The 72,089-nt window shown below is 34.8% G+C and overlaps 6 protein-coding genes across 8 annotated transcripts in view; 2 read left to right on the top strand and 4 right to left on the bottom strand.

Annotated features, from left to right (window-relative positions):
* LOC105672764 (uncharacterized) overlaps positions 1–5,257 on the bottom strand; it is a 12,895-nt gene extending 7,638 nt beyond the window's left edge. Inside the window, exons 1-5 of the mRNA XM_067348030.1 lie at positions 5,005–5,257; positions 4,180–4,901; positions 2,597–4,123; positions 2,273–2,368; positions 1,316–2,216 (exon numbers count right to left, since the gene is read on the bottom strand). Of these exons, the coding sequence (XP_067204131.1) occupies positions 1,316–2,216; positions 2,273–2,368; positions 2,597–4,123; positions 4,180–4,901; positions 5,005–5,257 (3,499 nt within the window). The remainder of the gene's footprint in view (positions 1–1,315; positions 2,217–2,272; positions 2,369–2,596; positions 4,124–4,179; positions 4,902–5,004) is intronic.
* A 16,183-nt stretch (positions 5,258–21,440) lies between these two features.
* LOC136997236 (A disintegrin and metalloproteinase with thrombospondin motifs 3-like) lies at positions 21,441–24,623 on the top strand. 2 transcript variants are annotated; one of them, XM_067347741.1, is made up of 4 exons: positions 21,441–21,788; positions 21,884–22,096; positions 22,221–23,529; positions 23,588–24,623. In XM_067347741.1, exons 3-4 carry the CDS (start codon positions 23,163–23,165, stop codon positions 24,196–24,198), a joined length of 978 nt encoding a protein of 325 aa, XP_067203842.1. In that variant the 5' UTR covers positions 21,441–21,788; positions 21,884–22,096; positions 22,221–23,162; the 3' UTR covers positions 24,199–24,623. The 2 variants fall into 2 exon arrangements, with proteins under 2 accessions (XP_067203842.1, XP_067203843.1); XM_067347742.1 differs by lacking the exon at positions 21,441–21,788 and having other exon boundaries at positions 21,799–22,096.
* Positions 24,624–25,829: 1,206 nt separating this feature from the next.
* Positions 25,830–26,789, bottom strand: LOC136997343 (uncharacterized). Its single transcript, XM_067348015.1, has one exon. The coding sequence runs from the start codon at positions 26,787–26,789 to the stop codon at positions 25,830–25,832; it is 960 nt and encodes a 319-aa protein (XP_067204116.1).
* Positions 26,790–33,228: 6,439 nt separating this feature from the next.
* Positions 33,229–37,542, bottom strand: LOC136997441 (uncharacterized). Its single transcript, XM_067348187.1, has one exon. The coding sequence runs from the start codon at positions 36,098–36,100 to the stop codon at positions 34,064–34,066; it is 2,037 nt and encodes a 678-aa protein (XP_067204288.1). The 5' UTR covers positions 36,101–37,542; the 3' UTR covers positions 33,229–34,063.
* Positions 37,543–40,185: 2,643 nt separating this feature from the next.
* On the top strand, positions 40,186–46,513 carry LOC105679565 (A disintegrin and metalloproteinase with thrombospondin motifs 13-like). Of its 2 annotated transcripts, none has more exons than XR_010888186.1 (7): positions 40,186–42,346; positions 42,434–42,646; positions 42,770–43,503; positions 43,742–44,424; positions 44,667–45,340; positions 45,507–45,922; positions 45,982–46,513. XR_010888186.1 is itself a non-coding variant. In XM_067348190.1 (7 exons), the coding sequence occupies exons 5-7, from the start codon at positions 45,069–45,071 to the stop codon at positions 46,407–46,409; spliced, it is 1,074 nt and encodes a 357-aa protein (XP_067204291.1). In that variant the 5' UTR covers positions 40,186–42,346; positions 42,434–42,646; positions 42,770–43,503; positions 43,742–44,424; positions 44,667–45,068; the 3' UTR covers positions 46,410–46,513. The 2 variants fall into 2 exon arrangements, 1 of the variants encoding a protein (XP_067204291.1); XM_067348190.1 differs by having other exon boundaries at positions 45,549–45,922.
* A 23,051-nt stretch (positions 46,514–69,564) lies between these two features.
* Positions 69,565–72,089, bottom strand: part of LOC136996864 (uncharacterized) — a 7,884-nt gene continuing 5,359 nt past the window's right edge. The window contains exons 5-8 of the mRNA XM_067348189.1: positions 71,738–71,776; positions 71,405–71,640; positions 71,150–71,309; positions 69,565–70,700 (exon numbers count right to left, since the gene is read on the bottom strand). Coding sequence (XP_067204290.1) covers positions 70,489–70,700; positions 71,150–71,309; positions 71,405–71,640; positions 71,738–71,776 — 647 coding nt within the window. The 3' untranslated portion in view covers positions 69,565–70,488. The remainder of the gene's footprint in view (positions 70,701–71,149; positions 71,310–71,404; positions 71,641–71,737; positions 71,777–72,089) is intronic.

Raw genomic sequence — 72,089 nt, 5'->3', positions numbered from 1 at the left:
AACTATAAACCGACAAAGTTTAATAAGATTGAATTCTTCGCGGAATCGTTTGGGAGTTTATCGCAGAATCATTTAGGAATTTTTCGCAAGATGCTTAGCGCAGAGCTCAGCTCAGTTACCGCTATTTGCATCTAAAATTCGAGAGGGAGTTTTTCGCAGGACGCTAGCGCAGAGCTCAGCTCAGTTTCCGCTAGTTGCGTTCGAAATTTATGTTGATAGTCGACCATTGATCAATGATCGATCGTATCAACGTTGTTTCGAGATCTGTGCTCGACCATCATCGATGGGACCACGAATTTCGAAAGTCCATGCTCAACTATGGGATCAACAACACTAGAACTACCGACGATTAACATATACCAATTTCTATTTCTTTTTTCTTTTTTTAATAAAAAGTGATAAAGAGAAAAAGTAAATTAATCAATTTGATCATTTAACACAATGCAACAAGTCACAGAAAAAATCTCAGGAAATACAGCATTATAAATTTAAGTAATTGTTCTAAAAAAATAAACCGGTTATTTTAACCGCTTTGATAGTTCTAGTTCTGTTAAGCCATAGGACCACGGATGCATGGGTAGGCTAGGAAAGATTACGAAGAAATTGGCGTATAGCAAGAATACAAGAATAAATATATTTCAAAATTCTTAATAAAAAATGTGCTCCTTTTTTTTAATTGATAAATTGTTTCAAATATACCATAATTTAATAATCGAACGAGCTTACCGTGAAGTTCGATTGTAATTATGCTGTCTCGTCCGGATGGATATAATTGTAGTAGCGTTCCGCTGCGCTATCCTCAACAGGTTTTGAAGACAAATTCAAAAAGGGCGCCACCTGCCTGCACTCAGGCTGCGCCCCGTTGTCTTGACGATCATCATTAGTTCAAAGTCAACAAATCTGGAGAAAATGGGATAGAACAAAAAGAAAAAAGGGGGGGAGGGATTCTCCATCCGGACGAGACAGCATAATTACAATCGAACTTCACGGTAAGCTCGTTCGATTATTAAATTATGCAAGGTCTCGTCCGGATGGATATAATTGTAGATATTCAAAGCACAGATTTGTTGTAGATTCCGTACGATGCAAAGTAAAACATTGTTTATTTGGATTAAACTGACTATATATAAGTAAGAATAAATGCAAAGGTTGCGTACAAGTATAGATGTTTCACAAATAAAAAATGCATATGCCGTAAAATTTAAAAGACCTTAAGTACTACTCAAGACTGTGTCCTGAAACGAAGCGCCCTTAAGAAGCGGGCGATTATAAAAGCGAGCAAAGATGTCCGAGGAACTGCTCCAGCCAGCCGTACGCCTGATCTCGTCCACACTAACACCTCTACTAGCGGCGAGGGAAGTTGAAGCGTGACAAGTAGAGTGTGCGGAAAAGATACTAGTATCAATTCCGGCTGAGCCTAGCAACTCCTTAACCCAGCGAGCTAATGTCTGAGCTGTCACAGGCCTATGCGGGGTCCGAAGAGAAATGAAAAGAGTTGTACAGCTTTCACTGCGCAAGGCGGATGTGAATTGCAGATAAAACTTCAACAGAGAAAAAATACAGAGCTCTGGCCTACTTTGGAAGGGCCTAAATGAGAGCAAAGGCTGAGATCTGCCGATTCCCGAGGTCTTTAAACGCGAAGGGATTTTAATGATTAAGGAGTCTGCGAAATGAATATTAGAGATCTGGATGGCTGCAAGCGTCTGCATCCTCTGCGCGGTAGTGAGAGCAAGAAGTGTGATGAGCTTTCTAGATAAACATTCTAGAGAAAGGCTTTCGTGGGGATATAGAGAGGCCAGATAGTTAAGAACTGGAGCTGGATCCCAGACGTAGTCGTAGCGAGGGCGTTGAGGTTTCAAGGCCGCAACTCCTCGAAAGAATCTCTTAACGAGAGGGTGAGAGCCTACCTCATTCGTCGAAATCAGCGATATAGCTGAACGGTATGAGTTTAGGGTGGCGTAGGATCCTACCCCTAAAAGCTGGGATGATAAAAAATCCAAGAAGACCGGTACTGACGGAGTGAAACAGATGATGTCCTTTTCTTTGCAGAAATTCCACCAAAGCTTGATAGGCTTTGCATATTGGGCTATAGTAGCCTCGGAAAGAGAAGCAAGCATTGTAGCTATTGCCTGGGATGGGGTTCCTCTGTAGGCAAAGGCCTGCCGGATAGCTTCGCGGCAACCAGGGTAATCCTGTCCCAGGCTGGGTGAAATTGCCTGAAAGGAGATGACAACATATTAATGTTGGGTTTGAAGCAGATAGGACGACTGACCCTAATGCGATTAAATAAAGGGAACCATGGTTGGGCTGGCCACCACGGCACGACAACCACCCCCTCAGCTTCGTCGGAGATAATTTTGCGTAGAACCTTTAAAATCAAGATAAAAGGGGGAAATGCATAAAAATAAAAATCACCCCAGTGTAACGAAAAGGCGTCAACTGCCTCTGCGAGAGGATCTGGAAGCCAAGAGACAAATCTAGAGCATTTGTTATTGATAGATGATGCAAATAAGTCGATATCGAACTGCCCGAAACGACGATTGATTATAGTAAAAAATCGATTTTCTAAAGTCCATTCAGTCCCCTCGGAGATTACCCTAGACTCGGCATCTGCCTCGCAATTTTGGGCTGAAGGAATGTAAGCAGCATAGATAAAGATATTCCGGTCTGCACACCAAGTCCAAATTTCCCTAGCTAAACTGGATAAAAGTGGAAATCTTATGGAGCCCATGCGATTGATGTAAGACAAAGCTGTAGAGTTATCTACTCTGAGAAGAATGCTGGAGTTTGAAAGCTGCGCCGCAAAACACCGAAGAGCGTGGAAAACGGCTAGAAGTTCCAGATAATTAATATGGAACTGCTTCTCTTCTGGTGACCAAAATCCATGCGAACGTCCCCTGCTACATACAGCACCCCATCCTGTGAGGGAGGCGTCAGAGAAGATCTCAAGGGTGAAGAGACCTGATCTGATGGGATTCTCTTGAGATTTGTCCGCAAAAATGTTCTTCCACCAGTGGAGATCCTCCCTGATCAATGAAGGAAGAGACATTTGGGCCTCGAAGTCGCCTCCTGCGGACGTAAGGGCCAAAAATTTCACCCTTTCTAAAATTTTTGTGTGTAGCATGCCGTACTGAACGGCTGGGCAAACTGAAATCAAAGAGCCTATAAAACTGGCTAAATAGCGAATTTTACAACTGTCCCTGGTAAGAATATCCCAGGTCCTCTGGAATAATTTTTCCCTTCTGTCAGGGGGGATGGAGACTGTAAAAGATGTTGTATCAAAAAGAAATCCAAGGAAGCGACAAGATCTTGTTGGGCTGAAAACGCTCTTGCGTACGTTTATGAGAAAACCTAAAGATAACAGTAACTGCCTAGTTGCTCTGATATTCTTTCGGCATTGATTATACGATGGTGCTATGAGGAGAAAGTCGTCCAGATAGATCACCGAAGAGAAGCCCTTAACCCTGAGGAAATATGCGACTGGCCTTAAAATTTTAGTAAAGATGTAAGGAGCCGACGCCAGGCCAAAGGGTAGGACACGAAATTGGTAGAGTTGACCAAGAAAACGAAAGCGAAGGAATTTCCTATCGTTCTGGTGTACCGGAACGAGGAGGTACGCGTCCTCCAGATCAATGGAGGCAAGATAATCACCTGGAGAAATGAGGCGAATTACAGTCTTCCAGTCCTCCATCTTGAAATGCGGTGCATGAATAAACCGATTCAAGCCCTTCAGGTTGAGTATAAATCTGTAACCCCCAGAGGGTTTTTCAATTAGGAAAAAAGAGGACAAATATTGACCCTCGCAGTCCACAGTCGGCTCTATTGCTCCCTTAGTTAAAAGTCTGGCAATCTCCTGGGAACAGCGCTGCTCCTCGAAGTAGGTTAAGAGAACAGAAGGTTCTCTAGTCTGAGAGGGTGGTTGCTGGATGAAGGGTAGCCTATACCCCGAAATGGCTTGTAAAATCCTTGAATTCGAAGTAATTGTTTCCCATTGGGATCGAAAACGGGCCAATCTGCCGCCCACAATTACCTCAGCGTTGACTAGTGTCTCCTCGACCTCGAATGAGACCTGGGATAGTACGGACGGCGATTTGTGCTCGCCCCTGGCCTCCTGGATGCCGTCCTCGAGCGAGGCACAGGGGCTCGGGCATTTCCCGAACTAGACGGCGCTGCACGTACTGGCTGAGAGATCGGCTGCTGAAGCCGTCTGGATATCTGCAACGGGGCTCTGATGATTTCCTTAGATGATTTCTGCATTGCTGCAACCTTCTTTATTTGATCTCCGAAGGAGGTTCCGAAGAGGAGTTCATCCGAAGGGATAGCATTCGCCGTGTCCTTGGCTGCGAGGTTAAGTGCGGGCATGATTTGTGCCCGTCTAGATTTAGACAATTGATGGAAAAGGTCAGCCAGGATTTTGGCACCATCGTTAACTTTAGCCACTGCTGAACGGACCTCCGGGGTGAGAGATGATTGATTGGTCGGGCAGAGAAAATCTGAAATAGCCTCGCCAAGGGCGCAAAGGGCTCTGCCAAGCTGTTCTTGATTTTTGCGGGCAAAATCATCCCTCTTGATAACAGAATTCCCTTTGAGAGCCACACTGCATTCTTGATTTAATGCGGGGGCTTTGAGAAACGCCGCTGTTTCTGGGGGAGAGTATTTTTTAAAAAGTAGTTCACGTTGATCCGTGACTAGGCCAGAACGCGCGAGATCCTGCCACGTCTGGGTTACCATCTCGTTCCAGACAGAAACTTTCTCAATGTCTCGCTCTCCAAACAATTGTTTGGCCAGAGAGTCGGCGGTGACCTCGCCGGAGACAGAGATATCCGGGAGTGAGCTAGGCTGAAGCAAACCATGCTCAGGGCCTGCGGGGGGTAACTCCTCCTCACCTGCATCACTTACCACTGCAATAGACGTACGAAGTTGATGAGACTGTCTAGGAACGCAGGTTGTGTCGTCATGCCGCCTGTATTTCGCAAATACAGATCCAGCAGTATTCATACACACCTGATGGGTCCGCTGGCACCAGGGGTGCCTCGAGACTGATATCCGAGTTAGATCTCGAAAGAATGCGTGACCCTTGAATTATCTGCGGGGACGCAGAGACAATAGGTTGTTGCGGGGAGGGGCGACGGGGTGCCCTAATCTCACTTTGTGAGAGGATGTCAATTAGGCGTGACATTTTTTCCTCCAAACCCGCAATCTTATCTGCAGACGGTGACCTCCTTCTCTTTCTGGATCTGTGAGACGTCTTTCCCATCTCTGAAAAAGCAAGAAATCACACTATTGAGAACTAAGAAAAAAGTACGAGTTGAGGAATCGCACAACAGGAAAACAATGATGATCGTCAAGACAACGGGGCGCAGCCTGAGTGCAGGCAGGTGGCGCCCTTTTTGAATTTGTCTTCAAAACCTGTTGAGGATAGCGCAGCGGAACGCTACTACAATTATATCCATCCGGACGAGACCTTGCATAATTTATCAGTATATTTACGTTTGTGTAAAAGAATTCTTTTTTTCATTTTTAATTTATATTTGTGATACGTACATATGTATGTATTTAAAAATTTTCTCATTTTTGCTTTTCAACGCCAATTTATATATTTAACCCTGGAAATATACACTCACCCGAAAAAAAAGCGGTACACTGAAAATGTGGGAAAAATTCATCAAATTTCAACTGACGATAACTTCGTAAATAATAAAGATAGAAAGTTCTATAAAATATGAAAATGAAGCTAAAAATCTCTACTTTAAGAATCAATTTATTTCAATGTTGCAAAATAAATTTATTGAAAATGGCGGATGACAAAGCGCGAGCATGCAAAATTGAAAAATAATGGTTCGAGTTTGCGACGGTGCACGGTATAAACAAAAAATTGTAGCTTATTGGGATCAAAAGCGTACGAAAGTACAGAGTCTCCTCTTTAAAATGCTTTTTTATGCATCTCGATACGATGATTTTTCGCCGAGAGATTCGCATTTGAAGAAAAAGGCAGATTCTTACTTCAAATGCGAATCTCTCAGCGAAAAATCATCGTATCGAGATGCATAAAAAAGCATTTTAAAGAGGAGACTCTGTACTTTCGTACGCTTTTGATCCCAATAAGCTACAATTTTTTGTTTATACCGTGCACCGTCGCAAACTCGAACCATTATTTTTCAATCAATTGTTTTGCATCCGAAGGAGATGTCTGCAGATCTTTTGTGATTTCTCCGCCCTGACTTTTTGTTTATGCAAGACAATGCTCGACCGCACGTTGCGAGAAAAGTGCTTGATTTCTGCGATGAAGTTGGCATAAATCGACTCGAATGGCCAGCAATGAGTCCAGATTTAAATCCCATTGAACACCTATGGGACAATATTAACAGAAAAGTACGAAATCATATACCTGCTCCTCAGTCATTGCCAGAACTTCGAAGAGTTCTTGAAATAGAGTGGAATGACATTACGCAGACTGAAATTAGAACACTAATAAGAAGTATGCCTCGTCGCATGAATGAGGTAATACGCGCACGAGGAGGTCATACCCATTATTAATATACGCGCGCGCACACACAATTGTACACGCACCACCGGGAGGGTTTGGAGTCGTAAAATATCGTGGATCTAACGAGCCATGAGGTCCTTATCCCAGTGGTGCACGCGCACACACACGCATGCACGCGCACGCACGCACGCACGCACGCGCACGCACACACACACACACACACACATACACACGTGCCAACATGTGCACACGGGATCAGATTTCTGCCATGTCCACGCCGTTGATCCTGGGTAACGCCAAGAGCAGAATTGACACTTATAACCGTAAGGAGAGTTTGGAGTTTTAAAATACCGCGGAGCTGATAACCACAGAATTCTTATTCTTGCAATTCGGTCTGGTTCAAAATTGAATATCTCGGCACGTAATACAGCTAGCAGGATTTTTTAAAAACTATTTTAAAAGTTTGGATGTCTAGTGTTCGAAAATTCATAACGCAATAATGTGTGATAACTTTCTCCAAAATGGCGGATGACAAAGCAAAAGCATGCGAAATTGAAAAATAATGGTTCGAGTTTGCGACGGTGCACGGTATAAACAAAAAATTGTAGTTTATTGGGATCAAAAGCGTACGAAAGTACAGAGTCTCCTCTTTAAAATGCTTTTTTATGCATCTCGATACGATGATTTTTCGCTGAGAGATTCGCATTTGAAGTAAGAATCTGCCTTTTTCTTCAAATGCGAATCTCTCGGCGAAAAATCATCGTATCGAGATGCATAAAAAAGCATTTTAAAGAGGAGACTCTGTACTTTCGTACGCTTTTGATCCCAATAAGCTACAATTTTTTGTTTATACCGTGCACCGTCGCAAACTCGAACCATTATTTTTCAATTTTGCATGCTCGCGCTTTGTCATCCGCCATTTTCAATAAATTTATTTTGCAACATTGAAATAAATTGATTCTTAAAGTAGAGATTTTTAGCTTCATTTCCATATTTTATAGAACTTTCTATCTTTATTATTTACGAAGTTATCGTCAGTTGAAATTTGATGAATTTTTCCCACATTTTCAGTGTACCGCTTTTTTTTCGGGTGAGTGTATAAAAAGATAAACCACTTACCGTAAGGAAGGAAGAAAAAAAGTACACATTTACACAGAAAAAAAGAATTTTGCTATTGCAATAAAATAATCGTTGCTATTGCATGTTAAATATGTTAGCAATAAAATTTCGCTATTGTAACTACTTTTACAGATTATTCGATATGCAACAAATCTGTTTCGTTCGAAAAAATCGACAAATTTTAAAATGAGAAACAAGTTAAAATTTGCTGTTACAACAAAATAAGTTATTTTTAATAAATTTATTTTACTGTTGCAATGAAATTGTCGTCACTAATACAAATTTTGACAATAAGATAAAAATAAATTTTTTATTATACATATATTAGCAATATAATTTGCAGATTTAACAAAACTAATTTCGGTAAATAAAATTATTATCTATAACAAATCTCTTTGCTGTTCAAATAATAATTAACTGTAAGAAATTTTGCTACGATAGCTTATATAAAATTTACTGCGGCATCAAATACTTTTTTTCCATGTTTAACAAGTTTTTTTCTTTAATTTTATGTATAATCTTTTTTTTAGATATTTTTTTTTCTATTTTTTCTCATATAAAAAAAATATAAATAAATATATAAACAAACATAAGTACATTATTCAGAATAAAAATATATTGGGTTATTTAGAAAATTTGATATAATTTTTATAAAAAAATTGAAAACAATTTTTATATGTTTAGAGTCATCTTTGTCTGTAATATATGCACCATTATATTCGACAACTTTTGGCCATCTTAAACAACTCGTGCATACATTATTAAATAAAGATATATAAACATATAAAAATTGTTTTCAATTCTGTCATAAAAAAATTCTACAAACTCTCTGAATAATTCAATATATTATGTTCTGATCTGTCAATCATGAAATACATTTAGGAAATATTCCAGGATTAAATATTCATTAACGCATCTAAGTCCTAGCTTATCCATTTTAAGATAATGAATCGAAGAAATAGTGTACTTTTCATAATTTTATTCAAAGTATTCTGGTGTATGATTATATTTTTAATATTATATGATTAATATTTAATATATATGGATTCAAAGGGTTATTAGGCTGATGAAAGTTGTTTCAACTTCGGGCTTAATCAAAATCAAAATTAGAAACACTTTGTTTCTTTTTAATGTACAACGCATTTTGCAGGTTACATATTTTTTAATAATTTTTATAATTATAATCTAATATAACATGTATCTTTTCTAGATATATATAATAATATTGGTAACACATAATTAAATTTAATATAAATTAACTAAAAAAATAAGTACTTCGTTCTTTTAAAAACAAATGCACGCACAACTCCAAATACTTTTAAAAAATACGAGAGAATAAAATTTTGATATAATTACTATAAGACAATAAAAATTATACGACCTGCAAAGTGTCTCGCGTCTATATATCTTCACACTATTATTCGATCCATTATCTTAATAATAGAAGACAAATTAAATTAACTCACCGATGGATGCGCAGCAGCGGAGTTGTCGTTCTGTTGATCTGCATAGTTGATCTGTAAAACACGAAATAAATCAAAATTATAGCAGCGTTCACAATATAAAATATTTGTAAAATCATAAAAAATATTGAGTACATTGAACTTTTAATTCGTTTTCTAAGCAAATATGTAATAAAAGAATTATTAAAAAAGTTTAATTATTTAAATAAAAAGTAAAAAAATATGCGAATAAATTCTAATAATGATAAAAATTAACTAATGTAAATATTTTGTCTTTCAAATATTTTAATTGTGTACAATATTTTCAACAAATAAATGAATTATTGCTTACCGTAAAGTTGCTCCGCCGGCGCCCGATGCTTCTGCTGAGCCTCCTCCTCCTCTCAGTGGTCCATCGAAGCACTCACATTGAATCTCACGCGTTCGCGGCGCATGCATTGCTCGCATGCGTACCTGAACACGAAAATCGCGCGATACTTAAAACGGCACTCCCGACATCACAGGCGAATCGAACCGAATTGTCCAAGCTGTGACGTTACGCGCGAATTCCGTCCGCGTTTCAGACGACCACATTTACCAATTGGGGCACGATTCTCTCAAAACAGAAGGCAAAGATAAGCTCGAAGAAGATGAGGTGATTAGTCATCCAATCAACCGACTAGATACAAGACATCTGAAAAGCAATCGGTAGCGTTTGACTAACTCCGGTAGCCGTCCTCGACTACCTTCGACAGTCCGGCTATCTGTACAACTAGCGCGCTGCACGTAGAACCGAAGATTGCCCTGCCGTAGTGGAGATTTTATGATTGAAACCGACCTTTCCCTCCCCCGAGCCAAGCCTAAAGTCAAAAAAAATCGTGTCCCAATATTTGTCATACAGCAAAAATGCGTTCATCTATAGATTCGCTATAACTCTCGGTAAAAGTCTATAACTCCTCCTCCTCTCAGTGGTCTATAAAGTATTTACACGCGATCGCGACGCGAATATGAAAAGCGCACGTCACTTTAAACGGCACTCCGCGTTTTATATTACTGCGAAATTACAGCGGAACAATGTTACAATAATCATACGATATTTTAGCCGACACTCCCGACGCGTATTTTGTCATATTAGAATGAAATTTAAACTCGAATATCGCTCATTGCACGGAATACGCGTTCGACACGCTGCCATGTACGCAACAGGTAATGGTAGAAAGGGGGAGGAAGGTGAAAGACTGTGAAAAGTAATAAGAATTGGTGGTAGTTGGGGGGGGGGGGGGAATAACGCGCCGATACGCGAACGGTCTGCCTCGCTCAAGTCCCGCCGTGCGAATAGTAACAATTCATAGGCAAGGATTCATTCGTATAAGGTCGTGTCCAGTGATGCCAATTCGAGCTCGCTGGTACCATGGGTACCGTAGTGGAGGGGATACGCACCGTGTGCTCGCCGAGCAACACGGACATGTGACGTCAGCGATTTCGCTTGTGTGGGTATCCCCTCTTCTACGGTACCCATGGTACCAGCGAGCTCGAATTGGCATCACTGGTCGTGTCGAAGGATTCAAGTGTGATTTAGAAGTAGGGGAAAGGAATGTGCGTGCCGATACGCGTGCGAGAGAGAGAAAGCGTGGAAGTGAGGGAGAGAGGACATAGAGCACATAGGCTACAGAGCGTATGTAAACAACCCCACCAAACCTTCCCTTGCCGTGAGTGAAAGAAATTCCTAATATAATATATAATATTTTGCACATTACAAGATATTCTTTTTGCATTCAGAATTTTAATTTTGTTAAATAATTTACTATTTTATTTTTCGCCTTCTATCGTATTTCGTGTCGTATTTTTTAAATTTTGTTTGTAGATTTGTCAGCGTGATCTAATATAAAAATTAATTTTACTTGATAAAAATTCTGTGTTTTAAAGCTTTTTGAGCGCTTTTCAATTCCATATTGTAGTACAAATAAATAAATATACGAGTAAAAATTAAAGATAAATACTCACGTAAAATAAATAAATGTTACAAAATACAAAATATCGTTTTACGTGAACACTGCTGCTCGCGCAATGAATTTCGATCGAAATAAACCTTTCAAAATACGCGATGTAATCGATGTACATTCCCGATGCGTCCCGACTTACATAAGAACAAAGACTATATAGTTTTTGGTATCACACGAATACACTCGGCATTCTGTAGAAAACAACAAAGGGTAGTTGTAAGAAATAATTGTATCTCATCAAGATAGAGGGAGTAATTTCGGAGGTTAACTGTAATGAGAAAGATACAAGGATGACCAGAATTATTACTGTCGTCAGCATTATTGCCCGCCGGAAAACTACTCAATCTAAGAATAATTGTCGAGAGCTTCTTGATATGTGTGGCATAAGATTTAAGAAAAAATGAAATTGCAAACACGCATAAATCAATTTGAAATCATTTACAATTTGTTAAGCGTCAATCCTAGAGCCCGTTGAACAAGCGATGTTACGTTTTATTTTACGTAATAAATTTATTTTTTATTATAAAACACAAATTTATAAAAAAATACGTATCATTATCGACATAAAAAATAAATTCTATCAATTACATTATTATGATGGCAGAAGGAAAACAAATTAATAGTTATAAATTGACATATTTATAAAAAAAAATATAATTTTAAATAAGTGTTCCGAATTAATTCAGCATCTGTATCTATATTCGTCATTAGTACCTGTGTTTTATTCCTCATCAAGTGCGCCGATACAGCTGTTGTGAGTCCAAAGAACCACAACCAATTATTAATAATAAAATATATATATATTAATAAAATATAAGAAAATATCTATTGCATATCAGATTAAGATATCTAATATTCAGTTTCCGGCTCATGCGAGACACCGGATAAATCGCGTAGCGAAAATTAAAACCTAATTCACTTTTTACGCGACAATGCTGACGAACGATCGAATTTCGTCAGCAAGTTAGATCGTTAAAACTGCAATCAAGTGCAGTTCACATATATAAAATCGCCGTCGCGAGATCACGACGGCGGGTCTAAAACTATCAGTCACAAGAAACGGACGTATGTCCGTTGGGACCACAAATCTAGAAGAACGCGAATTATAACAATTCGCTAAAAGCGAATAAGAATAACTTGGGGCTCCGTGATACCACATTAAGACAAGGATTCCTGACGGAACCTAGACTAACTAGAAGTAAGGGAATTTGTAATAGAACAAGAAACCAATAAATATATGGGAGACTGTTTTTTATTGAAAAAACGTCAAAGGATTATTCCCGGATTCCCGGCCTAACTCCTCGGCAGATCCCGAACCCGTGCCCTATCACCAAGGGCACAACAAATATCTGGTGGCAGCGGTGGGATCTGCCTCTCCTTCGGGACCAGGAACCCGGAACGTCCAGAGCCTGAAACAAAAAGAAAAAAATTTAAGTGAGTGAAAATTAGTCGGCGGACAAGTTCCAATACGGAGATTATTGAAACGAGAAGACCCCGACCAACGCAGCAGTAAGCAGCCGAAAATTGAGTGCAAAATAGTCGGCGGACAAGTTTCAATACGGAGATTATTGAAACGAGAAGACCCCGACCAACGCAACGGTAAGCAGAGTAGCAGCGCAGCAGCAGACTATCCAGAGCCAAAGCAGTGCCGAGCGGAGTCAGCGAAATAGGAGCCAGCCGCAGAAAGCAGCCGAGCGACCTACACCTACAGCCTACGATCTACAGCCGGACAGCGAACCGCAGCTAAGGACGAGGCAACATGCGAGTGATCATACTACTACTACTGTAAGTCCGAACCATTATATAAAATATAAAAACGCGTGAATGTACAAAAGCGAAAGCGACCCCGGTCCCATACGAAATAGGTCGTGGCTATTAAGCAACCAAGCGCGACACGCAATCCGCACAGCGTTAAACCCGATACGCGTTATCGAAGACGCGACTCGCGACATAAGCGATAACGTACGCCGTACATTACAATACACAAACTCGGACGGTGATACCGACGACGAATTAGATGCAAACATAGAAACTAAACGAGATTACACTTTCGAAGATATCGATTCGAGTTTAATTCCCGCTCTTAACGATACCGTGATAGAAGTAAAAACTAAAAAGACTAGACCTAACATTAGTAAAACACCAAGCCGCGTGTCAGATTACAGCGAGTTTGAGCTAACATCATACGATAGTAGCATATTTGATCCGGACGAAATCCGTGAAAGAAGAAACGAAAAAATGTCTCAAAGAAGGAAGAGTGAGGCAGACATCGAAATAGAAAACGAAATATCCGCGTTAATGGAGCAAAATACAAGAGAAAACGAAGCCAGCGGACTTTGAACGGGAACACGCCCAAAAAATAAAAATCAGATTTCAGCACTAGAAGAAACAATGCACGAAATGCGCGAACAGATCGCGACATTATTTGAGTATCTTCATGCGCATCATCACGAACGAAATCCGCGACAAGAACGCGAAACCGACATTTCATACGGTCGAACTACTGAAGACATACGAAACAGACAATCCACTGACGCACAACGCTACATGACATCAAAAAACGCGATAAATTTAATACCTATTTTTGACGGTACGTCACGAACGAACTTAAAATCATTTCTAAGCGCTTGTACATGTGCAATGAAGTATGTAAAGCCCGAGTTCGCAGACGAGCTACTCGACGTCATAATGTCGACTAAATTGCAAGGCAGAGCATTAATAAATTTTGAGATCAAAGATATCAGATCATTTGAACAGTTAAAAAACGAACTGGAAAGCTTTTACTACCCTAAGAAAAATCCTGCATCGATTCAAATTGAATTTAATCATTTGAAACAACGACCCGGAGAAAGTGCAGTAGAATATGGGGCACGAGCAGACCATTTAGCGATGCAGCTATACGAATCTCTAACAGACAGTCCAGGAAAGACACCGCAAGATAAACGCACTATATTAGATACAGTTAAACAGCAAGCGCTACAAAACTTTGTGTATGGACTGCGCGAGGATATACGAATGATAATACGCGCGCAACGATATGCAACCCTGCAAGAAGCCATCGAAGGGGCCAAAGCAGAGGAAAAATTAAAGAGACCACGTGATTCCGCGTACAACGCGAATAAAAGTTTTAATAATCCTAAGGCAATTCAATGCCATAAATGCGGCAAGCAAGGACATTACGGTCGCGATTGCCGAACGAGCCGCTACGGTAATCAATTCACTTTGCCTAAACCGAGCGGATCAAGATTTAATACGCTGGATAAACATTGTAATTATTGCAAGAAATCCGGACATAACCGTACCGAATGTTGGATATTAAACGGAAAACCGGAATATACTAAAAATAAGAAAATAAATGAAGAATCAAACACGCGAAATACCATAAATGAAACTAATAAGCATCGCAAGACTGAGGACGACGATGCAGAAAGGAAAACAATTAAAGCAACAGCTAAGACAGTGCGAGAGCATAAGGTACTAACAGCTGATGAGATAAATCATGCACACACTGAGCTCGATCTGATTTCACTACCCATGAATGAAGTGATTGACAATAAAATAAATATGTTGATCGACACAGGAGCTACCAAGAGTCTAATAAAATTGAATAAATTGAAAGATGAAACCATAATATACGATAAAAAGATAACAATCATTGGCGCAACAGGACACAAAGCGGATACTATAGGCGTAATGCAAGCAACTATTCCGTTAAAAACAAGAAAAGTTAAACATGAATTGAACGTGATAAAAGACGACTTTCCTATCGAATATGACGGAATCCTCGGAGCCGACTTCCTACAAAAATATCAAGCATCTTGGGACTATACTACCAAAAAACTACGCATCGATAAAAATTTATTTACGCTTTTCCCATGCAAAAAGTTTACTTTAGAAGCTAGAAGCGAAACTATTATAACAGCCATAACTAAAGAAAACACAGCAGGAATAATCCAAGCAGTGGAAACTAGACCAGGAATATTTATCGGAAATTGCCTAGTCGAGCCAAAAAATAATAGTTGCCCGATTAGCATAATAAATACTACCGAAACTAAAATAGAAATGCAAGCTCCAGTAGTAGAAATTGAAGAAGTAATGACAGAAGAAAATGCCGAGATATTAATAGCTCAGACGTATATACCGAAGGAAATTCCCTTGTCACGCATGCAACGAATTAAAGAGGCGCTTCGTCTCGATCACTTAAATAACGAAGAGCGAAAAACTCTACTTAAAATCTGCGAAGATTTCGATGATGTATTCCATTTGGACGGAGAACCCCTGACCTGCACCGAGGCACTGCAACACGAGATCGTAACTCGAGCCGGTACGGCACCCGCGAATACGCGACCGTATAGATTACCGGAGAAGCATAAGGCCGAAGTAAATAGACAGGTACAGGAAATGTTAAGAAACGATATCGTACGTCCAAGCTCGAGTCAATGGAACGCACCACTTTTGGTGGTACCGAAGAAAACAGACGCTTCGGGAAAACCTAAAATGAGAGTCGTGGTCGATTTCCGAAAATTAAACGACCTAACAGTCGGAGACTCTTTTCCACTGCCAAATATAACAGATATTTTGGACCAACTAGGGAATTCGAAATATTTTACAACGTTAGATCTGGCATCGGGCTATCATCAAATACCCATGGCAGACAGAGATAAGCAAAAAACGGTTTTTTCAACGCCCTACGGGCATTATGAATTTAATCGGATGCCGTTCGGACTAAAGAATGCCCCGGCAACGTTTCAAAGATTAATGAATACTATTCTGGCGGGCATACAAGGAATACGGTGTCTGGTCTATTTAGACGACATCGTGATATACGGCGCTAGTTTAGAAGACCACAACCGGCGACTATTAGAAGTATTACAAAAAATACGCGACAATAATCTGAAGTTACAGCCGGACAAGTGTGAATTTCTTAGAAAAGAAGTGGCATATTTAGGACACATAATTACCGAACATGGAATTGTGCCTGACCCTGGAAAAATCCAGGCAGTAAAGAATTTCCCTACGCCAAAACGAGTCAAGGATGTGCAATCATTCATAGGACTGGCGGGCTATTATAGACGGTTTATCGAAAATTTTTCGAAAATAGTCAAACCACTCACAAAATTAGTTAAAAAGGAAGTAAAATTCGAGTGGACACAAGAGCAGCAAAAAGCTTTTGACAATCTAAAAGAGAAACTAATTACCGCCCCCGTCTTGCAGTACCCAAATTTCAACGATGAATTTATACTAACTACCGACGCATCGGATTTCGCGATAGGAGGTATCTTGTCACAAGGAATGATAGGACAAGACCGACCAATAGCTTATGCTAGCAGAATTCTTTCTCGTGCAGAACAAAATTATAACACGACGGAAAAAGAATTACTCGCGATTGTGTGGGCGGTCAAACATTTTCGACCGTACCTATACGGGACCAAATTTAAAATTGTCACCGACCATAAACCGCTAATTTGGTTGTTTAACGTGACCGATCCAGGATCTCGTCTAATTAGATGGAGACTGAAATTGGAAGAGTACGACTATGAAATCGTACACAAAGCCGGAAAATACAATACAAATGCTGACGCACTAAGTCGCAACGTCGCTCACGCTATACATATAATCGACAAGGAGAAAGAGAGTGACGAAGAGGAAGAAGAAAGAGATAGCGAAAAAGAGATAAAAAGGTACACGGAGGAAGAGAAACAGCAAATATTATATGAGTATCATGATGCACCGATAGGCGGGCATCAAGGCGTGCAACGCACCATAAATCGAATCCGTTTAACTCACAACTGGAAAGGGTTAACAAAAGACGTAAAACAATACATCGCCAAATGCGAGCATTGCCAAAAGAATAAATTAAAACGGCGAAGTAAAACGCCAATGATTATTACCGATACTCCGGATAGGCCATTCGAAAAATGCGCACTAGATATAGTAGGACCGTTAACCGTAACTCTAACCGGAAACAAATACGTACTAACATTCCAAGATCATTTCACGAAATTGAGCAAGGCAATGCCCATCGAAAATCAGGAAGCTGGTACAGTAGCGAAGGCATTCGTTACAAAAATAATTTTGGAATACAGAGTGCCTGATAAAATTCTCACCGACCAGGGAACGAATTTTATGAGCGAAGTGTTTAAGAGCACTTGCAAACTGTTAAAAATTGAGAAGATTCGTACAAGCGCGTACCACCCGGAAAGTAACGGCGCGCTCGAAAGATCGCACAGGACACTAGCAGAGTACTTGCGACACTACATAAACGGAGATCAGACCGATTGGGACGAATGGCTGCCCTACGCGATGTTTACATACAATACTACACCACATACAGCGACAGGTTATACGCCATTTGAACTGTTGTACGGACACCAGGTTACGCTCCCTACGGCCCTGACATGTCCTCCGAAATTAACGTATACGTATGATGACTACATATCCGAGTTCAAAGAAAGATTGCGTACAGCACACCAGGTAGCGAAAGCGAACATGCAAGAGGAGAAAGCAAAGTCAAAAGAATGTTACGACAAAAAGGCTAATATAAGCACGTTTAGAGCAGGCGACAAGGTATTATTATACGACGAAACACTAAGACGAGGACACTCGAAAAAACTTGACGCGTTATGGACAGGACCTTACATAGTAATTGAGAAAAAATCAAGCGTTAACTACATCATAAAAAAGGGGCGAAAAACAATGCTGGTGCATGCAAACCGCATTAAGCATTTTACCGAAAATTAAATCACACTTATCACATTATGGAGAATCGGGATATTCTTCGATCTCGCTCTCCTCCTCCGCGAGCCATTGCACCCGGTTGAGAACACAGGTCATCTCCGAAATCAGTAACATAACACGTCGCCACTGTAAATGTCCAATCCGGCGACGGCGACCATTAAATGGCCGAAATTGCCGCGACACAGCACGGCGCAGCCCAACAAGGAGCTGACGACAAAGGGCTCTCCTTTGTCGCTGTATGACAAGTCTCTCAGGAGAACTTTGCACGAAGGCAGGCACCAACTCTTCCAATATCTCCGCAAGAGAAAATTCTCGTCGCATCACTACCCTATCATCGGTCTCAGACCGTAAAACAACCACTAAATTCTCGAACTCCATGATAATGGTAGACACGGTAACAAATCAGACGCCGAACGAAAACTGATGCACAGTAGCACTCGCACAAACCATAAGACCCTTTCAAAGGACAAAATGCAGAACACGCACATATAAAAAATTATCGTAACACCCTACACTATTGATATAATATAACACGTAGCATAAAACTTCCAGGTACGCTATACTAGAGGATAAACTAATCAAGGTGAGAACTGAAACAATATCCCCAGTCAAGATAGAGTACTTCTCACAAGAACCAGGGCTATATTATGAACAAATAGGAGAACTAAATCTCATCGAAACAAAATGGAAACTAGTAATAAAATTAGATATTACGGCAATAAATATAAGATTTAAACGTATTAAGGAAAAAATACAAGATACGGATGAAATTTGTAATGAAATTAATAATAAATCCACTAAACAACCATGCCGAAACATAAAGTTAATAATCGAAAAGAACATTAATCAATTGACGGAATCGATAAAACAAATATATAAATACCATTTATAAAAAACCTTCCGACAAACGACGCGGATTAATAAACGGGATAGGTAGTATCGCTAAAACTCTATTTGGAACCATGGACGCAGATGACGAGAAAAATATTAAGGAACAATTACACTTGATAAAAAATAACGAACAAATAACACAACACGCCGCAAAAACGCAAATAAAAATATTAAACACAACGCTTACACACATAAATAAGCTAGAAGATACACTAGAACATAATAACGAATTATTAAAAAACGCTACAAAAAATATTTACAATCGAATCTCAGATGAAATTAAACGAGAAGATATATTAGAACACTTTCTAATAATAAATGCAATTCTAACTGATCTGCAGAGAGACATTCAAGATATTATGGATTTTCTGACACAAATACAAAACGGAATATTAAATCCAAAAATAACACCAATAGAAAAAATAATTTCTGAATTAAAAGAAGCGACGCCTCATTTGCCTCAAGGAACACAATTTCCCTTTGGACTCAAAATAGAAGAATGGAATACCATCAAAAAATTAATTACCACAAGCGCATACTATGACAATACAAATATTTATACTATACTACAATTCCCTTTGATAACATTTCCTAAATACAAAATAATAAAAATAATTCCTTTACCTATACATGACCATGACAATATTTTCGTTTTCACTGAAGTAAATCAACATATAATCGCGATACGTACAGACGGACCGACATACATGACTATAACAAAATAAAACTTAAATAAATGTATCAATGTACACAATACATATTTATGCGAACCTTATAGTCCTATTTATATTGTAAACACAAATTCTCTTTGCGAAATACAAACGTACTCACATATAACAAAAAATGCGGATAATTGCGATAAGCGTTAAATTAAGAGTAATCAAACTTTATGGATAGCATTAAAAACACCAAATACATGGTTGTACTCTACACTTAAGGAACAACAAATATATATACATTGTAAAAATAATAAAGAAACTGTTGTAGTAATTAAGCGAACAGGAAAAATAACGTTAAAAGAAAACTGTAAGGTAATTGCAACAGATATGACAATAAAAACAAAAAACGTTGAGCAAATCGCGAATATACAAACTTATTTACCAAATTTTAATTTAACATTTAGCAAAGATCAGAATACACAAAATAAGAAAAGTCTATTGCAAGGACTAAAATTTAAAAAAATTATACAAGATCCGAAAGAATTAATGGACCTCAGTAATAAACTTGAGGAAATAAATAAAGATGTTAACGACAATCTAAAAAATCCATTCGCAGAACAAGCATTTGTCTATCCTATGACAACAAGTAGCATAGCTGTTGTAATTGCCATAATACTTGCCATTATATTAGGAATAAAACTATGGAAAGAACGAAATCCATTTTAGAATAAATAAATGGAGCCTCAAGGTTACGAAAACTCGTATCTCCTCGTTTTCTTTTCTCAACGGGGGGAGGATGTTGTGGGTCCAAAGAACCACAACCAATTATTAATAATAAAATATATATATATTAATAAAATATAAGAAAATATCTATTGCATATCAGATTAAGATATCTAATATTCAGTTTCCGGCTCATGCGAGACACCGGATAAATCGCGCAGCGAAAATTAAAACCTAATTCACTTTTTACGCGACAATGCTGACGAACGATCGAATTTCGTCAGCAAGTTAGATCGTTAAAACTGCAATCAAGTGCAGTTCACATATATAAAATCGCCGTCGCGAGATCACGACGGCGGGTCTAAAACTATCAGTCACAAGAAACGGACGTATGTCCGTTGGGACCACAAATCTAGAAGAACGCGAATTATAACAATTCGCTAAAAGCGAATAAGAATAACTTGGGGCTCCGTGATACCACATTAAGACAAGGATTCCTGACGGAACCTAGACTAACTAGAAGTAAGGGAATTTGTAATAGAACAAGAAACCAATAAATATATGGGAGACTGTTTTTTATTGAAAAAACGTCAAAGGATTATTCCCGAATTCCCGGCCTAACTCCTCGGCAGATCCCGAACCCGTGCCCTATCACCAAGGGCACAACACAGCTACGGTTAATGCAACCAAGCGCATTAGAAATTGTGCTACCGAAGTAATAAGTAAGTTTCTCTGTCATAAGAATATCGATTACTTAATGTTCAAACCTCATGAATTTTATAACAAACTATTAAAATATATATATATATATATTACTTATACAAAATATTGGTTTCTCTATATTTATAGATATTGTATTGAATTACGTATCACATGATTGGATATTTCTCAAATAATTTATTGCAAATAAAAATTATTGCTTTTATTGCACTTATGAGTGTGTCACATCGCCTGATTTGCATTACGTTAGAATGATGTTACAAGTGATTGATTTCGATATATTTGGAAACTCAATATTACTACTCAATAAATATTTTTTAACTCTTAATATTTTTTACCAACAAATTTTATTAGACAGAATAAATGTATAAAAATATTCATTTTTATATATAATAATCTCTATCGCAATATATATAATTTTATTTAATTGTTTCTTTTCTTCGTTTAATTTCCATTAATCCCAAATTTTAACGTAACTTACAAGACATTACGAATATGCATAAACGGCAATTTTATATACCAACAATAATTATCCACATTTTGAAATTAAATTATTGAAAAATAAACTTTTACGTTTCCGATCAATGTTACATATTATACATATTAGTGATAAATTACATTTTATAAACCTAGATCTTATATCGTTATCGTAAATACTACATCTAAACTTTTAAAACATAAATATGGATTTTAAAACATAAATATTTATACATATACATGTAGCAAAGAGAGAATGTGTTATAAATGTCACATGACACAAAGGATATTCCTCATACGCCAGTTCGTGTTTCATACGCGATCATATCAGATATAACGAACTCGACAGTGCAAATGCGTGTGTGTAAATTATTTAATTAATTGCTTGAAACTGAAAAACTTATAAAATAACATGTTCTTTATATCAAAATTTGTGATAATAATCTTATTAAATAAAACTTACGCACATCTCACGCGAGATATGGAAACAATATTACTGCCAACATTAAGTCCGACAGGAGTAAAGGAGGTACGTACGTTTTGCAGTTATTATTCCATTTATTACTCGATCGTCGTTATTTAAGAATTTTAAAATTTTTTTCTTAATTGTTATCTATTTTACAGATATCTATAACACTAAAAGTTTTTGGACGATTGATTCAACTGAATCTGCATGGAAGTGATAGAGTTGTACCGCCTGCGTTCGAAGGATGGAAATATAATGTTAAAAACGTTACAGAAAAATTGTTGGAATTAAACGTATCAAGTCATTGCTATTATTATCATGAAGATCATATCAGCTCTGCGGCCATCGACTTTTGTCATGAACATGGATTGGTCAGTAATATTACAAAAAAAAACAAACTGTTTTAAAATTTTTATGTTTTTACTTGTATACTGCATTACTTTTCGTTTTAAATACAAATATAACATGTAAAAAAATATATCTTCTTAAAATTAGGAAGGACTTGTTTTTATGGAAAACAACACAATAGAGATTCGGCCCTTGCGGAACGAGTTTACGCCTATGTGCTTAATCGACGATTTTAGAGGACAATCAAATCTTTCATTTGGCAAACCTTATGTTATCAAAAGATCACTGCAATATTTTGCTGATTCAAAACTTTACCACCGGGACATGTTTAAACTGAAGCGACGTCACGTACGCAATGCTCGATAAAATTTAACTATAGAACTGGCCGTTTTTTTCGACGAAGCAGCATATCATATGTACATGCCTATTCTGGACAATGATGAGGATAAGTTACGCAATATGATATTAGCATACGTGAACCAAATTCAAGCCTTGTTGCATCATTCAAGTTTCGGTGCTCCTGTTGATATTTCATTGGTAAAGTTGGTAATAATGGATAAACAGCTGTCAAATTTGTCTGCTTTCGACGGTGACCATAAAAAGATGATCAATTCATTTTGCGATTACGTGAATTTTTTGTATTCTGAATACGGGATTGATTCGCTTCAGTGGGACATTGGCCTTTACCTGACCGGAATAAATCTATATGAGTCAGAAAAGGAACAAAAGCATTATGGTGTTGTAGGAAGTTCTTTCTTTAATTCCTCGTGTACACAGAATTTATTGTGCGCCTTAGTAGAAATCGGTTCTACCGGTCCTTACGCAGTCTCGGGTTTTGCGACGTCTCGTATTGCTGCTCATGAGATCGGTCATCTGTAAGTGTATGTATACTTTTTTTATACAATTAGGTATATGATATTTATTAGAAGAATTTTTATATTTGTGCAATTGAAAGATAAAACTGCTCAGAGTTTTTAAGAGATTTAGTTTTTTAAAGTGTAAAACTTTTGAGTAACAACAAAGTATTAAAAATATTGCAGATAAGGCATATTTTCAAACGTAATAATTTAATTGTTCAAAAGATTTGGAATGGAACACGATAATGGCTCTATCGATTCGACGTGTCCGAATGGCAAATACATAATGTCAGATTGGCAATATCTACGGGGACAAGTAACATGGTCCGCATGTAGTCGTAACATTACGAAAAATCTGTGGAAAGAAAAACCGTGTTTTTTTGATCACACGAGACGAGAAGAGACCGATGATCCATATGTACTGGACCATTCACGTTATCACGATTTACCTGGAAGGGAATGGACTGCCAAAGCACAATGTGAATTATTTTTACGCGACAAAGATGCAAACGTAGTCACGTTGCATGATGTATGTCAAGTCTTACAATGCGAAACGCCTGACAGAAATAGGAATTTCTTCGCGGGACCTGCGTTGGATGGTATGTTTTTTTTGTAATTAGAAACTTTAATTAAAATTTTGAACTAAATTTTTTTCAGGAACTAATTGTGCACTCGGAAAGGAATGTCGCGGCGGAGAATGCATGGCCGTTATCACACCACCATACATTTTTTCGTATTGTGAAGACGATAATTGGAGTGAATGGAAAGAAGACTCTTGTAAAAGCAATTGCTTGACGAAATCCAAAGGCGTGGTAATCAAACGACGTTTTTGCAAACATGGTATTTACAAAACGGCTAGTTGTGATGGGCCATATTACGACGTGGTTCTGTGTAATGACTCCAGCCTTTGCACTGAAGAACGTTTTACGATTGCCAAATATACTGCTCTAAAATGTACTGAACTTAGCCTAAAAATAAAAAGACAGGGCAAAGAATATTTCAAGTACGAACCGTTAAATGAGCCAGGAAAGCAGGCCTCCCATGTCGTCGAGGAACCGTGGAGAGCCTGTACCATACACTGCCTACGTGAAGAAGAAATATCTGCTAATTACAGTCTGTTTTTTTCCTATGCACCACGCCAGGAAATGCTCGACTTAAAAATCGAACCATACTTTCCAGATGGAACGTGGTGTCACGAGAAAGATGGGCAAAATTATTATTGCCGCCAGCATTATTGTCTGCCGGAAAACAATTCAATCGAAGAATAATTACCGAAAGCTTCTCGACATGTGTGGGCAAGGATCTAAGAAAAAATAAAATTGCAAAACAAAAGTAATTCAATTTAGAAATGTTTAGTATTTGTTCAGTATAAAATCTAGGATCCATTAAATTATCGTCTTTACTTTCTATTTTAAGCAATAAATCCATTTTTTGTTAGCATATAGTAAATTTATACGAGAAGAAATACGTCGAATTATCGACATGAAAAATTCCATCCAAAATCCAAATAACTTAATAGTTAGTAATTGCATAAAGAAAAAAATAAATATTTGTTAGTTGACAGGGATTTGAAAAAAATATAATGATAAATCAATGCTCAGAATTAATTAAGCATCTGAATCGATTTTCGTCATTGGTACCTGCTTTCCTTCTTCGTCGGACGCGCCGTTACAGCTACAGCCAATGCATTACATGTTGCTATCGAATTAATTAGTAGATTCTTCTTCCATAAGAAGATCGACTGCGTAAACTTTAAATCTCGTAAAATTTAGAATATACTACTTAAATATATATGTATATTACTTAAACAAAGTGTTGCTTTCTCTATAGTTATACTTGTATATATATTTATAATTGTCTTGTACAACGTATCACATGATTGGATATTTCTCAAATTATTCATTGCCAATAAAGAATCCCTTATTGCACTTATGAGCGTGTCACATTGTTAAATTTACATTATGTTATGTAGCAGTAAGAATAATTCAAATAATTCTTCACTGTGGTTTTGTATAATAAAATATTTATTATTACTGATATATATGACTTTGTGTACTGATACGAGCTAGCTGAGAGCTTAGAACAGAATAATAACTGGAACGTGTTCGTTCGACCTCATATATATATAGCGTGATAGGATTTTTATGTCACGATTGGGGACAATATCCTCTTCTGATTGGCAGTTGTAAGTTGCTAGATCTACACCGCAACCAATAGAATCATAGACGGTGGAATAACATAAAAATATAAATAGTGCCGCTCAGACAAACAACTAGCTCGCGTTAAATCAGCGGATCTCTTTGATCCTCGTATTATCGTTTTTAATAAGTGAGTGGATGCGCGCAAGGGACGTATACGGCGGTGAATCTTTATGCTACACCACATAGTCCCCCCCTTGAGACGATCAATTATTTCGCATAAATTCATATAAGTATCGCATAAAATTGTACAAATATCGCATAAATTCGTACAATATTGCATAAATATCGTGTAAATTTGTATAAATATCGCATAAATTTATACAATATCGCATAAGATTGTACAACTATCGCATAAAATTGTACAAATATCGTATAAAATTGTACAAATATCGCATAGATTCGTACAATATCGCATAGATTCATACAATTCGCATAGAATTATACAAATATCGCATAAAATTGATACAAGGCCTTGCAATTTATGTCATAAATAGTATAATTATGACTTTGTCTTATGGAGTTTTTTACCCTGAGCTGATCCTCGACAACGCTTAGGGGTTATCACCCTGAGTCGGTTCACAACAACGCCTTGGGGTCGTCACCCTGAGTCAATTTATGACAGCGCCTAGGGGATGACATCGCATGGTGGACATATGATTTTTAAATACCATGTTTGGTATTACAGCCAGTCAATGAGATCATTGCTCGATGGGAAGTGGGCACAAAGACTTAACTGCTCTTTTTATTTCTCCGTTTTTTGTTTTGATGGTGGCAGTTCGTACGACTCCATCGTCGCCTGGATGAATTTGTGTGATTCTGCCTAACAACCACTGATTGCATGGCAAAGTCTTGTCCTTTACGCATACCACAGTTCCCACTTCGAGATTTGTTCCGTCTTTCTTCCATTTACTCCGTGTTTGGAGCTCATTTAAATATTCGAGGCTCCAACGAGCCCAAAAATCCTGTCTGACCTTGTTAATGTGTTGCCAGACGGATAGCCGATTAACTGGAATATGTGATAAATCGCCCTCAGAAAGAGCAGTAAGAGGTTTGCCGATTAAGTATTGAGCCGGGGATAATACGAGTAAGTCATTTGGATCAGACAAAATATATGTGATTGGCCTTGAGTTCACAATACCCTCGACTTCGGTCACAAATGTGTTTAACTCCTCGAATGTAAATAATGAATCTCCTATTACTCGCTTAAAGTGATGTTTAAACAACTTCACCTTCGACTCCCATATTCCACCGAAATGTGGGGCTCCGGGGGGAATGAAATGCCAGGTGATACGTTGCTCGCATACGAATTTATTTACGATGTTTTGATGTTGTTCGGAACTAAATAATGCGTACATTTCCTTTAGTTGATTATTCGCGCCTACGAAATTGCTCCCGTTATCCGAATAAATGTGAGCGGGCAATCCACGTCTCGCGATGAATCGTCGCAAGGCTGCGATAAAACCCTCAGATGTCAAATCACTCACAATTTCTAAATGTACAGCTTTTATCACCAAGCAAACAAATACGCATATGTAAACTTTAATTCGCGAACGATTACGAAATTTTTTCTCTTTAATATAAAATGGTCCACAGAAATCGATGCCAGTGTTAGTAAACGGTACTGCCTCGCATATGCGGAATGATGGAAGATTTCCCATCTTGTGTTTAACCGTCTCAGCATTGAACCGAAAACACCGGATACATGAACGCGTAATTTTTCTGACCTGATTTCTGCCGTCTAGTAACCAAAATTTTTGACGAATGAAATATAATGTAGTTTGTATGCCAGGATGATGATACCTCTCGTGAGTTTCACGAATAATACTATCAGTTAAACCATGTTTGCTCGGAAGTAAGATAGGATGTTTTTGTGCGAAAGTTAGATTAGAAGATTGAAGTCGCCCCCCGACACGAATTAAACCATCTGTATCTAAAACGGATTCAAATTAGCGAGTCTACCTTTATTAATCAGATGTCCTTTTTCCAGTGCTTTATTTTTGTTGGAAAATCGGCTAATTTGCAATAGCTTTAGTATTCGTATTTTGGCTTTACCTATCTCTTCCAAATTTATCGAACTAAAGTATTTATTATTGACCCTGAATCGAAGGCAATACGCTACTATTCTGCATAATTTATGATAAGAAGAATATCTCTCGAGTATTCCATTATCAACTAAAGTTGCCGTTAGACAGACATTCTTTTTCAGTTCCGGTATCTCACTCACTCGTAAATCTTCGAATGGCCACCTTTTTTCGCTCTCTGCTAGCCAATGTGGCCCTGTAAACCATGTGCGATTCTGAGCAAACGCGTGAGGTAGTTGACCTCTTGACAATGCGTCCGCGGGATTATCTATAGATCTAATGTGCCGCCACTCGATGTTCGTGAACTTAGCATATCATTTTCCAGCAGATCAAAAATAAAAGAGAGTTCTTGTCGCATGCAGTCGAGTTCTATAGTTCCTTATAGTTTTTAGTAATAGTTCTGGTGATTTTATCCAAAAAAACACCAATCGAAAAAATGATCTGCTAACTTCCCGTAGCAGATCATTTTCTAGCAGATCAAAAATAAGAGAAAGTTCTTGTCGCATGCAGTCGAGTTCTATAGTTCCTGATAGTTTTTAATGATAGTTCTGGTGATTTTATAAAAAAAAACACCGATCGAAAAAAATGATCTGCTACGGAAAGTTAGCAGATAAAAAATAGAGGACACTGAACATATATGTGATATGCTGGCCGTATATTGATAGTTCTGTTAATAATTAAAGAGTTTTCGTGCAGTTCTGGGCAAGTACATTGCTTTTCCAAAGAGTTCTGACGACTAAAATAATTAGAAAATTTTTTAAACAATTAATTTACCCGAAAAACGCGCATTTTTGAAAATTTTGAAAATTTTGAAAAGAAAAACGCAAATTTTCTAATTATTTTGGTCGTCAGAACTCTTTGAAAAAGCAATGTACTCGCCCAGAACTACACGAAAACTCTTTAATTATTAACAGAACTATCAATATACGGCCAGCATATTACACATATGCTCAAAAATGCGTGTTTTTCGGGTAAATTAATTGTTTAAAAAATTTTCTAATTATTTTAGTCGTCAGAACTCTTTGGAAAAGCAATGTACTCGCCCAGAACTAGAAGAGAACTGTCTAATTTTTAGCAGAACTATCAATGTGCAGCCAGCATATCACACATATGCTCAAAAATGCGCGTTTTTCGGGTAAATTAATTGTTTAAAAAATTTTCTAATTATTTTAGTCGTCAGAACTTTTTGGAAAAGCAATGTACTTGCCCAGAACTACACGAAAACTCTTTAATTATTAACAGAACTATCAATATACGGCCAGCATATCACACATATACTAAAAAATGCGTGTTTTTCGGGTAAAATAATTGTTTAAAAAATTTTCTAATTATTTTAGTCGTCAGAACTTTTTGGAAAAGCAATGTACTCGCCCAGAACTAGAAGAGAACTGTCTAATTTTTAGCAGAACTATCAATATGCGGCCAGCATATCACATATATGTACAAAAATGCGTGTTTTTCGGGTAAAATAATTGTTAAAAAATTTTCTAATTATTTTAGTCGTCAGAACTCTTTGGAAAAGCAATGTACTGGCTCAGAACTACACGAAAACTCTTTAATTATCAACAGAACTATCAATATACGGCCAGCATATCACATATATGTTCAGTGTCCTCTATTTTTTATCTGCTAACTTTCCGTAGCAGATCATTTTTTTTGATCGGTGTTTTTTTTTATAAAATTACCAGAACTATCATTAAAAACTATCAGGAACTATAGAACTCGACTGCATGCGACAAGAACTCTCTTTTATTTTTGATCTGCTAGAAAATGATCTGCTACGGGAAGTTAGCAGATCATTTTTTCGATTGGTGTTTTTTTGGATAAAATCACCAGAACTATTACTAAAAACTATAAGGAACTATAGAACTCGACTGCATGCGACAAGAACTCTCTTTTATTTTTGATCTGCTGGAAAATGATATGCTAGGTTCACGAACATCGCCACTCGATAGAATGCGTGAGCTCTTGTATTTCAGTAACTTGATTAGCTACATAGGTTTTAAGCAAGTACGGAGCTGTCTTTATCCAATGAAGAACAATCGTAGAGTCGCACCAAAATATCGTCTTGTCGGGTGTAATATGTAAAGCATTACGCACTTCGTGATGTAATCGTGCTAGTAACAATGCACCAGATAGTTCAAGACGAGGTATTGTGATAGATTTTAACGGCGCGACCCTAGATTTAGCGCATATTAATCTCGTAATTGTGTTTTTATCCTTTCCGCTTGACCGCACGTATAAACACGCCCCATAACCATTGAAACTTGCGTCGCAAAATCCGTGAATTTGAACGTCACAACAATCGTCGACTAATAATCTGCGCATAATTGCAATTTGATTCGTTATTTCTAATTGTTTAACAAATTCTATCCACTCAACGTGTATATTTTGTGGTACGGATTCATCCCAATGTAGCTTACATTGCCATAATCGCTGCATTAACCCTTTAGCGTATAATATTATAGGGCCTAATAGACCTAATGGATCGAATATTTTTGCGATTTCAGATAATATGTTTCTTTTAGTTATTCTGTTTGTTATTTTAATTGGAACCGTTAAATAATAGATTTTGTCATCTTCCGTATTCCAAGTCATACCTAACGTTTTCAAAGATCTATTCTCGCTAAATCTAAATTTTGCATGTAACGCGTTAGTAGATAAATCGTTAATTATGCGTATTTCATTTGAAGCCCATTGTCGTATTGAAAAACCACCTCGAGAAAGTAACATAATTATTTCGTCTCTTATCGATCGTGTTTCCTCAATACTATCAGCACCGGTTAATAAGTCATCGACATATAGATGAGACTTGAGAATTTCAGCTGCTCTAGGATATGCGCGTCGTTCATCATTTGCGAGTTTATGAAGTGCGCGAATTGCAAGAAATGGCGAAGATGCAACACCAAACGCGAGTTTATTTATGTGAAATACTTCGATATCATTATTTTTACGCTAAAGAAACCGTTGATAGCACCGATCTTTTTCGTGTAATAAAATTTGTAAATACATTTTTTCAATATCCGCCGTGATGACGTATTTATATGTACGAAATCGGATTAAGTGCGAGAATAATTTATCTTGTATTGTGGGTCCCACCATTAATAAATCATTTAGTGATTTACCATTACTCGACCTTGATGAAGCATCAAATACTATTCGGAGTTTAGTGGTGCTACTCGCGTCTTTTATTACCGCGTGGTGCGGCATATAATATCCGTCATCACCGGGATCTTTCGTCTTGGAAATATGCCCTAAAATCAAATACTCATCTATTACACGCGTGTATTCGTTTTTGAAAGCTGGATTTGCATCGAATTTGCGTTCCAATGACATTAAACGCTTAAGCGCAATTGTTCGTGTTTCGCCAATATGCGTCATTGTTGGGCGAAATGGCAAGCAAACTTTATAACGTCCTTGATTATCTCGAGACACATTCTTTACAAAATGTGTTTCGCATTCAATTTCTTCTTCAGTTTTCGGTTTAATTTCCGCGATCTTTTCGATCGTCCAAAACTTTGCTAATTGATTTTCTAAATTTGTTACGAAAGACTCAAATTTTAAAGGAGCTTGCGATGACGCATCGCCAGCAATCACCCATCCCAAACGCGTTTTTTGCAGATATAAATCACGATCTTCTCTTAAATTAATCCGACCGATTGAAAATAAAGACAAGGTAGCTCCAGAACCAATTAATAAGTCAACTGCACATGGAAGGTGAAATTTAGGATCAGCTAACTTAATATTCGACGGAATCTTTATCGATCCGCGTGGTACAACCTCCGGAGGAATCAAATTTGCAATAGTTGGTATTACTAAACACGTCAATTTTTTAGAAAAATCATCATGAATAGATTGTATAATTATGTGCGCAATGCCTTTAGATTCAGTGTTTATGGCATTTATCGTACCGATCGGTAGTGTTTGCGGACTTATTTGTACCTTTAATCGTTTTGCAAAACGTTCGGAAATGAAATTGGCAGACGCGCATGTGTCTAATAGAGCTCGGCATAAAACGCGATTATTTTTACGATCGTGAATATAAACTGACGCGCTTGTTAATAATTGTGGCCGGGGAATGTATGAAGCCAATGCGAAATCCGCCACCGCAGTGCTCGATTTCTCGATTAGTCATTGATCTTTATCTTTAGTTGTTTCTACGATTGATGTACCCACTTTAGCCGTATTCGCATATTTATCCCAATGCAAAAGCGTATTGTGTTTTTTCTGGCATATAGTGCAATTCGAAAATTTGCATGGACTATCACGGTGGGAACGTAAACAATTGTAGCAAACCTTTGCATTTTTTACTGTCTCAATGCGTTTAGGTATAGATAATTGTTTGAATGCATTACATAAATAAAGAGGATGTCGCTTAGTTTTACATATTATGCAATTGCGTGACGCATTTAATATGAATGTTTGATTCGACGAATGCAGTCGCTTCTTTTTCGCAATGGGCTCATGAATATTCCTTTCGGTGTCAGAAAATTTTGATCTTTCGCGTTTTGATGCACAAACTGCCGATTTATATAAGAACTCATACATCTCATCTAACGTTGGAAATTCATCTCTCTTTAAAGTCACTTCCCACTTGTCTATAATACTCTTCGGTAATTTACTTTCAAGAATATGAACGATAATCTCATGTCCTACGTTCACTCCTAATGCTGCTAGTGATGCGAGATGTTGCGCGTCGTCCGCCAATTTCGACAAACCGTTTGCAGTTTCTTTATCTAAGACGGGTAAATTCATAATCATCGACAGATGTCGGGAAACTAAAATCCGTTTAACCTCATACGAGCGTTCTAATAATTCCCATGCCTTATTATAATTTATTCCGTCTATTTCAAGAATTTTTATTTTGTTTGCTGCATCTCCTATTAACGCTGATTTTAAGTAATGCAGCTTATCGATATCTGATAAATCTGTTTGACTGCCTATCATGCTGTGAAACGCGTTTCTGAAAGATAACCATCCTTCGAACTTTCCGTCGAAAGTAGGCAAGGGCGCTTGAGGTAACTTAATTCGTAGTCTTTTATTAGACGCGCTAGTCTGCGCGATCGCTACCTGATTCTCGTCATTAGAAGCATTTCCGGCACTCGATGTGCTTGCAGCGCTTGATGAATTCGCGTTATTTAACATGGCATCAATTTTACCCGCGAGCGAATAAAAACGTTCCTGAATATTCGAGAATTCGATTTGATGTTCATCATTAGAATCCAAAATCGCAAGTTCATCGTTAAATTCTTCAAATGCATGATATAGTTGAGTTAAACGAGTAATTCTTAATTTTAACGTAGAATCATCCAAAGTGCCTTTGTCGAGGGTATTATATAAGCCAGTGATCTGTGATTTTAGAGACGTTCTTTTTTACAATATAAATTTCGTTCTATCCGACATTGTAAATTGTAATTAATTGACTTACTCAAATCGGCAATACTTATCTTCCGTTAACGGCTGAATTTAGTTTCGTCCAGATGAATCGGTCACCCTGGTGTATATGAATGTTGTCACCGTCAATCTTTCCTTGATCGATTCACTGGTAATTAACGCTTGAGTGAGGCGTACCTCACAGGAGGCACCATTGTTTTGTAGCAGTAAGAATAATTCAAATAATTCTTCACTGTGGTTTCGTATAATAAAATATTTATTATTACTGATATATATGACTTTGTGTACTGATACGAGCTAGCTGAGAGCTTAGAACAGAATAATAACTGGAACGTGTTCGTTCGACCTCATATATATATAGCGTGATAGGATTTTTATGTCACGATTGGGGACAATATCCTCTTCTGATTGGCAGTTGTAAGTTGCTAGATCTACACCGCAACCAATAGAATCATAGACGGTGGAATAACATAAAAATATAAATAGTGCCGCTCAGACAAACAACTAGCTCGCGTTAAATCAGCGGATCTCTTTGATCCTCGTATTATCGTTTTTAATAAGTGAGTGGATGCGCGCAAGGGACGTATACGGCGGTGAATCCTTATGCTACACCACACATTACGTTAGAATGATGTTACAAATAATTGATTTCGATATATTTATTAACTGAATATTACTACTCAATATATATTTTTAACTTTTAATATTTTTTACCAACAAATTTTATTCGACAGAATAATTGTATAAAAATATTAATTCTTAACAATGTCTGTTGCAATATGTATATATTTATTTAATTGTTTCTTTTCTTTGATTTCTATTGATCCTGAATTTTAACGTAACTTACAAGATATTACGAATACTGTTACGAGCGTATAGCTACGTAATAGATTATTTAGAATAAGTCGGGACACGTTTGTGGAAAAAGTCTTTATTCGGTGTTGCTGGTTTGAGCTTTGATCGAGAACTGAACTGGCGAGAATGATCTTCGTTTAAGGTGCTGTAGGAAAATCGTAGCGGCGGAATGTTTATTGGAAGGAAGCGGTTTTGTCAAAAGGAAAATATGCGTTAGGCATAGGGACAGCGTTTATGTTTCTTGCAGTCATCGAAGGGTCATGTGTTTAGGATCAAGAAGGAGTAAAGATAAAAAAGGTTCAAAGGTTCGAATAAAAAAGAGTAATATAAGAAACTATAAGTTGCGGCACGTAACATCTCCCCCCTTAGGAATGAAGATCTTTCTCGAAGTAGAAAAATACATTTAAGATCTTATTTCTAAATTAACGCAGTAACTTAATCTAGTATTACAATGATCAGAAAAATTAATATTCAACGATGTTCTAAACAATGAGGTATAACGTAGTCTTATACTCTAACATACACATGTATAGGCTCTTATACTATGTCATTAATTCGCAATGTTAAATTTCCTTAAAACGATACAATAGTTGTGCTTTGTCTCACACGCGTTCAAGTCTTGACAATCGATTATTACGAGAGCGAGAACGTCGGATCTCGTTATTTGTTCCATGTCCCTCTCTTTCGATACGAAGGGATTCTTCGCTGTCGGTCGGTACCGATATAAAGGTAACTTCGCGTTGCGTAGCTGTCGGATGAGCACTACGAGTGGTTATATTATTATTAAAACAGTTGTTAAAATACTGAACGCAGCCTTCCTTAGGTATACAACATAATTTAAAAATATGAACGAACTTACTAATCAATGAACATTTTACCGTTATATAGATAATAACTAATCCTATCATAGTATATAATATATAATAAAACCAACTCAAAGTCTTTTCATATAAGGTTTTAGTTCGGTGATGTTTGCCTATCTCATTTGCTTCTTTATATAATTCGTCCAAACTAGAACTAGCTGTTTTTAACAAATTAATATCTAAGTGAGGTGTTTTACCAATGTTTAACAATTGAAGCTCTGAAATATTAACATTACTTTCTTTGATATCTTCGCATAATTTGTTTGTACTAAGATTAACGTTAGGAATAAAATCTTTGTCAATGGTATCGATTATGCTTATAGTTTGGGTATGTAATAATACATTATCCGAAATGGCATCACATTCCGGGGATAGTTTAACTAAACCAGTTAAAAGTAGTTGTGTTTGACGCGGCTTGTCGTCTTTACATAAAATGTGAAGGGTCTCCTCCCGCGGCGCAGTATAAAGCCACGAGTTCGCAGATTGTAATTGATACCAGACAGTATTATGAATTTTCATTACACGGATATCGCATTCTTTCAATATGTTTTCTAATCTAGCGGATTTCAGTAGTTCCGATTCGCAAGTATGGACGGTCGAAATCTGGTACAATAGGTCCGTTTGTTTGCAAATCATTGCGTCGTTAATCTTTTTACATTTTGTGATATCTCGATCGGTTAAGTGTGTATACAATTGTTTGTCAGTTCTGAGTCCTATGTACGAGTGTAGCGGGTTTATGAATGCGTAAACGTTTTCTTCGTTCTGTTTGATCGGTAATGGAATCATATGGTATAATATGAAATCATTTTGTTCGATTAATGGAATTTCGAAAATGTAAACTAACCTATGATTTTTATAAAATATACTTAAATCGCTAGCATCGATTAGGTTATTAAGTTGGCTAGGGTCTAAAGTTACAGGTAATCTTTTGTTGTTTGTCATATAATGTGAATCTTTTAAATTATTAAATAATTCTCTAGGTGTAAGTATTTTCGGATGGAGTAATCCTCGGCGCGCTAGTAATATAGCATCGGTAAGTATTGTTAAATCTAGTTCATATTCTAACATCAATTCGGCACATTCTAACAAATATGAATTTGTTTCGGTGTTTAATTGTAATGCGTTTAATTTTCCCGTGTTTTTGTAAATTTCGTCGTTAAGTTTATACAAATTAAAATCAATTTCCTCAAATTTATGTTTATTTTCTGCAAAGGCAAGACTAAACTGATTAATCGTGGATCGCATAATGCTGATTTGTTTTTTGTATAATTCTGTTAGCTGTTTTGAATTGTTATAGACGAGATCTATTTGTTCGTTATAGTAATTAGCATCGGATGAATCTAGTGTGCCAAATAAAATTTTCGAAATTTGTCCTACAAAGTCAAATACACCACGTTTGACTCTCGCTCCGCGGTTGTTGAAACGGATTTCGTCATCAAATCGTCCTACCATGTCGTTGATAGTTTCTCGCTCTGTTTTTAATGTTATTAATCTTCGTTTAATACGTTCTAATTCTTGTAGTCCTGAACATGTTATATTGTTTCCGTACATATGGTATCTGCTGTAACATAAGATTTCGATTTTCTCCGCGTAAAATTTCAATATTTTTTCTTTTTCTTCCAATGGCGCAAGATTTACATAACTAATGAACTTCCAGTGGTCTCTAAAAATAAGAAGGTCGCCTAAGTTTTCAAAATAGACTCCTGCCAGTCTCGTTAGTGGTTGGTTAGTAAAGGCTTCAAAAGACTCTGAACTAGTCATCATCGACATCAACATTCTGTAAAGGAAAATATGCGCGTTTTAATTTATTGACATGCAAGATTTGATTGCGTTTGCCTCTTTTAATTTCATAATTTACATCGTTCAGTCTACGTGTAATTTGGAATGGTCCGTCGTATTGATCAGACAATTTTTTACTGCCTGTTCTGACCGTTTCGTGTAATACATAAACGTATTCTCCCGGATCTAAAACTAATGGTTTCATTTTCTTATCGTAATATTCTTTTGCTGACTCTTTAGCCTTTTGTAAATTATTCTTAGCGTTTTTTCTTAAGTAATTCAATCTATTCGTTAAATCTGCGAGAAATTCCTCGTGAGTGATTCCTTGTCTCGGTTCTACAAGTACGGAAGGAAGTCGCGGTTTTCGTCCAAATACTAGTTCGTACGGAGATATTTTTGTTCCTTCGTGATAAGCGGTATTATAAGAGAACATAGCGGCATCTAGAAATGAATCCCAATTATTTTGATTTTGATTAATATATGGTTTAAGGTATTCAGCTAATACGTGATGTGAGCGCTCTAATGCTCCATTTGACTGAGGGTGGTAAACGCTTGTTTTTACCTGTTTGATTTTAAAGATCTTTGCAATTCCTTTCATTAACTCTCCTGAAATGTTACTACCTTGATCGGACAACAATTCTTTAGGTGAACCATAGGTATAAATATATTTATTGACGATTTTATCAGCTATAGTCGTACTGTTTGTGTCTAGCAATGGATAAGCCGTGCAGAATTTCGTTAATTGATCCTGTGTGGTTAAGATGTATTTATGTCCTTCCTCTGTTTCCGGCAAGGGACCCACAATGTCGATCGCTACCTTTTCAAATGCCTCACTTGGAGTGTCAGTAATTAACATGGGTGCTCTTGTTTTTACTCTAACTAATTTTCGTTTTTGACAATCATGGCAAGCTTTTATATAATTTTTTACGTCTTGTTTCATACCATCTCATGAGAAGTATTGTTGTATTCGTTTTAAAGTTTTTGTGACGCCTTTGTGACCTCCGATCGCTGAATTATGTAGTTCTGTTAAAATATTTTGTTTTATTATTGGATCAACAATTTCTTGTGTTAACGATTTTAATAGATATACTTTAATTGGTGTATCTTTAAATATATATTTTATCATTTGAGTTATTTTTATTTTATTGTTAGCGTCTCCTATAGGTGCTATCGAAATTATCGTTTGGTTATGTGCAATTACATATTCTTTTAGTTTAATTAAGCAATTAAAAATATCTTCCATATTTATTGGGGTATTTTTATTTTCGCGTGTAACGAGATTTATTTCAGTTAGATGCTTCTTTTTCTTAATTTTAATATTTCCCGGTGCGAGCGTTATGTCTTCTGCTTTATTACCGTTTTTAGAAAGAGAAATTTTAATTTTAGGAGAAGAGTTTATTTCTTTCACTAAAAGACCTTTTATGCTACCTGAAATTTGAGGGATTATATTATCTGTTTCCCACAATAAATCATTTAGTGCGTGTTGTAAAAATAAGCTATAGCTCAAATTCGCATCGCTACTACCTGAAGCTTGTATCTGAAAGGTCATTATTTGCGGATTTCTAGAGAGTGCATCTGCATTTGTATTTAGTTTTCCTTCTTTGTATACGACTTTATAATTATATTCTTCTAATTTTAATTGCCAGCGCATTAGTCGGGATGATGGATCTTTAACATTAAAGAGCCAAGTTAACGGCTTGTGATCCGTGATAATTTTAAATGGTTTACCGTACAAGTAAGGTCGAAAATGTTTCACTGCCCAGACAATAGCTAAAAGTTCTTTTTCCGTTGTGTCGTAATTTTTTTCTGCTTTATTTAATGTTCGTGAAGCGTAACCAATGGGAAGATCGCTGCCTATTTCACCTTGTGATAAGATTGCACCGATTCCTTCATCGCTTGCATCAGTAGTTAATAAAAATTCTTTATCAAAATCTGGATATTGTAAAATAGGTTCTCTCGATAGTAACTGTTTTAGTTTTTCATAATTAATTTGTTGCCTCATTTCCCATTTAAATGGTACATTTTTTCTGAGGAGCGAGGTGAATGGTTCTGTAATTTTGCTGAAATTTTTAATAAACCTACGATAGTACCCTACAAGTCCTAAAAATTGTTTTACTTGTTTATGATTTTTAGGAACTGGATATTGCTCGATTGCTTTTATTTTTTCTGGGTTAGGTTTAACTCCCTTATCTGATATTATATGGCCTAAATATGTTAATTCGCGCTTGAAAAATTCACACTTGTCTGGCTGTAAGCTAAGACCAGCTTCTTTGATTCGTTCGAAAATTTGGTGTAATTTTTGTTTATGTTCTTCTAAAGTTTGTGCGTATATAACGATATCGTCTAAATAAACAAAGCAAACATTTCCTTGTAGTCCGGTTAAAACGTTATCCATCAGGCGTTGAAACGTCGCGGGGGCGTTCTTTAAACCGAATGGCATTTTTTTATACTCGAAATGACCGTTAGGCGTGTTAAAGGCTGTTTTTACGGTGTCTTGCGGATCCATGGGAATTTGATGAAAGCCTGAGGCTAAATCGAAACACGAAAAATACCTGGCTTTGCCTAATTGATCTAAGATATCTGATATGTTAGGTAAAGGGTATGCATCTCCAACTGTTTTTTCATTTAGTTTACGGAAATCTATTACTAACCGCCATCGTTTGTTACCATCAACGTCGGGTTTTTTCGGCACTACCCATAACGGTGAGTTATACGGTGAAACAGACGGTTGAATAATATCCTGATCTAATAATTTATTTACCTGATTTTTAATTTCGTTTTTATGGATCGGTGGATATCTATATTGTTTTACGTTTATAGGGATGTTATCTGTCGTATTTATAGAGTGTGTAATTTTATTAGTACCTTTTAATTGATCTCCCGGTAAATAGAATATATCATTAAAATTTTCAATTATAGGTTGTATTGACTGTTTTTCTTCTTCATTTAAATGATCTAATCTTAAATTCTGTTTTAATAATTTTAATCTTTTTGTTACATTATTTGAGATTACCGAGTCTATCTTATATGTAGGGCTGTCCCTCTGGCTCGTGGTAATATCCACTGGCTCTACATCGATCTCAGGTAACTCTAGTTCTACTTCTTTTTCAGTCGTGTTTGTCACGTATGTATACGTTTCTCCCGCGTGATTCACTTTTACTATGCTATTCATTAGAAAAACACCACGTTCTAACTCTTTGTGATCTATGAATGCATTATCAATGTTATAATGTTTCGTTTGTAACATCACAGGGCAAATACTTCTACTCGGTAACGTTATTCGATTACTAAATTCTAATGGGTATCTTTGATTATTGCTAATTGTTACCGTTCGCGTTTTGAAGTCAATTTTCGCGTTTTCTTGACGCAGATATGTAGAACCTATAATTCCTTGTTCCTTCAAAGGGAATTTACTGGGCACTACATGAAATTCGTGAACTCCCGTATTTGAATGTAAGTATGCAGTTCCGAAAGTTTGTTGCTTTTCTTCGGTTATGCCTTGAATTTCTACTTTTTCATCGACATACACAAGTGTATCGCGCTCTAATGCGTTAGCTTTAATGATGTTAATATCAGCGCCTGTATCTAACAAGAATCTGTCTCCTGAATTTCTAAGCTCTTCGAATGGGATTGATATAAGATTTCTTGAGGTTGTTCTGATTGTATATGTTCTTGCTCTTGTTCTAGTGATTGAATCGGATGTGCGCGACTCGATATTTGGCCTTGACGTTGCGCGCTTTTCGCTTGGCCATGGTAGTTTAAATGTGAATTATTAGTTGAATTATTAGGTAGGTTGTTAGATAAATTATTATTATGTTGATAATTCGCTTGATTATATTGATTGGGTTGGTTAAACCGGTTGGATTGATAGTTAGTGTTAGAAAAATTTTGGTTACTGTTAAATCTGCTTCCGTTTGGGTTATTATTCCGCGAAAAATTTTGCTCGCGTCTGACGTTATTATATTGGTTATTTTGCCAAGAATTTTGATTTTCACGAGAGGCATTTTGTGAATCGTAACGTTTTTTCCTACATTCGTTTTCTGTGTGTCCTATTTTCCTGCAGTAATTATAAGTTATTCTCGATGTATCGTTGAATCTATTTTGTCTAAATCTTTCTGAATGATAATTAGATGTTGTAATGTACCTAGTTGCACTTTCTATTGCGTCTTCTAACGTGTTAAATTTTTGTGATAAGAGAAGTTGTGCCGTTTGATTGTGTAATCCGCCTAAGAAATGAGTAATTAATTTATTCATTGCAAAGATTCTTAGTCCTGCTCTTGCTGTTGGATCAGGGTAATTAGAAATTGCAAGGATCATTTCAGAGTTTAATTTTCTGGTTCTAGTAGCATAATCTTCAATGGATTCATTTCTTTTTTGCTGAAGTTTATTAATTTCCACTTCCCAATGGTCAAAACTTTTGGAATTTCCGAATTTCTTTTCTAATGCTTTGCATAAATCATCAAGATTATTTATTGTATAGATTGTTCTCACTAACGCGGCATCTCCCGTTAATTTAACTTGTAAGACCGATCTAAAGAAAAATAACCTATCGTCTGGCTCGACTAAGTCATTAACTCCTTTACAATCTGCTGTATATTGCGTCACTGGAATATTTTTCCCATTAAAAACAGGTATGAGCGATAAACTATTACGGACGGGAAAATAGCTACTGTTACTCGTCGAGGATCTTCGACTTTCTAGATTTGTGCCAAAATGATCTACGCCTTGCGCTGACTCTACCGTTTCTGTTCGATCGTTCATATTGATTGTTTCTAGATTTGAGATTACGTGATTATGTTTAGAATTATTATCGCTAATATAACTAATCGACGAACTACTTTCCGAACTGTCTGTATTATAATGCGCTTTAGTGTCTCTAAAGTTTACAAAATTCATAGACTTACAGAAGTACGATGCGCAGCATATCTATGACGAGATGGTTTCACGCCGCTGGTAGATATAGATGAATTGATGATGATGACGTAGATGAGATGATGATGAGGGTTGACCTTTTTTCGTGCTGGCCGTCCACGGAGTCTCGTTGTTGCTGTCCTTTTCCTTCGTTAGCTGCTGTGCTCGTCCAGGAGCGTCCTGATGCCTTTTTCCTCGGGGTAGGTTGTAAACTACACGTCGTGGTTTTATCGGCTAACAGACAGGATCTCAGCAGGTTGATCGAAATGTGCTCCCGTTAATTTCGTCAGGATAGCACCAAGTTATGATTGACCTCGGTTCTTCTACTTGATAGTCTTGCTTGGCTACGAAGTTTTCTCGAATTCCAGGTCTCTAACTTTCTTTCACTTAATATTAATTAACAGCAATCAGCTCAATTATAGTAAAAATTTCCGCACTTTTACACACAAATAATCCCACCGCTGCCACCAATTGTTACGAGCGTATAGCTACGTAATAGATTATTTAGAATAAGTCGGGACACGTTTGTGGAAAAAGTCTTTATTCGGTGTTGCTGGTTTGAGCTTTGATCGAGAACTGAACTGGCGAGAATGATCTTCGTTTAAGGTGCTGTAGGAAAATCGTAGCGGCGGAATGTTTATTGGAAGGAAGCGGTTTTGTCAAAAGGAAAATATGCGTTAGGCATAGGGACAGCGTTTATGTTTATTGCAGTCATCGAAGGGTCATGTGTTTAGGATCAAGAAGGAGTAAAGATAAAAAAGGTTCAAAGGTTCGAATAAAAAAGAGTAATATAAGAAACTATAAGTTGCGGCACGTAACAATACGCATAAACGACAATTTTATATACCAACAATAATTATCAACATTTTGAAATCAAATTATTAAAAATTAAACTTTTACGTTTCCGATCAATGTTACATATTATACATATTAGTGATAAATTACATTTTATAAACCTACATTTTATACCGTCATCGTAAATACTACATTTAAGCGTTTGGATTTAAAAACATAAATATTTATACATATACATGTAGCAAAGAGAGAATATACAATAGGTGTCACACTACACGAAAGATATTCCTCATACGCCAGTTCGGGTTTCATTCGTGATCATATCAGGTATAACGAACGCGACAGTGCTAGTGCGAGTATATAAATTATTTGATTAATAGTTTAATAGTTTGAAATTGAACGAGAACTTAAGAAAATAAAATGTTTTTTTTATTGAAATATATGATAATAATTTTACTAAATGAAACGTACGCGCAAATTACGCATGATATTGAAACAATATTACTGCCGGCATCGAATCCGACAGGCGCAATAAAGGTACGTGCGTTTTACAGTATAATTCTATTTGTTGCTCGTTATTCGAGAATTATCAAATTTCTTTTTTAATTGTCATTCAAATTAAAGATACCAATAACACTGAAAGTTTTCGGACGATTGATTCAACTGAATCTGCGTAGAAGTGATCAAATTGTATCGCCTGCGTTCAAAGAATGGAAATATAATGCGAAAGGCGTGACAGAGAAATTGTTTAAATTAAACGTATCAAGTCATTGCTTTTATTATCATGAAGATCATATCAGCTCTGCGGTTATCAACTTTTGTCATGAACATAAATTGGTCAGTAATATCACATGAAAAACAAACAGTTTTTAAATTTTTATGTGATTACTTGTGACCTTTATTATTTTTCGTTTTATATACAATGACACATAAAGAATAAATATATCTTTTTAAAAGCAGGAAGGATTTGTTTTTGTGGAGAACAACACGTTAGAGATACAGCCTTTGCGGAACGATTTCATGCCTATGTGTTTAATCTACGATTTTAGAGGACAATCTAATCTTTCACTTGGCAAACCTTATGTTATTAAAAAATCAATGGAATATTTTGCTGATTCAAGTCTTTACCACTGGGACATGTTTAAACTAAAGCGACGTCACGTGCGCAATGCGCAACAAAATTTAACTGTGGAACTTGCCGTTTTCTATGACGAAGCAGCATATAATACGTCCATGTCAATTTTGAACAATGATAAGGATAAGTTACACAATATGATATTAGACTATGTAAATCGTATCCAAAATGCTTTCAGTCGTCCGAGTTTGGATGCCTTTTTCAATATTACGTTAATAAGTTTAAAATATCTGAAAGAACAGCAGTTAAATTTGCCAATTTCTGATGGCGACGCTAAAGAATTGCTCAATTTTTTTTGCACATACGTGAATTTTCTTAATCCTTCGGACGATAATGATCCGCGTCACTAGGACATTGGCCTTTACTTAACCGGAATAAATCTTTATGAATATATTCACGTATTGCAACCGTATTACAGAACCGAAAAGAATTATGATATTAAGGGAAGAACCTACCAAGATAGCGCATGCAATCCGCTTTTATCTTGCGCAATAGTAGAATTCCGTGATTCATCTGAAATCACATCATCTCTTGAAGCTATTTATAAGATCGGAAATCTGTAAGTTTTTGTATATCAGTTTTACGTATAGAGAATAAATTACATTTTATAATAAAATTTATTTAATTGTACAATTGCACAATAAAATCAACAAGTAAACAGTCATTATTAAAAAAATTTATTCTTTAATTGTTTACCATGTTAACTATTACTAAATCATAAGATAAATACGAATATTTCAATCAAATAATGCAAAGTGAAACATATATTTAAAATTAATAATTTATCTGATCAACAGTTTAGGATTAACACAAGAGCAAAGTTCTAGCGATTCGCAAAAGTAACATGGTCTAAGAATAGTAACAAAATTGAAAAACTCTGGGAAACAAAAACGTGTTTTAGAGATCAAGCAAAAACAATGATTTCCAAACCGGAAAACATCAATAATGACAATGCGGGACAGAACTTAACCATAGAACTTGCCGTTTTTATCGACGAAGCAGCATATAATAAGTCCATGTCTATTTTGGACAATGATGAGGATAAGTTACACAATATTATATTAGCGTACGTGAATCGCATCCAGGCTGCCTTTAATCGTCCGAGTTTGGATGTTTTTATGAATATTACGTTAATACGTTTAATTATGCTGAGAGAACAGCCGTCAAATTTGCCAATTTCTGACGGCAATGCTGGCGAATTGCTCTTTTCGTTCTGCACATACGCGGATTCTCTAAATTTTCCGAACGATAATAATCCGCATCACTGGGATATTGCCCTTTACTTAACCGGAATAAAACTTTATGAAAATGTTATGGTAAAATTTAAAACGCATGACAGAGATGAGAAGAATTTTCAGATTACGGGATATACTTACTTCGATAGCGTATGTAAGCCGCTTCTCTCATGCGCGATAGCAGAATTCCGTGACAAATCTGAAGTCGAATACCCTCTTACTGCTATTAAGATGATCGGAGACCTGTAAGTTTTTAAGAACTAGTTTTACGTATAAATTGAAAATAAATAACATTATATAATGGAATTTATTTAATTGTAGAATTGTACAATAAAATCAACAAGTAAACAATCATTTTAAAAAAATTTTATTCTTTAATTGTTTGTTATATAAACTATTAATAAACTAAAAGATATTTAAGAATATTTTAATTAAACAATGCAAAGTAAGGCATATACTTAAAATTAATAATTTATCTGTTTTACAGTTTAGGATTAATACCAGAGCAAAGTTCTAGCAATTTGGAAAGGAATATAACATGGCCCGAGTATAATCGTAATAAAATGGAAACACTATGGGAAAGAAAAACATGTCTTAGGGATCAAGCAAAAAGGATGAACTTTAAAAAGGAAAACATTGATAATACGCAAAAGAAATTGATCATAGAACTTGCCGTTTTTTTTGACGAAGCAGCATATCATATGTACATGCCTATTCTGGACAATGATGAGGATAAGTTACGCGATATGATACTAGCATACGTGAACCAAATTCAAGCTTTGTTGCATCATTCAAGTTTTGGTGTTCTTGTTGATATTTCATTGGTAAAGTTGGTAATAATGGATAAACAGCTATCAAATTCGTCTACTTCGACGGTAACCATACAAAGATGATCAATTCATTCTGCGATTACTTGAATTTTTTGTATCCTAAAGACGGGATTGATTCGCTTCAGTGGGACATTGGCCTTTACCTGACCGGAATAAATCTATATGAGTCAGAAAAGGAACGAAAGCATTATAGTGTTGTAGGAAGTTCTTTCGTCAATTACTCGTGTACCGAGATTTTATCGTGCGCTTTAGTAGAAATCAGTTCTACCGGTCCTAACGCAGTCTCGGGTTTTGCGACGTCTCGTGCTGCTGCTCATGAAATCGGCCATCTGTAAGTTTATGTATACTTTTTTATACAAATTAAGTATATAATATTTATTAGAAGAATTTTCATATTTGTTCAATTGTAAGATAAAACTACTCAGAGTTTTAAAGAGATATAGTTTTTTAAGGTGTAAAACTTCTTAGTAACTACAAAATATTTAAAAATATTGCAGATAAGGCATATTTTCGAAAGTAATAATTTAATTGTTCAAAAGATTAGGAATGAAACACGATAATGACTTCATCAATTCGACGTGTTCGAAAAGCAGATACATAATGACAGATTTTCAATATTTGCGGGGACAAATAACATGGTCCGAGTGTAGTCGTAACATTACAAAAAATCTCAGGAAAAGAAAACCGTGTCTTCTCGATCATACAAGACGAGAAGAGACCGAAAATCCATATGCACTGGGCCATTCGCGTTATCACGATTTGCCAGGAAGAGAATGGACCGCCAAAGAGCAATGTGAATTATTTTTACGCGACAAAGATGCAAACGTAGTCACGTTGCATGATATATGTCAAGTCTTACAATGCGAAACGCCTCGCAAAAATGAGTATTTTTTTGCCGGACCTGCGTTGGATGGTATGTCTTTTTTATAATTAAGGAGTTCAATCTAAAGTTTTGAACTAAATTTTTTTTAGGAACACGTTGTGCACTCGAGAAAGAATGTCGCGGCGGAGAATGCGTGGCCGTTATCGAACCACCATACATTTTTCCGTATTGTGAAGACAATAATTGGAGTGAATGGAAAGAAGACTCCTGTAAAAGCAGTTGCTTGACGCAATCCAAAGGCGTGGTAATCAAACGACGTTTTTGCACACATGGTACTTACAAAACGGCTAGTTGTAATGGGTCATATTACGACGTGGTTCTTTGCAATGACTCAAGACTTTGCACTGGAAAACGCAAAAGAATTACCGAATATGCTACCATAAAATGCACCGAATACAATTTAAAGGTGAAAAAGGGAGGCGGAAAATATTTCAACTATGATCCAGAAAATGGGCCGGGATGGAAGGTCATTCATGATAAGACGAAACCGTGGATAGCCTGTACCGTATATTGCTGACGAATTGTATCTGCTGCAAAAAAGCAATATGAATATGTGGCACGCCTGGAAATGCTCGACTTAGATATCGACCCATACTTTCCAGATGGGACACGGTGTCACTACGAAGATGGCCAGAATTATTACTGCCTCCAGCATTACTGTCTACCGGAAAACTACTCAATCCAAGAATAATTGTCGAGAGCTTCTTGATATGTGTAGAGTAGGATTTAAGAAAAAATAAAATTGCAAATACGCATAAATCAATTTGAAATCATTTACAATTTGTTAAGCATCAATTCTAGAGCCCGTTGAACAAGCGATGTTACTTTTTATTTTACCTAAAAAATCTACTTTTTGTTACAAAAATCAAATTTATAAAAAATACGTAACATTATCAACATAAAAAATAAATTCTATCAATTACATTGTTATGATTGCAGAAGGAAAACAAATTAATAGTTATAAATTGACATATTTATGAAAAAAGAATATAATTTTAAATAAGTGTTCCGAATTAATTTAGCATCTGTATCTATATTCGTCATTAGTACCTGTGTTTTATTCCTCATCAAGTGCGCCGTTACAGCTACGGCTAATGCAACCAAGCGCATTAGAAGTAGCGTTATCGAATTATAAGTCGGTTGTTCTTTCATAAAAACATCGATTACTTAATGTTCAAACCTCATGAATTTTATAACAAACTATTAAAATATATACAGGGTGTCTGGCAATAATCGCCCCACCGGTCATATACAGGTAGAGGAGGTTAAATCGAGTAGAAAAACCCTTTACCATTTTTTAATTTTCATAATAAGTACTGAGTAATTAACGAAAAAAGATCGGCGAATCCGCGCGAGTAAAGCGCGCGCGGTGAGAAGGACGTCCCACTGCTACGCGATCACTAGGACACAAGGATCTAGCGTTACGCGCCGCTCGTATGTTGCCATTGTCATTTGTAGAGCGCTCCTCCCAACGCTTCATCGCGCGCCTAGTGATCGCATAGCAGTGGGATGTCCTTCTCGCTGCGCGCGCTTTACTTGCACGGATTCACCAATCTTTTTTCGTTAATTACTTAGTACTTATTACAAAAATCAAAAAATGGTAAAGGACTTTTCTACTCGATTTGACCTCCTCTACCAGTATATGACCGGTGGGGCGATTATTGCCAGACACCCTGTATATATTTTAAAAGAACAGCGAAAGTTATTACGCAATAAAGCCCTTAAAAAACAAATGGGGTTAATTTAAAAATTTACTGGTTAATAAAAATTCTTTAATATATATTTATAAAAATGGAGAACGTGTGGAATATGGAAACGCGCATAAGCATAGCAATACATATGTTACCGTCTGCGACGAAGCAACAAATATAGGCCGTTCGAGAATCGCGCAATCGCAATCGAGACGCATCCTGGCAGATGGATTGGACACTAATAGCGAATTATTATATAACAATGATATATAAAAATGAAATGCAAACAGGCGCACGCTTTCGATTGATTGCGCGATTGTGCGGCCGACAATAACCATAAGCGAACAACGGAAACTTCGAGCCGCTTGACATAAAATAATTCAGTGCTTAACAAGCCGAAAAAAAGAAACACTAATTATATCTTCACATAAATATCCTAACATTTAAAAAAAATTGCCGTATATATTAAACCTATCAAAAAACCAGTCGTATATATTACCCTTTCAAAAAAAGCTGTCGTACATATTAAAACCTTTCAACAAGTAATGCTGTTGTGTATATTAAAACTATAAAAAAATATGATATCAGGAAATGACGCCAAGTGGGATTAAAGAACTATGAAAAAAGTTGTAGACTATTTCTAAAAACTCATCAACTAAACTATTTCATAAAACTCTTCTATAAAACTTTTGTACATAAAGCTGTCGTATATATTAAATAAAAAATCTAAAAAAATGCTGTCGTACATATATTATTATATTGCATACTATATTTCACCATATTTTACATATACTATACTATATGTATTATATATATTATTACATATACTATACGATATATATTATTTATAATATTACATATACTATGTATATTATAAAAAATTAAACTCATAAATAAAAAAAATAAAAAAAATATTAAAAAAATAAAAATATTTTAGCAAAAAAAATTTTAAAATATTAAAAAAATTTAATTAAAATAAAAAAATATTTATTAAAAAACGCAAAAAAACTTGGCGTTGCTACAGTAAACTACATGTTAACTTACATGATGTCAACTTATTACATTATGTCAATTAATCGTCAATTGTTATATTATTACTAATTTTTTTGCTTTATAATATTTTGAGGTGTAGCAACGCCAAGTTTTTTTGCGTTTTTTAATAAATATTTTTTTATTTTAATTAAATTTTTTTAATATTTTAAAATTTTTTTTGGTAAAATATTTTTATTTTTTTAATATTTTTTTTATTTTTTTTATTTATGAGTTTAATTTTTTATAATATACATAGTATATGTAATATTATAAATAATATATATCGTATAGTATATGTAATAATATATATAATACATATAGTATAGTATATGTAAAATATGGTGAAATATAGTATGCAATATAATAATATATGTACGACAGCATTTTTTTAGATTTTTTATTTAATATATACGACAGCTTTATGTACAAAAGTTTTATAGAAGAGTTTTATGAAATAGTTTAGTTGATGAGTTTTTAGAAATAGTCTACAACTTTTTTCATAGTTCTTTAATCCCACTTGGCGTCATTTCCTGATATCATATTTTTTTATAGTTTTAATATACACAACAGCATTACTTGTTGAAAGGTTTTAATATGTACGACAGCTTTTTTTGAAAGGGTAATATATACGACTGGTTTTTTGATAGGTTTAATATATACGGCAATTTTTTTTAAATGTAAAACAATACTATTTTGTTTTGGTTGTGACAAGAGCGTGTACTTGGCGCCTTTTTCTTTACCTTTTTTTTTGAAAAGGTTATTTTTTGAGATATTATTTCTTTTTTTTTAGTAATTTGTTTTGATTGTGCCAAGAGCGTGTACTTGGCACCTTTATTTTACCTTTTTTTTTAAAAAAAGGTAATTGATAGATATTTTTTTTTTAATGATATATATACGACTGTTTTTTAAAGCTAAAATAATGAAATATCAGTTAGATTTTGCTAAAGACGGCCCATTATCACCCCAGTCGTACTTTCAGTATACAGCATACGACGGTCCTCTTTAATTAATTAAGTTATAGAAATACAAAATTCTATAAGTATCATATTGTTTCTAGGCCATTGTGTTTTTCTAATTGAAGCATCATCAGCTTCAATCCAATCATTTTCTTCTCTATGCAGGGTGTCCCATTTAACTTGAGACAACTAAATATTTCGAAAAATAAGCATTGTACGAAAAAATGTCCCAAATAAACTTTTAATATTATCAAGGGGGACGTCTGGCTGTATAAAAATTAACCCGCCCCCACCGCCCCTTGGGGGTGGGGCGGGTGGCAACTTTGAAATTTTAAATGGGAACCCCCATTTTTTATTACAGATTCGGATTCCTTGGAAAAAAATACGTAAGTTTTGTCCGAGACATTTTTTCGAATCGTGATAGATGGCGCTGTAATCAGTGAAAATTAGTTTTTGCCATTTTCTCTCACCATCGGGGTGCTTTATTTCGGTGAGTCCCCTCGCCTGTCACTATTCAATTACAATAAATGCTCGAAATGATGACTTTCCATTTCGATGCATTTATTAACTCGAGCTTGGAATGCTTGTACACATGTAGAAAGTGTATCTGGCGTTATTTGTGCGCAAGCATATCTAATACGTTCCACCATGTTTTCTCGAGTATTTGGTATTTTTGTATACTCTTTTTCTTTAAGGTAACATAAAATTATTTCAACTTTCAAAATTATTTCAACTTTCTTCTCTAAAGATAAATAATCCATTATTTATTTGCTGAAATAAAGAACGCATCCGTAAAAAAACAAGTAGCTAGCGTACCAAAACTATGAGGCATCTACATATGTAGTAAATTTCTGAAATACTGAAAATACTGAAAAGGAGAAACAAAATAAATGAAAGAAATTAAGTCAGAACAATTCTTCAATAACTGGATTCTTTAAATTTCAAGTCAAGTAAATTTCAGTAATACGTACGCTAGCTACTTGTTTTTTTACGGACGCGTTCTTTATGTCAGCAAATAAATAATGGATTATTTATCTTTAGAGAAGAAAGTTGAAATAATTTTAAAATAATTTTGAAAGTTGAAATAATTTTATGTTACCTTAAAGAAAAAGTGTATACAAAAGTACCAAATACTCGAGAAAACATGGTGGAACGTATTAGATATGCTTGCGCACAAATAACGCCAGATACACTTTCTACATGTGTACAAGCATTCCAAGCTCGAGTTAATAAATGCATCGAAATGGAAAGTCATCATTTCGAGCATTTATTGTAATTGAATAGTGAGAGGCGAGGGGACTCACCGAAATAAAGCACCCCGATGGAGAGAAAATGGCAAAAACTAATTTTCACTGATTACAGCGCCATCTATCACGATTCGAAAAAATGTCTCGGACAAAACTTACGTATTTTTTTCCAAGGAATTCGAATCTGCAATAAAAAATGGAGGTTCCCATTTAAAATTTCAAAGTTGCCACCCGCCCCACCTCCAAGGAGCGGTGGCGGCAGGTTAATTTTTACACAGGCAGACGTCCCCCTTGATAATATTAAAAGTTTATTTGGGACATTTTTTCGTACAATGCTTATTTTTCGAAATATTTAGTTGTCTCAAGTTAAATGGGACACCCTGTATATATTACAACGTTTATAATTATCTATTTCATTTAGTCTCTATTAGGTCCTGACCTATTATCATCTCTTTCAGTTTAATAAATAATTTAATTATAGTTGTTATAAATAGAATTACAAACTCGTATTACATAGTTAAATTAAATTTGCAATTTATAAGTGGCATTCAAAAACGATATTCAAATACATTGAGTACATGAGTTAGATAATTAATTAAATATGTTAGTACGTATTATTCATTTGATTAGTTATTTAAAAACAATATACTACATATAATTATTTTTAACATGTTCACAATTTATACTGACAATAAGAACAATGAAAAATAGAAACTAGCAGATATTACATTATATTACCACGATTTGGCCGTTCTGCACGTGCGCGACGTCTGTAGCCTGCGTATGGGATATATGTATAGGTACAACGCTTGCGCACAACGCACAGAGTCTGCTCTAGAGTGAGAAACAAATATCATCCGCACCGTAATATTTTTCGAAACTCTCAAGCACAATCAGCAATGTAGGAGTATTACATATATTTTACTTCACACATGTATACCGCTGTGTGGTCAGATTTGATACACAAACAGCAGCAGCAGCAGGAATGGAAGGATTACCGCATATATGCGCAAGTCACATTGTACATGTGAGCTCCGCGCTTCGCATGTACATGGCTTGCGCATGCGTTGCCGGCGATACATGCCGATATGTGTACATCTGAGATACTAGCCATCTATCGGCAAGAATTTATAAAGTACATCCCAGACGACTGAAATAATTTTCATAGTTTTCATGACATTTCGACTTTAGACTTTAATATCTTTATTTATACAGCATATAGAGCAAAAACAAGCATACTTTTATTATATATTTTGGGTATGCGCTATCGATTGAGCCTATTTTTAAATCGATCGGCTCAGGCATTACTGAGATCCGATAATCTCGGCTCGTCTCAACTTTCGGTCTCGCGTAAAGAGACACGGTCGGTCTTGCGCTGCGCGTGAACTTGGCGCGAGACACTGCCGTGTCTCTTGATATTAAAAAAATTTAATTAAAATAAAAAAATATTTATTAAAAAACGCAAAAAAACTTGGCGTTGCTACACCTCAAAATATTATAAAGCAAAAAAATTAGTAATAATATAACAATTGACGATTAATTGACATAATGTAATAAGTTGACATCATGTAAGTTAACATGTAGTTTACTGTAGCAACGCCAAGTTTTTTTGCGTTTTTTAATAAATATGTTTTTATTTTAATTAAATTTTTTTAATATTTTAACATTTTTTTTGCTAAAATATTTTTATTTTTTTAATATTTTTTTAATTTTTTTTATTTATGAGTTTAATTTTTTATAATATATATAGTATATGTAATATTATAAATAATATATATATCGTATAGTATATGTAATAATATATATAATATATATAGTATAGTATATGTAAAATATGGTGAAATATAGTATGCAATATAATAATATATGTACAACATTTTTTTAGATTTTTTTTTAATATATACGACAGCTTTATGTACAAAAGTTTTATAGAAGAGTTTTATAGAAGAGTTTTATAGAAATAGTGTACAACTTTTTTCATAGTTCTTTAATCCCACTTGGCGTCATTTCCTGATATCATATTTTTTTATAGTTTTAATATACACAACAGCATTACTTGTTGAAAGGTTTTAATATGTACGACAGCTTTTTTTGAAAGGGTAATATATACGACTGGTCTTTTGATAGGTTTAATATATACGGCAATTTTTTTTAAATGTAAAACAATACTGTTTTGTTTTGGTTGTGACAAGAGCGTGTACTTGGCGCCTTTTTCTTTACCTTTTTTTTTGAAAAGGTTATTTTTTGAGATATTATTTCTTTTTTTTTAGTAATTTGTTTTGATTGTGACAAGAGCGTGTACTTGGCACCTTTATTTTACCTTTTTTTTAAAAAAAGGTAATCGATAGATATTTTTTTTTAATGATATATATACGACAGTGTTTTTTAAGGCTAAAATAATGAAATATCAGTTAGATTTTGCTAAAGACGGCCCATTATCACCCCAGTCGTACTTTCAGTATACAGCATACGACGGTCCTCTTTAATTAATTAAGTTACAAAAATACAAAATTCTATAAGTATCATATTGTTTCTAGGCCATTGTGTTTTTCTAATTGAAGCATTATCAGCTTCAATCCAATCATTTTCTTCTCTGTGCAGGGTGTCCCATTTAACTTGAGACAACTAAATATTTCGAAAAATAAGCATTGTACAAAAAAATGTCCCAAATAAACTTTTAATATTATCAAGGGGGACGTCTGGCTGTATAAAAATTAACCCGCCCCCACCGCCCCTTGGGGGTGGGGCGAGTGGCAACTTTGAAATTTCAAATAGGAACCTCCATTTTTTATTACAGATTCGGATTCCTTGGAAAAAAATACGTAAGTTTTGTCCGAGACATTTTTTCGAATCGTGATAGATGGCGCTGTAATCAGTGAAAATTAGTTTTTGCCATTTTCTCTCACCATCGGGGTGCTTTATTTTGGTGAGTCCCCTCGCCTCTCACTATTCAATTACAATAAATGCTCGAAATGATGACTTTCCATTTTGATGCATTTATTAACTCGAGCTTGGAATGCTTGTACACATGTAGAAAGTGTATCTGGCGTTATTTGTGCGCAAGCATATCTAATACGTTCCACCATGTTTTCTCGAGTACTTGGTATTTTTGTATACTCTTTTTCTTTAAGGTAACATAAAATTATTTCAACTTTCAAAATTATTTCAACTTTCTTCTCTAAAGATAAATAATCCATTATTTATTTGCTGAAATAAAGAACGCATCCGTAAAAAAACAAGTAGCTAGCGTACCAAAACTATGAGGCATCTACATATGTAGTAAATTTCTGAAATACTGAAAATACTGAAAAGGAGAAACAAAATAAATGAAAGAAATTAAGTCAGAACAATTCTTCAATAACTGGATTCTTTAAATTTCAAGTCAAGTAAATTTCAGTAATACGTACGCTAGCTACTTGTTTTTTTACGGACGCGTTCTTTATGTCGGCAAATAAATAATGGATTATTTATCTTTAGAGAAAAAAGTTGAAATAATTTTAAAATAATTTTGAAAGTTGAAATAATTTTATGTTACCTTAAAGAAAAAGTGTATACAAAAGTACCAAATACTCGAGAAAACATGGTGGAACGTATTAGATATGCTTGCGCACAAATAACGCCAGATACACTTTCTACATGTGTACAAGCATTCCAAGCTCGAGTTAATAAATGCATCGAAATGGAAAGTCATCATTTCGAGCATTTATTGTAATTGAATAGTGAGAGGCGAGGGGACTCACCGAAATAAAGCATCCCGATGGTGAGAGAAAATGGCAAAAACTAATTTTTACTGATTACAGCGCCATCTATCACGATTCGAAAAAATGTCTCGGACTAAACTTACGTATTTTTTTCCAAGGAATTCGAATCTGCAATAAAAAATGGGGGTTCCCATTTGAAATTTCAAAGTTGCCACCCGCCCCACCTCCAAGAGGCGGTGGCGGCAAGTTAATTTTTACACAGGCAGACGTCCCCCTTGATAATATTAAAAATTTATTTGGAACATTTTTTCGTACAATGCTTATTTTTCGAAATATTTAGTTGTCTCAAGTTAAATGGGACACCCTGTATATATTACGTTTATAATTATCTATTTCATTTAGTCTCTATTAGGCCCTGACCTATTATCATCTCTTTCAGTTTAATAAATAATTTAATTATAGTTGTTATAAATAGAATTACAAACTCGTATTACATAGTTAAATTAAATTTGCAATTTATACGTGGCATTCAAAAACGATATTCAAATACATTGAGTACATGAGTTAGATAATTAATTAAATATGTTAGTACGTATTATTCATTTGATTAGTTATTTAAAAACAATATACTACATATAATTATTTTTAACATGTTCACAATTTATACTGACAATAAGGACAATGAAAAATAGAAACTAGCAGATATTACATTATATTATCACGATTTGGCCGTTCTGCACGTGCGCGACGTCTGTAGCCTGCGTACGGGATATATGTATAGGTACAACGCTTGCGCACAACGCACAGAGTCTGCTCTAGAGTGAGAAACAAATATCATCCGCACCGTAATATTTTTCGAAACTCTCAAACACAATCAGCAATGTAGGAGTATTACATATATTTTACTTCACACACGTATACCGCTGTGTGGTTAGATTTGATACACAAACAGCAGCAGCCGCAGGAATGGAAGGATTACCGCATATATGCGCAAGTCACATTGTACATGTGAGCTCCGCGCTTCGCATGTACATGGCTTGCGCATGCGTTGCCGGCGATACATGCCGATATGTGTACATCTGAGATACTAGCCATCTATCGGCAAGAATTTATAAAGTACATCCCAGACGACTGAAATAATTTTCATAGTTTTCATGACATTTCGACTTTAGACTTTAATATCTTTATTTATACAGCATATAGAGCAAAAACAAGCATACTTTTATTATATATTTTGGGTATGCGCTATCGATTGAGCCTATTTTTAAATCGATCGGCTCAGGCATTACTGAGATCCGATAATCTCGGCTCGTCTCAACTTTCGGTCTCGCGTAAAGAGACACGGTCGGTCTTGCGCTGCGCGTGAACTTGGCGCGAGACACTGCCGTGTCTCTTGATAATATATTCAAAACCAAAGCATTGTAACCTTCTAGAGGCAAAGAAGAAATAGAAAAGTACCTAATCTTGTATGGTTTAGTTCGACCACTGATTTGTCCGTGTGTGTTCGTTACTAAAATATGTTTCTTTAGTAAAAAAATTTTGAAAAATTTTTACCAACGTGTTTTAGATTTTCCAGTTTAATGTTCCTCAATCCTTTTTTTGTTATGCAAATTTATGTAAAAACAGATGGCAAATTGTTAATAAAGATTGAAGTTTATCTAACAAATAAAACTAAAATTGTAATTAATGAACGACAATTATTAAAATTAAATATTAGCAAAGAAATATAAGATATTTATATGTACCAGTTCTGGCCATTATATTTATAACTATTTAAAAAATTATTTTTTTTATAGTTGGAGATTGAAATATGTCTAGCCATTGAGACATTTATCTTATTACATTTTCTTTTAACAACAATTTAACAAATAAAATTTGAAAAAAATCTTTTAAGATGATGTTCCTTATATGCAAGAAACTTCTTCCACTCTCACAAAAGAGAATCTTGCTGAGAATCTTTACCTACCCACAGTCATTATCTTTGTCAATAAACTGCAATCTAACTGCCAAAGCAGAAGTTCCAAAGTTTATCGACAGCAAAAAATAAAAAAAAAATTGTCATTTGTAGAGCGCTCCTCCCAACGCTTTATCGCGCGCCTAGTGATCGCATAGCAGTGGGATGTCCTTCTCACCGCGCGCGCTTTACTCGCGCGGATTCGCCGATCTTTTTTCGTTAATTACTCAGTACTTATTATGAAAATTAAAAAATGGTAAAGGACTTTTCTACTCGATTTGACCTCCTCTACCTGTATATGACCGGTGGGGCGATTATTGCCAGACACCCTGTATAATATTAAATAAAACTCTGCTTTCAATTATTCTGGAATAATACCCCAATAAATAATTTTTAAAAATGTCAGAATCAGTTGTACCTCCAAAAAAAAAAAAAAAAAAAATAAAAAAAAAAAAAAAAATTTTTTTTATAAAAAAAATAAAATTAATTTTCATGAACAAAAAAATCCAATAAAAACTTTCATTAAAATTATAAATGAAAAAATTTTTGATAATTTTTTTTTATTTAAATACATAAATATTAACCCTAAAATTCATATTCCAAAAATATTTATGTGTTTGAATAAAAAGGAATTATCAAAGATATTTTAATTTATAATTTTAATGAAAGTTTTTATTGGATTTTTTTGTTCATTAAAATTAATTGTATTTTATTTTTTTTTTTTTGAGGTAAAACTGATTCTGACATTTTTAAAAATTATTTATTGGGGTATTATTTCAGAATAATTGGAAGCTGAGTTTTATTTAATATTATATATATTATTTATTTTTTTGCTTTTATTGATTTTTTTTTTAATTTTTTTATAGATTTAAATATTTTAATATAAATTTAATAATATATTATATGAATAATTAAATAATCAAAAATTCTTATTAAATAATTATTTATATAATACTAGAACAACACAGGCGCGCGCTTCGCGCGCGCTATTTAGCTTCGCATATCCACTCTTGTTTACATTTTTTCAAGCTGTCAAATTGTACAGACGTATTCCCTGTTCAAAAAACGCATTTTTTTAAAAAGAGTGAAAAAAAAGTGAAAAAAGGAGAAGGAAAGGATAAAAGAGAAAAGTAAAAAAAAGGTAAGTAATAATTTTAAAAATTCTCATATCTATAGCGCGCACCACTTCCAGTACATGCTTTCCTCTCCGTGCACGCTGTTCTTTATGCTTCTTATTAATCCGAGTGTTTTTTTATGAGTACTTTTATGAATACTTTTTTACATTATTTAAAAATTTTAAAGAAATGAATTTTAACAAATATCATCTAGCAATTGCAAATATCTCTCAAAGTCGATCTTTCAAATGGAGATTATTGTTTGTATGAAATTAAATCATCAATGTATTATTTGAGAGATCGACTTTGAGAAATATTTGCAATTGCTCGACGATATTTCTTAAAATTCATTTCTTTAAAATTTCAAGTACTTAATTACATTATTTAAAAATTAATAAATAAAGAATTTAATAAATATATCCAGCGAACTCCAGAGCAATAATTAATACATTTAGCGCCATATATGTCCATTTATACATATAAAAAAAAGTAAAACTTTAGTTTGCTTCGAGGAACTAAATAACCGATGGTTCCAATGTCATCAAAATCGACGTATAATATTTGCAATTGCTCGATGATATTTGTTAATTACATAATTAACTATAACATACATCTTTAAATACAGCTTTCAGTTTAATATATATTTTTATTTCACATATATATTTCTTTATATACATAATTTTTAACGTGTCTATTATCTCGTTGATTACCAAGAAAAACTTTTAATGCTTGCCAAGAACGAACTCTTGAGAAAGCAACATATAATTGCCCATGATTAAAAACATCTTTGCGAAGATCTATTCCTACTCTATCAAACGTTTGCCCTTGTGATTTATTAATTGTCATAGCAAATGCTAATTTTACTGGAAACTGTCTTCTTGAAAAGGTAAAAGGATATACATTTTCGCAATATAATGTTATACGATTTAAAAAAACGATATCTCCTGTCTTATCACCCGTTAAGATTTTACATTTCAATAAATGATCTGTAAGTTCTATAATCATTAATCTAGTACCATTACAAAGACCTTCATTGATACTAAGATTTCCAATCAACATAATAATGCAATTTGGCTTTAAACGTAATTCATAAAAAGGAAGACATGATGGAGATAAACTGTTTAAATATTCTGGTAACAAAGCTTCACCAATATCGCCATTATCATCACAATTCATAGTACTATCAACATTTGTATAAATTCGTTCATTAGTTATATCTAATAATTCAACAACTTTTTTAATTATTTCATCTACGTCAGTATTTCTTGCAGAAAGTATAGCACATTTAGCCATTTTGGTAAATTCCTTTTTCCGTATTAAATCGCCATATATATCTTCTACAATATCAGCATTAATAGGTGCTATACAACATTTAGGAATTTGTATGTTATCATTAGAATCATTCAATATGCCATCTCCCATATCTAAAAGAAATTTTGCAAATTCAATTTCTTCTGAAAGAACTCTCATATTTTGTGTTAAAGAATAATTTACAAAATGTTTCCAAATAGCACTAAATTTAATAGAAAGATTCACAATTTCATTTCGAGTACCATGTACTTTTATAGGCAGAAGTTGTCTAAAATCACCACCTAATAAAACAATTTTTCCACCGAAAAGTAAATTATTGTTCATAATATCACGCAATGTTCGATCCATAATTTCTAAAGCATATCGTGGTGACATTGGTGCTTCATCCCAGATAAAAATATCTGTATTTTTCAAATATTGAGCTTCCTTTGATTGGATTTTAATAGCAGATGTTGAATCAGCAAATAATGGAACCGGCAATCCAAATGTCTTATGAACTGTTTTTCCAGCAGGTAATAATGTCGCTGCAATACCCGGAAAAGCCATTGCACACACGTGTTTCTTTCTAATTTTTGCTAAATGATAAATAGTTGTATATATAAATGTTTTACCTGATCCACCTGGACCATCAATATAAAAACAATAATTATTATTATAAATATTGTTATCTAATTTATTCAACACAAGATCAACTATTTCTTTTTGTTTATCATTTAATTGTTTATATTGTTTGGTACCTATTTCCATAGCTTGTTCAAATATCACATAATCATTCTCTTCGTTTAACAACTCAGTTTCTAATAATTGCTCCATTTGTGGAAAATCAGCAAGACTTTTGCCTTCAGTACAAAGCATATTATTGATTTGTATATATGCTTTCTTCTGTCCTTGTAACATACCAAAATGTCGAACATAATCCTCCGACAAAGCTGTTTTAAAGTTATCCCATAATTCTTCAGGATGTAATGGCTGACAATGTAATAATATTCGTACAAATAATTTACGAAGTTGTCGTGGCATCATCCATCCAACAGCTTCATTCATAGCTCGATTCCTTTCATCATCATCTTCGATTAAACCTAAAGCCAAACATGCTGCCGTAAATGATTGACATAATTCTCCATTTACAGTTCTTAAATTATTAAAACTTGTAGCCCCCTTTATTGTAAGTAATAATAATCGTAAATGAAATAATTCTGTTTGAGATGGACTAACAGAATACATTCGTCCTATGCAATTATAGTGACTTTTGCGTTTAACCCAGTGTGACACATTTCTATCATTAATTTTCTCTTTTTTAAATGTATAATAGCGTGGAATTTCAATATATAAATATTGTCTTGCTTCTTCATCACGCAAATTTAATGAAAAATAATCGATTAACATAGTAACCTGGCTTAATGCAGAAGTTATTGTGTCTTCATTAGATTCATTTTCAATTATAATATTTTGTTCGTTAGGAAGATGGACTGGTAAACGCATTATAGTATGGCTTTTATCTTGTAACTTCTTACCAAGGATACGCCAACAGGCTTCTACAGGTCCAACATAACGAGTTTCGATATAATTGTGTATCTCATCATGATCAATAATTACATTTTCTGTTATTGGTTCAATGGTTATAGCAGCAACATCGTGCCCTTTATAAATATATTTATATAGATATTTAACTGATTTGATACTTGAAACTACTTCGACATTAATATGACAATTAAATATAATCGATAAAGTAGGACAATATGGAACAACATAACGATTATCAACTATATAACCACCAGGACGTTTAAAATTTTTACCATTATTTCGTCGACAATAATAGGGATAAGCATCTTCATCCATTTTAGTCTCTTCAAAATAAGATTTCGGATAATGTTTCGAACATTTACCATCTACCAAACACCAATCACCACAAGGTCCATGAATCATATGCTTCATAACTATATCATGTAAAATACGATTGTCAGATGGATCAGGAATTTCAGCAGAAATATATTTGTCAACAATCTGTGGAGTTGTTATTTTAAAATTATATTTTAAAGTAATCAACATATGAACATGAGGCAAACCACATTTTTGAAATTCAATAACATACACAAACGCTGCTACTTCATCAAAAAATTTTTGCTTAACAATCAAGTCAATTAAATAATTTTTTTTAATGTTAAAAACGCGAGCACAAATGTCAGGTCTATCAGAAGCTTGCTGACCAGGCAAAAGATTTTCTTCAATTTCACGCCATTTTGGATTACAAGTCATTGTAATGAAAAGATCTGGTTTTCCAAATTTACTAACAATTGCCATTGCATCTTGATAATTTTGCATCATATTACGTGGTGATCCAATAAATGTGGAAGGAAGTATTACCATTTTGCCAATACGTCCATTTAAATTATTTGTCATAGTTTGTATATAATCTCTTAAACCTTGATATGTTTCAGAACGTAGTTCTTTTTGATGAGTTTTGCAATAATCAATTCTATCCTTTTGCATTTTTACATAATTATCCACAAGCCATTGTTGAAATAAGCGACGACCTAATATAAAAACATTAAATTCATCACGAATAGCCATACGATATTTAATATATTGTCCTCTTGTTATTCGTTTATTGCTATTTAATTTTGTTAAATCACGATGCCAACCTTGAGTGCCATATGGATAAAATAATGGATATATCCATGGTTCAACATTTGGATCCATAGTACTTACTTTTTGCAAAATTTTAGTATTTTTATTACGTATTGTAACATATGATTCTGGAATTTCTCCATCAGCAGTAGTACGAAAAACAGCTGCAACTTCATTAGTTCTTTGAGCATTATATCGACGTCGATCCATACCTGATCTTAAAGTAAATGATAATTGTAATCCTGGTAACAAATCACCAGATTCCATTTCCAAACGTCGTTGATTTTCTAATTCTTCACCCATCATTTGATAAGATTGAGCAAATACATTAGATCTCCGCATTATATGTTCAAGGTTTTGAACAATTTCAAAATCTAAACACGAATTTTGATTAAGACGATGATCGATTGCTTCATTTAAATCCACTCTTAAAAAAGGCATGAAAGATCGATACTCGAATGTATCGAAATCTCGAAAGTATCGTAGTGTATTATTGCATTTTTATCGCGACGCTGATTGGTTATCTCAATGTTGTCATGTGCAAAAGTATATTTTGACAGTTCATATTTAAATGGTTGTCAAGGCAATATTGATTAGCAATTTATTGATTAGCAATTTATAAATGTTTCTATGATACTTGTTTACATTTTCAAAAGCTGTCAAATTGTACAGACGTATTCTCTGTTATTTTTTTAAAAAGAGTGAAAAAAGAGTGAAAAAAAGTGAAAAAAGGAGAAGGAAAGGATAAAAGGAAAAAGTAAAAAAAAGGTAAGTAATAATTTTAAAAATTCTCATACCTATAGCGCGCACCACTTCCAGTACATGCTTTCCTCTCCGTATTTATTATTTGTCATTTCAAATTAATATGCTTTCGCTTCTTGTTAGACATTTATTCTTTATTTAAATTTAAAAGAACTGCACCGCTGTGATCTATCCAATCATTTTGTTACATGCTAAATTTTGGTAACTGCACATTGCATAATAATTGTATAATCTTAAATTACACAAATTTATCAACTTTTTAAACACTATTTTTGATGCATGATTAGCATTATGATATAATTTTAATGTAATAAATTCTTGAACATAAAATAAATTCTAAATTATTGTGGAATAGCAATTAAAATATACAAAATATACAGGCCAATAAAATTAATATTAAAAATTATAAGATGCGATAAAATATTTAAATGGAAAGTAGATAAAAAATTATTTTTTTATGTGAACAAAAACAAAATAATTACAACGAATAAGATTTGCATGTGATTTATAAACGTTTATAGATTTCAAATTTTAAGTAGCAATTCCAAATTATATTAAACTGTTTTAAATAAAAAAAAGACTTTTAATTAAATTTTCAAACTAAAATATATTTGCAACGCTGGTAAATGTTGTTCACTGAATCAAAAATTTCAAAATTTATTTAAGAAATAAATTTTTAAATTCTGGTTTTCTTTTTCTTAATTATCTAATTGTAAGTCAATCCGTTAAAAACGGTGATATTTCCGTTACGCTTTTCGTTCCAATATTTGCGTTTTTGAATATATTATATAATTAATTAATTATTAATTAATTAATTATTCTATAATTTTTTCAAATTTCAAGTACTTAATTACATTATTTAAAAATTTTAGAGAAATGAATTTTAACAAATATCATCTAGCAACTGCAAATATCTCAAAGTCGATCTTTCAAATGGAGATTGTTGTTTGTATGAAATTAAATCATCAATGTATTTTAATTTCATACAAATAAAAATTTTTATTTGAGAGATCGACTTTGAAAGATATTTGCAATTGCTCGATGATATATGTTAAAATTAATTTCTCTAAACATTTTAAATAATGTATGTATAAATAATAACAAGAAGATAGCAAATAATTTCAGCATTAACGATTTTGTGCTTTGATTAATGTATAATATTTTTTTTTACATTGGCTGGATAGCTTAATATTAAAACGGTTTCAGCATTAAAATAGTAAATAGAGTATCAAATTATAATTATTAGCTCAATATTAAGCTATCCAGGCAATGTAAAAAAAAATATTATGCATATGTTACGTTCTGTACGGACCTTTCCCTTGCACAAGTTTCTCACGACCAGTCGGGAAAATTCAAAGAAACGTTCCGAAAATATTATTTTAATGATTTAAGATCCCGAATGTACCATAATAATCTTTTAAGTCTTCAATCGAAAATTTGTCGAGATAAGACACGCGACCGCGATAGTAGACTTTGAATTTTCGCCGACAGAAAAGCCGACGGAACGATATACATGTCATTCGAGCAATCCATTTATTAATCTTCAAACAACCTTTTTTATCTTATTTTTATTAACAATCCCTCGGAAGGAATGTCTCTCTTCCAAAACCCAGAAAATTTTGAGTATAAAAGGAAGACACTCACCCGTGAAAGCGGCAGTTAAGCAGTTTTTAGTTAGAGAGTCAGCCAGTTAGTAGAGAGAGGCTTTTAGTATTACCCGAACAGTTTGAATATTGGAACTTAGAAACAATTCGCAACATTTTTAATTGACTGTAAGAGTTTGTAATAAAATAGATTCAGTAAAGTGTCTGTTAAAACTATTCGATCTCTTTTCTCGTGTACAACCTACACCCTACCTAACACCCAACCACCCAGTTATCTCTCTGAATCAGCACTCAGAACTATTTGCTCCGGTGCGGACCACCGCACGTTGTACTTGGTTTCTGTATCCCCGCTAATCGTGGTGCGGACCACCGCACGCTTTTAGCCTGGAATTTTCAGATTGACGACATTATCCTTCATGCCCAAATCTAAGACGCGACGTGGGGGAGTAAAATACCGTGCGCGCCAATTACTTCTCCAGTACACGAGACCGGTTACGGAAGACAATTCAGAATACATCGGTGTTCAAAGAAATTATTTTGACTTCGAATACGAGGATCTGTGCAACGCCTCCGATCAGTTTTCCCGGCGCGAAGGATATAACGCTCATCGGCCGTGGCCCTTCACTCTCATCCCCCTCAGCTGCAATCAATCTCCGATCGACCCAGTGCGGATACCACTAATTGACCCCAGGAGGATCAAGTACACCTCAAGGCCGACTACACCTGGACTTTAGGATTGGAGATCTAAACACATTTCGAAGACATCCAAGTAGTAAGTCTAATTTTCACAATCATCTCTCTCTCTCTCACCTCTCTCTCTTTCAAACACCTCTCCTTTTGAAAAATTGCACGAGGTTCCGCCCTTGGTAAAAAGAGTTAATTCTCTTGACCAGAAAAGGGAACCACGAACGATTGGTTGAGGCCTCTAACAGGGTAATATCGATCTTTACGATCGTTGACCTGTTCTCAGCCAAGGAAAATCGTTCGGCTCGCGCGGTCGCCTCTCCTCATAACGACCAGCGAGCAAACACCACAAATTTATACTTTTATTGTTGCGTCCGTCCGTATACCTGACCCGCTCCCTTCCCTCCAGGTTAGGACGTAACAGTACTAGTAGAGAAAAAATTGGGGGCTCGTCCGGGATGAAAAGTGCGATTTTTCAAAAATAGGGATGACAACGAGGTCTACTTCTAATAAAAACGAAATAGAAGCACAGTATCAAGCAGCCTTAAGAGGAGATAAAGATTCTAATTCCATAAGCACACAGCACACTTTACACCTTACATTGACGCCTATTCCTCCATCTAATTGTAAACGTAAACCTAAAAAATTGAACTTTTCGGCAGACGGGTCAATATTAGATAAAACCCTCCCAGAAAGTTCTGTGATCGGGAATAATTCCGGTGATTTCGGTGACGAGACTATCAAAAGGGTTGATAACGGCGGACCTTTAACTTCAGAAACAAAACCAAAAATAGAGAAAACCATGTTGCAAGGTAATCCGTTCGCTACCTTAAAATACGCGGTAGAAGCCGTCCCCTTTTTCGACGGTAAAAATATACTATTAAGCTATTTTATTGAGGGATGCGAGGAAGCCAAAACCATGCTTCCCGAAGAAGTCGAGCCTCAATTCACTAAAATTTTACGAACTCGCATAGTAGGCGAAGCCCGTCGAACTATACTTGACGAAGATTTTGATAACGTTGCCGATTTAACTAAACATTTAAAACGAATCTTCGGAGGAACAAAAACGGTTTATCAATTACAAGGAGAATTAGGGAGTGTGTACCAAAAGAATGAAGAAGATATAATCACTTACTCAAATCGCATAAAAATGTTAGGAAAGCAAATATTAGAAGCCTATCATAGATCTGACCACGTAGCACCGAACCAAGATGTTCGAACGCCATTGGAGAAAGATATGTGTAAATGTTTCATCAGAGGCTTAAATCCGGAAATCGAGCAGAGAGTCGCTCGAGATTTAGATTGGAAAAGGACAATAGCCGACGCATTACGTGTAGAGAAGGAACTTCGCACCATGACAGATTTACGGCGTGGTGCTATTAACTCAAATCATAGTCGCTCAACAGAAACCTGCCAAATTTGTTTTAAGATAGGCCATGCGGCCGCTAGTTGCCGAAAGCTCACACAGCTAGCAGACACTTCCAAACAAAATAATTTTGACATTGAAATTTTGATCTGCCAAATTTGTAAAAAACGCGGACATAGTGCAGATAAATGTCGATTACGCGATCCTCGAACTCAGCGATCGATAAATGTGGTACAAGAAACCACCGTATTAAAATGCCAATTATGTCTAAGGTCGGGTTATAACGCAAAAAATTGTCGCTCTAATAACTCTCACAATGAAACTAATAATTACAGTAATAAGATCTCCGTAATCTGCCAGTGGTGTGATAAACCGGGTCATTCCGCTAATAATTGTTGGAAGAAACAAAACGAACAATCAAATTCAAATAATCAATTTAGAGTAACGTGCCAGATTTGCAATAATTTTGGTCATATTGCCAAAAACTGTCGTGTAAATTCCAACCCACAAATAAATTCCAACCAGCAACAGAACGTGCTTTACTGCCGTTACTGTAAAGAAAAAGGGCACTTACTCGAAAATTGTCAATTACGGATTGCCAGTAATAATCGCAGGCGAGATAATAATAACTCGGGAAACGGGAACGACCCCTCGAAGTCGGGCATACCACAGAGGTCCGGCCAAACTTTACGCCCGCAAACATCATAAAAACTCAAGCAAAAACATTCTCGTCAGAAATCCAACCCGTGACCGTAAATTTAGACAAGAATAGTCGCGTGCCTACTATTCAAACAAATATTAATAACATTGCCGCGTTAATAACTTTTATGTTAGATACTGGATCTGGACCGAATGTAGTTAAAGAAAAATATGTTCCCGAAAATACAAATATTAATCATTCAAATATCTTAAAACTTAACGGAATAAATAACTACCCCGTGTACACTCTCGGAGAAATTATGTTGTCGATTTTTGAGATACCCGTAAAATTTCATATAGTTTCCGATGATTTTCCGATATCCCAATCCGGTATATTAGGAAACGATTTTTTCAAACAAACTTCTTCAAGGATAGATTACGCGCATGGTCACCTAAATATCGCGGGAATGAATATACCGTTTGCTTCGCCGGAAATTATTATAATACCACCCAGATCATCATCATTGTTTTACATAAGAGTAAAAAATCCGGAAATAGATATAGGATACGTACCAAGAATTAAATTAATACAGGGAGTTTATTCGGAAGACGCGATCGTAGAAAACTTGTCGGGAAAAGCGTTCTTAAAAGTAACAAGTAATCTAGACGAGGAAGTAGAAGTACGAGTACCGACTCTACGCCTCCGACCGTTAGACGAAATGTTTAATGATAAAAGAATCGAATCAATCGATATAATACAGGAATCTACGGATCCTAAATCCAATGCACTAAATAAATTAAAAAACCTCGAAACCAAAAACGAGAATAATAATTATGATAAGAAAACGGAAATGTTAGAAGAAGGAATAAAAAATAAAATCAAAAAGGAAAGTAAGAATAAAAATAAATTAAATAGTGTTAAAATTAAGAATGAAAATATTGTTGAAATTAAAGAGGGAAGAATTAAAACCCCTCCAAATAATTCAAAAATTCTTAGAGAGGAAAATCTCCAAACCTCTTCTCTAAATAATCTTTTGAGCAACTCTAAGATCTTTGACCAGGGAAGTTACCGTACTTCTCCACCTAATCCAAAAATCCCTGGAGGAGGAAGTTACCAAACCTCTCCAGAAAATTCAAGTCCCGTCGTTTGCGAGGAGGGAAGTAACCAAACCTCACTACGTAACTTGACACAAAATTCAAAAGCGAGAAGAAGCATATCCTTCCTAGAAGATATTAAATTTCCAAAGGTCGGAGCACTCATAAAAGATACTGAAGATAAAAGAATAGAAAATTCGTACATAACGATCAGAGAACTCCTTAACAAGATTCAACATTATAATCCTAATATCATGAATAATAATAAAATTAAAAATAAAAATAAACCATCTTTAAAGGTTATCGCGTTGTCGCAAATAAAAACTCAAGAAACCATTGATAAATTTATGCGTAAACGAAAATCTAAACACAAAGATAAAATTATAGAAAACTTCCAAAACAACGACAAGCCCGAATCAGAAAAACAGGGTAAAAAAATAAAAAACAACCAACCTAAATCCTCAAAGTCACACGAATGCTTAGTGATATCTAAAAAACCCGAAGAAAACCGACTGAGTGAGATTATAGAATTATTACGCTTAGAGCATCTAAACGAAAAGGAAAGGAAGAGTGTCATAAAACTTATAACTGACAGCCAGGATCAGTTTCACATACCTGAAGAGCAATTAACTGTTACCGATGTATTACAACATCAGATTGTAACAACAGATGATCGTCCGATAAATACGAGGCAATATAGATTTCCACAACTGCATAAAGAAGAAATAAATAAACAAGTGGAAGAATTATTAGAAGGAGGTATAGTCAAACCTTCACAATCACCTTACAATACACCCATATGGATCGTGCCTAAGAAGGAAGATTCCAAGGGCAATAAACGTTGGAGAATGGTTTTGGATTTTCGTGCTTTAAACGAAAAAACGATTGGAGACGCATATCCATTACCTAATATCATCGACATATTGGATCAATTAGGAAGAGCACAGTACTTTTCTGTATGTGACTTAGCTTCCGGATTCCATCAAATAAAAATGAACCCAGCTGACAGTCATAAAACAGCATTCACTACACCCTTCGGACATTATGAATTCGACAGAATGCCTTTTGGACTAAAAAACGCACCTGCTACATTTCAACGATTAATGGATTTAGTATTATCTGGACTACAAGGACAGGAATTATTTGTTTATATGGACGATATTGTTATTTACGCCACCTCCCTGGAGGAACATGAAAGAAAGTATAAATTATTAATCGACAGATTGCAAAAAGCTAACTTGAAACTGCAACCAGACAAATGTGAATTTTTAAAGACAGAAGTTACATATTTAGGACACGTAATTAGTAAAAACGGAGTTAAACCTGACCCTAAAAAACTAGAAGCAGTAAAATTGTTTCCCAGATCAAAAACACCAAAAAACATTAAACAATTTTTAGGACTCGCAGGATATTATAGGAGATTTATACCTAACTTTTCGAAACTAGCAAAACCATTAACAAATCTATTGAAAAACGATACTCGATTCGAATGGACATCCGCTCAAGAAGAATCGTTCAAAACGCTGAAACAATTATTGTGCAAAGAACCTGTGTTACAATATCCTGATTTTACAAAATCATTTATTTTAACAACAGACGCTTCTGGAATAGCAGTAGGCGGAATATTATCACAAGGAGAAATAAATAAGGACCGTCCAATAGCTTACGCATCTCGAACTTTAACAGATAACGAATTGAAATACGATACATACGAAAAGGAAGCATTAGCGATAGTTTACTGCGTTAAACAGTTTCGACCATACTTATACGGACGAAAATTCACGCTGGTAACCGATCACAAGCCTTTAATGTGGTTTAAGAATGCTCAAGATGCGAATATGAGAATATTACGATGGAGACTAAAATTAGCGGAATACGATTACCCAGTCAGCACAAAAAGATCCCCTGAATGTACACAGGATATACGGAAACGGATTCTGGATATCCTGTGTACATCATAATACTTCTGAAAGATATCCATTGCAGATCGTATAGATGTTCAAAAGCAATGCGCCGTACATCTCAGGTGGATCCATTATATATCCATTTGTATATCCAATGTACATACACGAAACATACAATTTCGTATATCCATATTATCGCACTTTTAGCACATCCTATGTACATTTAAAGAACATATATTGTACATTATATATATGTACTAGGTACATTCATTGCGCATCCACCGTGGACATACATTTTCGTATATAGAAAAATATATATTGTACATCACATGCATGTGCTATATAGTCAGTGTATATCTACGTATATTTAAATATACTAATTCGTTTCCGTATATCTTGTGTACATTCAGGGGATTTTTTTGTGTTGAATGCTGGGAATAAAAGGTTTGAAAAAATACAATGCGTATTTTTAAACTTTGTAATTTTGAATATATATTTTTTATTTTAATAAGTATATATATTTATATATATTATATATATTATGTGTGTTGTTATACATAACATTACATTTTTAATGCATAAATTTTCTGTACGTGTATTGTAAGACTATGTAATGAAAATAAACTAAAGAAATCATATAAAAACGAAAATAAAATTAACATTGTAGCAAAATAGTATTAAACAATAAGTTTTAAAGCTTTAAAATAAAAATTACTATACTTAAATAAAAAAAAAAAGAATACTGACAAAGGTGCAGTCAAAAAAGTGCAAATCAAATTTAAAAAATATTAATGCAGTACCAAAACAATTAAATTATTTTCATTTAAAATCTTAAACCTAACTGTACTTTTAATTTTAATAAATGTAAAACAAATAATAATAATGACATAAAATTATATCTTAATCGTTAAGATTCTGGCCCTTTTTCAGACATGACTGTTTCAGAAGTAGAATCTGTTTCACAAACCGAACCTGTTTTACGCACAGTGTTTTCTTTCAATTTTTGTTTCGACTGAAATTTGTTGCTGCGTTCTTTACTTCTAACTAACCAATTTCTTATCACTTCTATAATGTCCGATTCTGTGGCAGATTTTGTCTTGGAGTTCAGTCGAACAACACCTAAAATCATATAGTAAATATAAAGTTATGTGCGTACTTGAGTTCAGCTTTATCACGTAACTGTGGAACGTAACCGGTATGGACAGACCTACGAACTTTAATGCGAAACATCATATAATACATGTATAACAGGATTACAACTTGAGACTTCAAAGCGACTGGTTGTTATGATTTCTTCGTCGCACGTTAAATGATATTACGCATTAATACAGTAACGCAATATTAAAAATATGTCAGACTGATCCATAAATAGGAAACGTATTAAATCAGAAATAGTAGATCAAGTGAAAGCGACAAAGTTATATTACAAAGTTTAAATTAAAATTTTTATTTGGTTATTGCATTGAGCATCATTTAGTTACGCAACACAGTTACATTAGGCTTTGCTGAAGAATGTATATGTGATTAAAATTGTTTCGATGTAGAGTATATAAAATAATATATTTTACCAATGATAACTTGGACAAACTTTAACGATTTAAAAGGTTTTTTTTGCCGAGCTCCCTCCCAAGAATATAGCATCCCAACTTCGTTCGAAATTACTCTCGACATAACGCCCTTGATTAGATGGGAAAGATCCGTGCCTCCAATTAAACGCAGTTGATTACTCTAAAATATAAAATTCGAAAAGTAATTTATTAGAAAATAGTTTTCATCATGTAATATAAAATTTTCAAAAATATATAGGATAATTCAATACACACCAATGCATGTATGTTATCAGTTGCATTTGATAGCCATTCTTCCATTGACATTAGTTGCTGCTCTGTAATGACTGGAAACGATTGTATTAGAGTCTTAACAGCCATATTAGTGTCATCATTTAGTTCTGGTTCATCAATACATCGGGGTTTTTTTATAAGCATATCAATGCTCCTCATAAGGTCATTTAATTTTAGATGAATAAGATGAATTTCTTTAAAAAATTGTCTTTTGAATTCTGAAAATTTAAAAGTTGAGTCGTATTAAAATATTATACATAAAGGAATATTCAAAAATTACAAAATCAATAATAATAAATAAAAATAATTATTTACCAGCATTTATGTCAGCGTTGTCTGTAGTTTTGAAGTTATCTTAAAATAACAAGAAATATAATCCATTTAATTAATAATGATTATTTAATATAATTGGTTGATATATTAAGGTCAGTAGTACATGAATGAATTCAACGCCGAAAAAGTTTTAAGATATGTATTTTTAAGGTAGCACACCAGGGGGGATTGCGGGCTACCTACCATAAGAATAAATGTAATGATGATTTTTTCTGCTCCGTGTTGAATCCGTTCATGTGCTGTCAGCCTTACAGTGGAATAAATTTATATACTTTTAGAATATAAAACATTAATGTTATCTGAACTGATAATTAATTTTTCAAATCTATATTCA

Source organism: Linepithema humile, chromosome 1 (genome assembly GCF_040581485.1).
Source record: "Linepithema humile isolate Giens D197 chromosome 1, Lhum_UNIL_v1.0, whole genome shotgun sequence".
Taxonomy (NCBI): domain Eukaryota; kingdom Metazoa; phylum Arthropoda; class Insecta; order Hymenoptera; family Formicidae; genus Linepithema; species Linepithema humile.
The sequence above is the reverse complement of the archived record's forward strand: the minus strand, read 5'-3'. Positions and strand labels throughout refer to the sequence as shown.

Coding starts and splice junctions, on each gene's coding strand:
- LOC136997236 (XM_067347741.1), top strand. CDS start 23,163: ATGGAACACGATAATGGCTCTATCGATTCGACGTGTCCGAATGGCAAA. Junction 23,530..23,587: donor CGCGGGACCTGCGTTGGATG/GTATGTTTTTTT, acceptor AATTTTTTTCAG/GAACTAATTGTGCACTCGGA.
- LOC136997343 (XM_067348015.1), bottom strand. CDS start 26,789: ATGGGAAATCTTCCATCATTCCGCATATGCGAGGCAGTACCGTTTACT.
- LOC136997441 (XM_067348187.1), bottom strand. CDS start 36,100: ATGTTGATGTCGATGATGACTAGTTCAGAGTCTTTTGAAGCCTTTACT.
- LOC105679565 (XM_067348190.1), top strand. CDS start 45,069: ATGATCAATTCATTCTGCGATTACTTGAATTTTTTGTATCCTAAAGAC. Junction 45,341..45,548: donor GCTCATGAAATCGGCCATCT/GTAAGTTTATGT, acceptor ATTGTTCAAAAG/ATTAGGAATGAAACACGATA. Junction 45,923..45,981: donor TGCCGGACCTGCGTTGGATG/GTATGTCTTTTT, acceptor AATTTTTTTTAG/GAACACGTTGTGCACTCGAG.